The sequence below is a fragment of the Salmo salar genome, chromosome 11 (genome assembly GCF_965601325.2).
Source record: "Salmo salar chromosome 11, fSalSal1, whole genome shotgun sequence".
Taxonomy (NCBI): Eukaryota; Metazoa; Chordata; class Actinopteri; order Salmoniformes; family Salmonidae; genus Salmo; species Salmo salar.
The window spans coordinates 5,040,435-5,112,523 of record NC_138301.1 but is presented as its reverse complement, the minus strand read 5'-3'; positions in this window follow the sequence as shown (position 1 = coordinate 5,112,523).

The following is a 72,089-nucleotide window of genomic DNA, read 5'->3' as shown; positions in this document are numbered from 1 at the left end:
ACCCAAGGTTTGATTGGAAACAGCGTTTGGCATGTTTCTACAAACGGTAATGGAACTTTTCAGCTTTTCGTCTATTGATTTGCTCCCCCGTCTCGTGCCTTTGGAATAGTGTTCTGGATGTGCCAACCAAACGGAGGTATTTGGACATAAATTATGGACTTTATCAAACAAATGAACATTTCTTGTGGGAGTCCTTCCGAGTGGATTCCGCCGAAGATCAGCAAAGGTAAGAAAATATTTATAACAGTATTTTAGAGTTTTGACGACGCCGTGGCTTGACGGCTAACTGTATAGCTTGCATTGATGGTGGAGCTCTGTACTCAGAATATTGAACAATGTGCTTTCTCCGTAAAGTTATTTTGAAATCTGACACAGCGGTTGCATTAACCTCTTGGGGCTAGGTGGGACGCTAGCGTGCCACCCGTGGTGCACTCCATCAACAGCAGGTGCATTTCAAGAGCGGCAAATTTGAATCCAAATAAATGTCAAAATTCAAATTTTTCAAAAATACAACTATGTTACACCATTTGAAAGATAAACATCTCCTTAATCTAACCACGTTTTACGATTTCAAAAAGGTTTTACGGCGAAAGCATAAATTTAGAGTATGTTAGGACAGTACATTTACAAGAGTTGTGTGTAATGTTTTGTCAAGTCAAAGACAGGGTCACCAAAACCATAAAACCAGCTAAAACGATGCACTAACCTTTTACAATCTCCATCAGATGACACTCCTAGGACATTATGTTAGACAATGCATGCATTTTTAGTTCTATCAAGTTCATATTTACATCCAAAAACAGCGTTTTACTATGGCATTGATGTTGAGGAAATCGTTTCCCTCCAATAACCGGCAGTCAAGTCAGCGTCACAAATTAAATAATTAAAATTAGAAAACATTGGTAAAATATTATATTGTCATTTAAAGAATTATAGATTTACATCTTTTGAACGCAATCAACTTGCCAGATTTAAAAATAACCTTACTGGGAAATCACACTTTGCAATAATCTGAGCACTGTGCCCAGAAAAATACGCGTTGCGATACAGACTAGACGTCATGTTGGGGAGATCTAAAATCGAAAATACTATGTAAATAATCCATTACCTTTGATTCTCTTCATCAGATGTCACTTCCAGGTATCACAGGTCCATAACGAATGTAGTTTTGTTCAAAAAAGCTCATCATTTATGTCCAAAAATCTCCGTCTCGTTAGCACATGATGTAAGCCAGCCGGACTTCTCGTCATGAACGAGGGGAAAAAATATATTTCCGTTCGTTCAAACATGTCAAACGTTGTATAGCATAAATCATTAGGGCCTTTTTTAACCAGAACATGAATAATATTCAAGGTGGACGAATGCATACTCTTTTATAACGTATTGGAACGAGGGTACCCAACATGAACTAGCGCGCCAGGTGTCTAATGGGACATCACCGTTCCATGGCTCTTGTTCGGTCAGATCTCCCTCCAGAAGACTCAAAACACTTTGTAAAGGCTGGTGACATCTAGTGGAAGCAATAGGAAGTGCCAAAATATTCCTAAACCCCTGTGTTTTTCAATGGGATAGGTTTAAAGTCAATACAACACATCAGGTATCCACTTCCTGTCAGAAAATGTCTCAGGGTTTTGCCTGCCAAATGAGTTCTGTTATACTCACAGACACCATTCAAACAGTTTTGGAAACTTTAGAGTGTTTTCTATCCATATATAATAAGTATATGCATATTCTAGTTACTGGGTAGGATTAGTAACCAGATTAAATCGGGTACATTTTTTTTATCCAGACGTGCAAATGCTGCCCCCTAGACCCAACAGGTTAAGCTCTTACATCTAGACGTTCCGCTAGCGGAACACCTGCTCCAATATCCAATGATAGGCGTGGCGCAAATTACAAATTCCTCAAAAATACAAAAACTTCAATTTTTCAAACATATGACTATTTCACAGCATTTTAAAGACAAGACTCTCCTTTATCTAACCACACTGTCCGATTTCAAAAAGGCGTTACAGCGAAAGCAAAACATTAGATTATGTCAGCAGAGTACCAAGCCAGAAATAATCAGACACCCATTTTTCAAGCTAGCATATAATGTCACAAAAACCCAGAAGACAGGTAAATGCAGCACTAACCTTTGATGATCTTCATCAGATGACACACCTAGGACATTATGTTATACAATACATGCATGTTTTGTTCAATCAAGTTCATATTTATATCAAAAAACAGCTTTTTACATTAGCATGTGACGTTCAGAACTAGCATACCCCCGCAAACTTCCGGAGGAATTTGCTAACATTTTACTAAATTACTCACGATAAACGTTCACAAAAAGCATAACAATTATTTTAAGAATTTTAGATACAGAACTCCTCTATGCACTCGATATGTCCGATTTTAAAATAGCTTTTTGGTGAAAGCACATTTTGCAATAATCGAAGTACATAGCCCAGCCATCACGGGCTAGCTATTTAGACACCCGGCAAGTTTAGCACTCACCAATATCAGATTTACTATTATAAAAGTTTGATTACCTTTTGTTGTCTTCGTCAGAATGCACTCCCAGGACTGCCACTTCAATAACAAATGTTGGGTTGGTCCAAAATAATCCATCGTTATATCCGAATAGCGGCGTTTTGTTCGTGCGTCCCAGACACTATCCGAATGGTAAAGAAGGGTCGTGCGCATGGCGCAATTCGTGACAAAAAAATTCTAATTATTCCATTACCGTACTTCGAAGCATGTCAACCGCTGTTTAAAATCAATTTTTATGCCATTTTTCTCGTAGAAAAGCGATAATATTCCGACCGGGAATCTCCTTTTCGGCAAACAGAGGAAAAAAATCACAAAGACGGGGGCGGCCAGGTCACGCGCCTAAGCCCACAGTCCCTTGATCGGCCACTTGAGAAAGGCGATAATGTGTTTCAGCCTGGGGCTGGGATGACGACATTCAGGTTTTTCCCGGGCTCTGAGCGCCTATGTACGACGTAGGAAGTGTCACGTTAGAGCAGAGATCCGTTGTAAAAGATAGAGATGGCAAAGAAGTTCCAGAAATGGTCAGACAGGCTGTAAAGGAATCTCTCAGGTTTTGACCTGCCATTTGAGTTCTGTTATACTCACAGACACCATTCAAACAGTTTTAGAAACTTTAGGGTGTTTTCTATCCATATATAATAAGTATATGCATATTCTAGTTACTGGGTAGGATTAGTAACCAGATTAAATCGGGTACGTTTTTTATCCAGCCTTGAAAATACTGCCCCCTAGCCATAAGAGGTTAAGAGGTAGTATATCTATAATTCTTTAAATAATTGTTATATATTTTGTCAACGTTTATGATGAGTATTTCTGTAAATGAATGTGCACATTGTGGTCATTCACCGGAAGTTTTGGAGGCTAATCATTTTCTGAACATCACGCGCCAATGTAAAATTTTGGATATAAATATGAACTTGATCGAACAAAACATACATGTATTGTGTAAGATGATGTCCTAGGAGTGTCATCTGATGAAGATCGTCAAAGGTTAGTGCTTCATTTTAAGCTGGATTTTGGGTTTTTGTGACACATCTCCTTGCTAAGAAAATGGCTGTGTGGCTTTTCTTGTTTAGGTGGTGTCCTAACATAATCTAATGTTTTGCTTTCGCTGTAAAGCCTTTTTGAAATCAGACAACGTGGTTGGATTCAGGAGAAGTGTATCTTTAAAATGGTGTAAAATAGTCATATGTTTGAGAAATTGAAATTATTAGATTTTTGATGTTTTGAATTTCACGCCCTGCTGTTCCATTGGCTGTTGGCTAGGCGTTCCGCTGGCGGAACGGGGTTCCGCTGGCGGAACGCCTAGATGCAAGAAGTTAACGTCAGACACCTTTGGTCATTTATAAAACAAATGTAGCCTGTCGACACTAAACCCAGCACAGGATGCAAACTAATTTGGTGTTGTTTATTCTGTCGATGCTTAAATTTAAAATAGGGTAACGTAGAAGGGAAGTCGCCGTAAAGGTCAGTCTAAATCACAATCTGAGTACAATCAGTACAAAGTGAAATGCATAAACGGTAGTCTCTGCTTTCCGACAGTTGAAGTCGGAAGTTTACATACACTTAGGTTGGAGTCGTTAACTCGTTTTTCAACCACCCCACAAATTTCTAGTTAACTATATTTTTGGCAAGTCTGTTAGGACATCTACTTTGCATGTCACAACTAATTTTGCACAGACAGATTATTTCACTTGTAATTCACCGTATCACAATTCCAGTGGGTCAGAAGTTTAAACACACTAAGTTGACTGTGCCTTTAAACAGCTTGGAAAATTCCAGAAAATGATGTCATGGCGTTAGGAGCTTCTGATAGGCTAATTGACATCATTTGAGTCAATTGGAAGTGTACCTGTGGATGTAGTTCAAGGCCTACCTTCAAACTCAGTGCCTCTTTGCTTGACATCATGGGAAAATCTAAAGAAATCAGCCAAGACCTCAGAAAAAGAATTGTAGACCTCCAAGTCTGGTTCATCCTTAGGAGCAATTTCCAAATGCCTGAAGGTACCACGTTCATCTGTACAAACAATAGTACGCAAGAATAAACACCATGGGACCACGCAGCCGTCATACCGCTCAGGAAGGAGACGCGTTCAGTCTCCTAGAGATTAATGTACTTTGGTGCGAAAAGTGCAAATCAATCCCAGAACAACAGCAAAGGACCGTGTGAAGATGCTGGAGGAAACAGGTACAATCAACTTACTGTATGTAAACTTCTGACCCACTAGAATTGTTGTACAGTGAAGTGAAAGAAATCTGTCTGTAAACAATTGTTGGAAAAATTACTTGTGTCATGCACAAAATAGATGTCCTAACCGACTTGCCAAAACTATAGTTTGTTAACAAGAAATTTGTGGAGTGGTTGTAAAACGAGTTTTAATGTATGTAAACTTCCGAGTTCAACTGTAGATGTCTTAACAAAAGACTCTCGCCTGAGTGTGCCAGAGCGCAGAATAACTGATGAATTAACAAACGCTCAACACTCGTTGAATATGGCCGATGTCAGTAAACATCGGCAAAAAAGCGTAATTAAATTGTTGCCAGCAGCTCAGTCACCAACGATCTGGACAACATAAAAAAACCTAACTCACTCCGCTAGGGTGAGTAAAATGGTCAGAGTGGGGTATTCTGGCACCCCAATGGTGGAACAAGCTCCCTCACGACGCCAGGACAGCGGAGTCAATCACCACCTTCCGGAGACACCTGAAACCCCACCTCTTTAAGGAATACCTAGGATAGGATAAAGTAATCCTTCTAACCCCCCCCCCCCTAAAAGATTTAGATGCACTATTGTAAAGTGGTTGTTCCACTGGATATCATAAGGTGAATGCACCAATTTGTAAGTCGCTCTGGATAAGAGCGTCTGCTAAATGACTTAAATGTAATGTAATGTATTCTCTCATTGTGTCTGGAAGTAGCTAGCAAGCTAGCCAATGTTAGCTTGGGTGCTTGACTGCCGTTGTGAGGTCAGAACGTTCAGATCAACCCTACTCATCGGCCAGAGCATTCAATATGCGCTCTGAATGGTCAATCTGACAGCACAGTTGCAGTCACCAACGCTCTGGATAACATAACAGCCTAACCGGCTCTGCTAGGGTGAGTAATGTTCAGTGAGCTGTTCTCTCATATGTGTCTGGAAGTAGCTAGCATGTTAGCTTGGGTGCTTGACTGCTTTATATTTTTATATTTTTATTTATTATTAATATGATGAACAAAACAAATACAAAAACAGAAATATACAAACAAGAGTACATACACCTAATATATCGAGATACATTTTCAATTTGTCAAAAGGTTTTATGGTACGTATTGCTTTTCTGTGTTTTTATACTTACTGATCATTTCAAAATATTATTTCAATTATATCTTAAATAATGTGGAGTGGTTTGTTCTCCGCCCACTTCATTTCATGGATAAAGAATCTACCATGAAAAAATAAATAAATTAACAATGAAAATTAAATCAGGGTCCATATAATTTGGATCAAAATAAAACATAATACCAGAGTCTTTCAAATAAGCATTAATAGTAGTTTATTTTCAAATTAAATCTAACTCACTCCAATCTTCTTACACAAGTACAGACTCAAAAGAAATGGTAAAGTGTCTCTGGGTCACAACCACAAAATACACATGTTATCAATAGCTATTTTGAATCTGTGCATAATAAAGATCTTAACAGGAGAGCTTGACTGCTGCTGTTAGTACAGAACGCTCGGATCAACCCTTAAAAAGATGGGTGGGGCTAAAGCTTAAGAGGGTGTGAATGATGCTGAATAGGCTTAGACAAAGAAGTGCTCTCCAGTAGTAGTACCAAAACATTCAAAGGCCATTTTCTCAAAAGTGAGTTTACAAGTTTATTAATTTTCAAATCTCATTGTTCCTCAACTGTAGTGTATGATATACCATTTTGTAGCTCTGAGTCTCTATTTTTATCCAATGTAAAAAAAAAAACAGTTTCGAATTTTGCTCCATAAGACTGATTTGAGCCGGTCAGTCACATATCCATTGTAATTGGAAAGTATTCAGAAGACTTGACTTTTCCACATTCTGTTACGTTACAGCCTTATTAGAAAATTAATGAGAAAAAAAAAACAATTTAATCAATCTACACACAATACCCCATAATGACAAAGCAAAAACAGGTTAAGAATTTTGTGCAAATTTATTCAAAATCAAAAACTGAAATATTCCATTTATATAAGTAAGCTTGGCACACCTGTATTTCTGTAATTCTTCTCAAGCTCTGTAAGGTTGGTCTCTGGTTCAGGTCTCTCCAGAGATGCTTGCTTGGGTTCAAATCTGGGCTCTGGCTGGGCCAGTCAAGGACATTCAGAGACTTGACTTGCAGCCACTCCTGTGTTGTCTTGGCTGTGTGCTTAGGGTCGTTGTCCTGTTGGAAGGTGAACCTACATCCCAGTCTGAGGTGCTGAGCGCTCTGGAGCAGGTTTTCATCAAGGATCTCTCTGTACTTTTCTCTGTTCATCTTTCCTTCGATCCTGACTAGTCTCCCAGTCCCTGCCACTGAAAAACATCCCCACAGCGTGATGCTGCCAACACCATGCTTCACCGCAGGGATGGTGCCAGGTTTCTTTCAGACTTGATCCTTGGCATTCAGGCCAAAGAGTTCAATATCTTGGTTTCATCAGACCAGAGAATCTTGTTTCTCATGGTCAGAGTCCTTTAGTTGCCTTTTGGCAAACTCCAAACAGGCTGCCGTGGCTTTTACTTCCATCTGACCACTCCACTCATTTATGAATAACGGAGGCCACTGTGTTCTTCAATGCTGTAGAAATATTTTGCTACTCTTCCCCAGATCTGTGCATCAACACAATCCTGTCTTGAAAACATTATGGACTAGACCTTCGACCTCATGGCTTGGTTTTCGCTCTGACGTGCACTGTCAACTGTGGGACCTTACATAGACAGGTGTGTGCCTTTCCAAATCATGTCCAATCAATTGAATTTACCACAGGTGGACTCCAATCAACATCTCAATGATGATTACATGGAAACAGGATGCACCTGAGCTCAATTTCGAGTCTCATAGCAAAGGGTCTGAATACTTATGTAAATAAGCAGCTTTTTTATTATACATTTGCTAAAATGATGAGAAAAAAAATACTATAATAAATTTGAGAATAAGGCTGTAACGTAACAAAATGTGGAAAAGGGGAAGGGGTCTGAATACTTTCCGAAAGCACTGTATGGTGTCATTTCATGGAGCTCTTAATAATGCGGATAGTTGCTGGCCTTTTACTCCACCCATTCCATTGGGGACTGAATCACATCACATGTTTGTTTACTGCACTACTGAAAACCCGCTAACCGAACAACAGTGCAGGGCATTCTCTCTGAAAAGGACAACTACACAAAAAAAATCATATGTTTCTTACATTTTTCCCAGACCTCAAAAGTCAACCCCAGATGTGGTTTAAGTATAGTTGTGAACAGAGAAAATCCAATTTTCTTGTTTTTCTATTAAAAGTGTGAAAAAAACTGTGGGACACCGACGACTCATTGCGAGCTCACAGAACAGGGCTCCGGGCAGCTGAGCGGAAATGGAGGAAAACTCGCCTCCCTGCGGACCTGGCATCCTTTCACTCCCTCCTCTCTACATTTTCCTCTTCTGTCTCTGCTGCTAAAGCCACTTTCTACCACTCTAAATTCCAAGCATCTGCCTCTAACCCTAGGAAGCTCTTTGCGACCTTCTCCTCCCTCCTGAATCCTCCTCCCCCTCCCCCCCTCCTCCCTCTCTGCGGATGACTTCGTCAACCATTTTGAAAAGAATGTCGACGACATCCGATCCTCGTTTGCTAAGTCAAACGACACCGCTGGTCCTGCTCACACTGCCCTACCCTGTGCTTTGACCTCTTTCTCCCCTCTCTCTCCAGATGAAATCTCGCGTCTTGTGACGGCCGGCCGCCCAACAACCTGCCCGCTTGACCCTATCCCCTCCTCTCTTCTCCAGACCATTTCCGGAGACCTTCTCCCTTACCTCACCTCGCTCATCAACTCATCCTTGACCGCTGGCTACGTCCCTTCCGTCTTCAAGAGAGCGAGAGTTGCACCCCTTCTGAAAAAACCTACACTCGATCCCTCCGATGTCAACAACTACAGACCAGTATCCCTTCTTTCTTTTCTCTCAAACTCTTGAACGTGCCGTCCTTGGCCAGCTCTCCTGCTATCTCTCTCAGAATGACCTTCTTGATCCAAATCAGTCAGGTTTCAAGACTGGTCATTCAACTGAGACTGCTCTTCTCTGTGTCACGGAGGCTCTCCGCACTGCTAAAGCTAACTCTCTCTCCTCTGCTCTCATCCTCCTAGACCTATCTGCTGCCTTTGATACTGTGAACCACCAGATCCTCCTCTCCACCCTCTCCGAGTTGGGCATCTCCGGCGCGGCCCACGCTTGGATTGCGTCCTACCTGACAGGTCGCTCCTACCAGGTGGCGTGGCGAGAATCTGTCTCCGCACCACGTGCTCTCACCACTGGTGTCCCCCAGGGCTCTGTTCTAGGCCCTCTCCTATTCTCGCTATACACCAAGTCATTTGGCTCTGTCATATCCTCACATGGTCTCTCCTATCATTGCTATGCAGACGACACACAATTAATCTTCTCCTTTCCCCCTTCTGATAACCAGGTGGCGAATCGCATCTCTGCATGTCTGGCAGACATATCAGTGTGGATGACGGATCACCACCTCAAGCTGAACCTCGGCAAGACAGAGCTGCTCTTCCTCCCGGGGAAGGACTGCCCGTTCCATGATCTCGCCATCACGGTTGACAACTCCATTGTGTCCTCCTCCCAGAGTGCTAAGAACCTTGGCGTGACCCTGGACAACACCCTGTCGTTCTCTACTAACATCAAGGCGGTGACCCGATCCTGTAGGTTCATGCTCTACAACATTCGCAGAGTACGACCCTGCCTCACACAGGAAGCGGCGCAGGTCCTAATCCAGGCACTTGTCATCTCCCGTCTGGATTACTGCAACTCGCTGTTGGCTGGGCTCCCTGCCTGTGCCATTAAACCCCTACAACTCATCCAGAACGCCGCAGCCCGTCTGGTGTTCAACCTTCCCAAGTTCTCTCACGTCACCCCGCTCCTCCGCTCTCTCCACTGGCTTCCAGTTGAAGCTCGCATCCGCTACAAGACCATGGTGCTTGCCTACGGAGCTGTGAGGGGAACGGCACCTCCGTACCTTCAGGCTCTGATCAGGCCCTACACCCAAACAAGGGCACTGCGTTCATCCACCTCTGGCCTGCTCGCCTCCCTACCTCTGAGGAAGCACAGTTCCCGCTCAGCCCAGTCAAAACTGTTCGCTGCTCTGGCACCCCAATGGTGGAACAAGCTCCCTCACGACGCCAGGACAGCGGAGTCAATCACCACCTAGGATAGGATAAAGTAATCCCCCCCCTAAAAGATTTATATGCACTATTGTAAGTGGTTGTTCCACTGGATATCATATGGTGAATGCACCAATTTGTAAGTCGCTCTGGATAAGAGTGTCTGCTAAATGACTTAAATGTAAATGTAAAAACAATTGAGAAATTCAAAACCTGGAAAAACAAAACCAAGAAAACAGAATTTGGGGAAAAAACAGAAGTAGGCAAAAAATAACGATTTTTTAAAAAGGCCCTACCAACGTTTTTTGCTGTGCATGACTGCATTTTAGAGTGTGAGTCATCCTGTAACACAGCATTTTGGGGGAAGGTGAGGTCAGGTCCAATATTGACTATGCACCCAAGAGAGAAAGAGGTTGGGCCATCCTAGAAATGTTTTAGTGAAATGTAATATCAAATTTAGCAGACACTTTTATGCAAAGTGACAGTCATGCGTGAATACATTTTTACATATGGGTGGTCCGGGGAATCGAATCCAATATCCTGGTGTTGCAATGCTCTACCAAGATGCATGACAGGGTTATAAATGCTTTGTGAAGCCTCAATATGATAGGATTTATAAGGCCATTATTATGCGGTGCTTAAGCCACCCTTTATAAAGCACAGGTTTCTGTCATAATTGACATAGTGGGTTATGTCACATTTGTCATTGGTGGTTATGTCACACAGTTATGCCACATTTGTGAACACTTTATAAAGCATGACATAAGATTATATGATTTAACATATTTACGTAGTATTTATAAAGGCATATGAAGGCTTCATACAGCCTTTATAAGCGGGACCAAAAGGGTCATTCAAAAAGAACGAATCGTTGACAAACTACACATCACTACTGCACATAATACAGCTGCTCATTTGCACTCCCTGTGTCAAACGTATGAACATGCTCTCAAGGCATTGTCAATTCAACCCAGGGTTTCTTTACAGCTCACATACACAGAGTTCAGATTTACCTTGCAACTCCTTGGTTTTCTTGAACTCGTCTAGGCATTGCCGGGTCCCAGCATTCTCAAGTGATAGCTTGTTGAGGTATAAGAACAGGATGATCATCAGAATGAGGAAGAGTCCAATGGCCGTCAGAAACCCCAGTGTCTCTGGAGAGACTGCAGGGAGAAGAGAAGCAGAGCAAAATGGAGATTGTATGAATGGACGGGGCCTCAAAACGTCTATTTCTCAACTCATTTACGAAGCCTAAGGTGTGTAGAGATACTCTCAATGATCGGCTATGAAAAGCCAAATGAAATTTACTCTTGAGGTGCTGACTTGTTGCACCTTCGACAACTACTGTGATTATTATTATTAGACCATGCTGGTCATTTATGAACATCTAGGCCATGTTCTGTTATAATCTCCACCCGGCACAGCCAGAAGAGGACTGGCCACCCCTCATAGCCTGGTTCCTCTCTAGGTTTCTTCCTAGGTTTTGGCCTTTCTAGGGAGTTTTTCCTAGCCACCGTGCTTCTACACCTGCATTGCTTGCTGTTTGGGGTTTTAGGCTGGGTTTCTGTACAGCACTTTGAGATATCAGCTGATGTAAGAAGGGCTCTATAAATACATTTGATTTGATTTGTACAATGATTATCGCTGCTGTAAAAATATCCAGGTTCGTTTCATTAGCTAGGTTTCCATCAATTCAAGCTAATGTTCTAATATTTGAACCAAAAAATATACGCATACACCGGCAATGGTGTGCTTGCGTCAAACTGGCTTCTTGAGAATAAAAAGCTGTGCATAATGATGTATAGCACATACTCATTCAAGGGTTTTTCTTCTTTAAATGATATGTCACATTTGGTATGTTATGTATTCATTTGTGGCTGTCCATCATCTATTGTGTACAATATGTTACGAATTCCAATTTGTTGTGGCTAACGTTAACGTTAGCTAGGTGGCTAACGTTAGCTAGGCTATGGGTTAGAGGTTGGGGTAGGAGTTATGTTTAGCAGCTGAAAAGTTACTAATGCGCTAAAGTTGTCCGTGATGATATCGCTTTATATGACCACCCATTCTCCCTGACCAAGCCCCCATTCATTTTTGTCTTTTGCCTTCTATCTTATGTAATCAAACCAAATGTAACACGTACTAATTTGAGTGTGCCCGATTTATGTTTACTATGTTATGTCTAGTCTATGAGACCGGCCTTAGAAAATGTTCAAGTTCATTAAAAAACATAATTGTGTAACAGTATGAAACGAGATGCTCTTTACATGAAGAGGACACATACAATCACAAAACGATAATCTAAAAAGGTGAGTATTTTGTTGTTCATTTCATAAAGCTGTAACTTGATATCAGTTTTTGTGAGAGTACTGGCCATTCCTCAACTTCTTGTATGAGGTCAGATTCAGAATTTCAGGTCAGACTGTTCTCAAGATTCTAGTATACTATTTGCCTTTGTCAATAGTTCTCTTACATTTTTTGTATAGACCCTAAATGGATACAATTAGGCAACTTCTTACTATGTCCTCACCAGAAACTTTGTATTTATCCCCATTGCACTGCCTGAAGATGACTGCTCTATGGTTGAAATGCATACCTGTAAGTCTTTCGAGTGTTCCATTAATATTGTTGACGATAACGTAGGGATCTATTCAATCCATATCACTGAAGCATTACAGATTTCACGATAGAAATGTAAAGGCAATTTCCGATTGAGCCTACATATGCAGCATTTACCGTGAATTTCAATTGGGCTTTAGCGATGAATTTCCGCGATACGGATTGAATAGAGCCCTTTATTTGTTATGGGAGTACTTTATTTCAATAAAACCTTTTTTTCCCCCCTTATTTTGGATTATAAGACTTTTTGAGCCCTCCTGGTTCACGCAAAAGTCTACACACCTAAAAGAAAGCTTATTCGCGTTTAACTTTTCGATACAAGCTGTCACACCAGACATAGCCCTAGAACCACAGACGAAGATGGATGTACTAAATCTATTGCACTCTATTTTACACAGTACAACATGTTACATAACACGACAGGGGACTAGGAGACATCTTTAGTCAGTAATAGTCTACATTCTGACAACAGGAGATGATCTGCGATTACACTGTTACATTTTCTTTATTCAGTGGCTTAATAAATACAGTATCTTCAGAAAGTATTCACACCCCCTGGCTTTTTCCAAATTTTGTTGTGTTACAAAGTGGGATTAAAATGGATTTCTTTGTAATTATTGGTCAACAATCTACACAAAATACTCTGCAATGTCAAAGTAGAAGAACATTTTTAACATTTGTAGAAATGAAAATAATTGTTAAAAATAAAACACTATCTTAATATATTATAATATAACCCGTTGAGTCAATACAGTACATGTTAGAATTACAGCTATGGGGTCTTCAAGATTTTTCCACACCTGGATTGTGAAACATTTGCCCATTTATTATTTTCAAAAATCTTCAAGCTTTGTGAAATTGGCTGTTGATCATTGCTCGACAACCATTTTTGGGTGTTGCCATAGTTTTTCAAGTAGATTTAAGTCAAAACTGTAACTCGGCCATTCGGGAACATTTGCTGTCTTCTTGGCAACTCCAGTGTAGATTTGGCTTTGTGTTTTAGGTTATTGTCCTGCTGAATGGTGAATTAAGCTCCCAGTGTCTGGTGGAAAACAAACTGAACCAGGTTTTCATCAAAGATGTCCCCCTAACACAGCCATTAAACTCTGTAACTGTTCTAAAGTCAACATTGGCTTCATGCTGAAATTCCTGAGCAGCTTCCTTCCTCTCCAGCAGCTGAGTTAAGAAGGATGCCTGTATCTTTGTAGTGACTGGGTGTATTAATAGACCATCCCAAGTTTAATTAATCATTTCACCATGCTCAAAGGGATATTCAATGGCTGCTGTTTTATTTTTACCCATCTATCAATAAGTGCCCTTCTTATCAAGGCAATGAAAAACTTTGCTGGTCTTTGTGGTTGAATCTGTGTTTGAAATTCACTGCTAGACAGAGATCTTACAGATTATTGTATGTGTGGGGTACAGAGATGAGGTAGCCATTAAAAAGTCACGTTAAAAACAATTATTGCACAGAGTCAGTCCACACCACTTATTATGTGACTTGCACATTTTTACTCCTGAAATTATTTAGGCTTGCCATAACAAAGAGGTTGAATACTTATTGACTCAAGCCATTTCAGTTTTTCATTTTTTTGTAAACATTTTGAAAAACATAATTCCACTTTGACATTGTGGGGTATTGGGTGTAGCCAAGTGACATGTCGATTTAATCCATTTGAATTCGGGCTGTAACAAGACAAAATGTGGAAAAAATTAAAGGGGTGTGAATACTTTGAGGGCACTGTACTACCCCCCAAAAATGTATGATTTTCACCAACAAATGCAGGTTTTTGGCTTTACTTCAATATTTTAATACCTTCATTTTTGTATTCAAAAAGCATGACATTCTAAAAGAAATGTAATTTAATATACTTCTAAATCCGAACAATATACTTTTTTGTAAAAACCACTATGGGAAATTCTGTTTATTTCCTCATTTTCCTCATATTTTCTATGAACTTCGATCAACATCTTGCCATGTGGTTACATGTTTAGAGGATTGTGGGTAATGCAATTTTTTTTGACTTTTTGATAAACAATGTTATATGCATGTTTAAAGAAAAAAAAGTATATTTCTATATCAGTATTAAGCAGTTTTTGTGCTATGATAAGTAATGGATCATGATGAATGGATATCAAGACAGCCGGTCAAATTGATTGTTCAAAGATGACACAACCCATTCCCAACATCAGTAAGGTCATGCACAAAACACATAATTATAAAAGGCAAATGCAGCATCCTACAATGCTTGCAGCTCTACCTCCACTCACTGCTAGTGGAATAAGGACAACAAGGCCTGTGAAAGTCGGTTAAAATGACTAATAATCAAAAACATAGAACAATGTTAAACAAGATCAAATTTTTTACATTTTACATTACATTTGAGTCATTTAGCAGACACTCTTATCCAGAGCAACTTACAGTAGTGAATGCATACATTTTTTTCTCCGTACTGGTCACCCGTGGGAATCGAACCCACAACCCTGGCATTGCAAACACCATGCCCTACCAACTGAGCCACACGGGAGTCACCGTGTGAAAGTAACTAATCACTGAAAGTAACTAATCAAAAATATGAAGTAGATCTGACGAATAATACGTTTTGGAATTGATCAAATTAAGGTGTATGTTAGTCATTCTTTAGATGCTGGACTTAATATATTAGTGTTTGTGAAACACCTAAAGGTACAGTTGAAGTTGGAAGTTTACAAACACCTTAGCCAAATGCATTAAAACTCAGTTTTTCACAATTCCTGACATTTAATCCTAGTAAAAATTCCTGGTCTTAGGTCAGTTAGGATCACCACTTTATTTTAAGAATGTGAAATGGAAGATCCATTTGCGACCAAGCTTTAACTTCCTGACTGATGTCTTGAGATGTTGCTTCAATATATCCACATTGTCACGTCCTGACCATAGTAAGTGGTTATTTTCTATGGTAGAGTAGGTCAGGGCGTGACAGGGGGTGTTTGCCTATGTTTTGTATTTCTATGTTCAGTTTCTAGTTTTGTATTTCTATGTTGGTTTTGTTTGGTATGATCTCCAATTGGAGGCAGCTGGTCGTCGTTGTCTCTAATTGGAGGTCATATTTAAGTTGATGTTTGTCCCACCTGTTTTTGTGGGTGATTATCTTTTGAGTAGTGTTTGTTTCTCTGCGTCACGGTTTGTTGTTTTTGTAAATTCAGTTATTTTGTTTATTGCAAAAGTTTCACGGATTTAATAAAATGTGGAACTACAACCACGCTGCACTTTGGTCCGATCCTTTCGACAGCCGTGACAGAATCACCCACCAAGAAAGGACCAAGCAGCGTGGTAAGGAGTATCTGGAGGAATGGACTTGGGAGGAGATTTTGGATGGTAAAGGACCCTGGAGGGAGGCTCGGGAGTATCGTCGCCCGAGGGAGGAAATCAAAGCAGCAAAAAGGGAGCGACGATACTACGAGGCTCTATATGCACCGAGAGGCAACACAGGGAGTTTGGCGATGTCAGGGGGGAGACCTGATCTAACTTCCCGTGCTTATCGGAGAGAGCCGTGGAGCAGACCGGAGCCAGTCAGGGAGTCAAGCGCGGAGCTCGACACAAGATTCCGAAGAGAGGTACTGGCAGAAAGAGCACTACGGAGCGGGCGTGCTGAGGAGCGAGTGGATGGACGAACAATGGGTTATGGTGTGATGCGCAATATATCGCCCATACGCACTCACAGTCCGGTGCGCTCGGTGCCAGCTCCTCACCGGTGTAGGGCGAAGATGGTCATTCAGCCAGGAAGGAGTAGGCCTGCTCAGCATGCCTGGTCTCCAGTTCGCCTCCATAGTCCGGTACGTCCTGTGCCTCCTTCCCGCACTCGCTCTGAGGTGCGTGTTACCAGTCTGGCGCCACCTAGGCCAGTTCCACGCATCAGACCTCCAGTGCGCATGCCCAGTCCGGAGTGTCCTGTTCCTGCTCCCCACACTTGCTCTGAGGTGCGTGTTACCAGTTTGGCGCCACCTAGGCCAGTCCCACGCATCAGACCTCCAGTGCACATGCCCAGTCCGGAGTGTCCTGTTCCTGCTCCCCACACTCGCTCTGAGGTGCGTGTTACCAGTCTGGCGCCACCTAGGCCAGTCCCACGCATTAGACCTCCAGTGCACATGCCCAGTCCGGAGTGTCCTGTTCCTGCTCCCCGCACTCGCTCTGAGGTGCGTGTTACCAGTCTGGCGCCACCTAGGCCAGTCCCACGCATCAGACCTCCAGTGAACGACGACATTAAGAACATACAGCTAGCAGGTTATACACTATCGGCAGGATAGAACAGCAGCCTCTGGTAAGATATGGGGCGGGGGCCTATGCATATTTGTAAAAAAATAGCTGGTGCACGATTTCTAAGGAAGTATCAAGGTTTTGCTTGCCTGAGTATCTCATGATAAGCTGTAGACCACACTATCTACCAAGAGTTTTCATCTGTATTTTTCCTAGCTGTCTACATACCACCACAGACCGAGGCTGGCACTAAAACCGCACTCAATGAGCTGTATTCCGCCATAAGCAAACAGGAAAACGCTCATCCAGAGGCGACGCTCCGAGTGGACGGGGTCTTTAACACAGGGAAACTTAAAACAGTTTTACCGAATTTCTATCAGCATGTTAAATGTGCAACTAGAGACATAGAGACACATACAAAGCTCTACCCTCGCCCACCATTTGGCAGATCTGACCATAACTCTATCCTCCTGATTCCTGCTTACAAGCAAAATTTAAAGCAGGAAGCACCAGTGACTCGGTCTATAAAAAAGTGGTCAGATGAAGCAGATGCTAAACCACAGGACTGTTTTGCTAGCACAGACTGGAATATGTTCCGGGATTCTTCCGATGGCATTGAGGAGTACACCACATCAATCACTGGCTTCATCAATAAGTGCATCAAGGACTTCGTCCCCACAGTGACTGTACGTACATACCCCAACCAGAAGCCATGGATTACAGGCAACATTTGCACTGAGCTAAAGGGTAGAGCTGCCGCTTTCAAAGACCCGGAAGCTAATAAGAAATCCCACTATGCCCTCCGACGAACCATCAAACAGCCAAAGCGTAAATACAGGACTAAGATCGACTCGTACAACAACGGCTCCGATGCTCGTCGGATGTGGCAGGGCTTTCAAACTATTACAGACTACAAAGGGAAGCACAGCCGAGACCTGCCCAGTGACACGAGCCTACCAGACAAGCTAAATAACTTCTATGCTTGCTTCGAGGCAAGTAACACTGAAACATGCATGAGAGCATCAGCTGTTCTGGATGACTCTGTGATCTCGCTCTCTGCAGCCAATGTGAGTAAGACCTTTAACCTGTTGGGATTAGGGGGCAGTATTTGCACGGCCGGATAAAAAACGTACCCGATTTAAACTGGTTACTACTCTTGCCCAGAAACGAGAACATGCATATAATTAGTAGATTTGAATAGAAAACACTCTAAAGTTTCTAAAACTGCTTGAATGGTGTCTGTGAGTATAACAGAACCTGAGAAGATTCCATACAGGAAGTGCCCTGTCTGACAATTTGTTGTCCTTCTATTGCATCTCTATCGAAAATACAGCATCTCTGGTGTAACGTGACATTTTCTAAGGCTTCCATTGGCTCTCTAAAGCCGCCAGAAAGTGGAATGGGGTGTCTGCTGTCTCTGGGCAAAGAACAGCAGCAGAATTTGTAAGTGGTCAGCCTGGGGACAGTGAGACTGAGATGCACGTTCACGAGACTACTCCATTTTTTTCTTTCAGCCTTTGAATGAATACAACGTTGCCCGGTTGGAATATTATCACTATTTTACGAGAAAAATAGCATAAAAATTGATTTTAAACAGCGTTTGACATGCTTCTAAGTACGGTAATGGAATATTTTGAATTTTTTTGTCACGAAATGCGCTCGCGTGTCACCCTTCGGATAGTGACCTGAACGCACGAACAAAACGGAGCTATTTGAATATAACTATGGATTATTTGGAACTAAATCAACATTTGTTGTTGAAGTAGAAGTCCTGGGAGTGCATTCTGACGAAGAACAGCAAAGGTAATCCAATTTTTCTAATAGTAATTCTGATTTTAGTGAGCCCCAAACTTGGTGGGTGTCAAAATAGCTAGCCGTGATGGCCGAGCTATGTACTCAGAATATTGCAAAATGTGCTTTCGCCAAAAAGCTATTTTAAAATCTGACACCGCGATTGCATAAAGGAGTTCTGTATCTATAATTCTTAAAATAATTGTTATGTATTTTGTCAACGTTTATCATGAGTAATTTAGTAAATTCACCGGAAGTTTGCGGTGGGTATGCTAGTTCTGAAGATCACATGCTAATGTAAAAAGCTGGTTTTTGATATAAATATGAACTTGATTGAACAAAACATGCATGTATTGTATAACATAATGTCCTAGGAGTGTCATCTGATGAAGATCATCAAAGGTTAGTGCTGCATTTGGCTGTGGTTTTGGTTTTTGTGACATATATGCTTGCTTTGAAAATGGCTGTGTGATTATTTTTGGCAGGGTACTCTCCTGACATAATCTAATGTTTTGCTTTCGCTGTAAAGCCTTTTTGAAATCGGACAATGTGGTTAGATTTAACGAGAGTCTTGTCTTTAAAATGGTGTAAAATAGTCATATGTTTGAGAAATTGAAGTTATAACATTTTTGAGATATTTGTATTTTGCGCCACGCGATTCCACTGGCTGTTGACTAGGGTGGGACGCAAACGTCCCTAGCCCATAGAAGTTAAACAGGTCACAATTCACAAGGCCGCTGGCCATCATTCACAAGACCATCTTCACGACTGTCTTGGTGTGCTTGGACCATGATTGTTCATTGGTGATGTGGACGCCAAGGAACTTGAAGCTTTCAACCTGCTCCACTTCAGCCCCGTTGATGAGAATGGGGGCATGCTCGGTCCTCCTTTTGCTGTAGTCCACAATAATCTCCTTTGTCTTGATCACGCTGAGGGACAGGTTGTTGACCTTGCACCACACGGCCAGGTCTCATTGTTTTCTGTGATCAGGCCTGCGACTGTTGTGTCATCAGCAAACTTAATGATGGTGTTGGAGCCTTGCAGTCATGAGTGAACAGGGAGTACAGGAGGAGACTGAGCACGCACCCCTGAGGGACCCCAGTGTTGAGGATCAGTATTGTATTGTTACCTACTCTTACCACCTGGGGGCGGCCCATCAGGAAGTCCAGGATCCAGTTGCAGAGTGAGGTGTTCGGTCCCAGAGTCCTTAGCTTAGTCATGAGCTTCGTGGGCACTATGGTGTTGAACGCTGAGCTGTAGTCAATGAACAGCATTCTCACACGGGTGTCCCTTTTGTCCAGGTGAGAAAGGGCAGTGTGGAGTGAGATTGAGTCATCTGTGGATCTGTTGGGGCGGTATGCAACTTTGAGTGGGTCTAGGGTGTCCAGGAGGATGTTGTTGATGTGAGCCATGATCAGCCTTTCAAAGCACTTCATGGCTACCGACGTGAGTGCCACGGGGCGGTAATAATTTAGGCAGGTTACTTTCGCTTCCTTGGGCACAGGGACTGTGTTGGTCTGCTTGAAACATGCAGGTATTAGACTCGGTCAGGGAGAGGTTGAAAATGTCAGTGAAGACACTTGACAGTTGGTCCGCACATGCTTTGAGTACAGGTCCTTGTAATCCATCTGGCCCAGCAGCTTTGTGAATGTTGACCTGTTTAAAGGTTTTGTTCACATCGGCTACCAAGAGCATTATCACACAGTGATCCAGAACAGCTGGTGCTCTCGTGCATGCTTCAGTGTTGCTTGTCGTGAAGTGAGCATAAAAGGCATTTAGCTCGTCTGGTAGGCTCGCGTCACTGGGCAGCTCGCATCTGGGTTTCCCTTTTTAGTCTGTAATAGTTTCAAGCCCTGCCACATCCGACGAGCGTCAGAGCCGGTGTAGTAGGATTCAAACTTAATCCTGAATTGACGCTTTGCTTGTTTGATGGTTCATCTGAGGGCATGGCGGGATTTCTTATAAGCGTCCGGATAAGTCTCCCACTCCTTGAAAGCGGCAGCTCTAGCCATTAGCTCGATGCGGATGTTGCCTGTAATCCATGGCTTCAAGGTTGGGATATGTACATACAGTCACTGTGGGGACCACATCATTGATGCACTAATTGATGAAGCTGACGACTGAGGTGGTGTATTCCTGAATGCCATTGGATGAATCCCGGAACATATTCCAGTCTGTGCTAGCAAAACAGTCCTGTAGTGTAGCATCCGCATCATCTGACCACTTCCGTATTGAGCGAGTCACTAGTACTTCCTGCTTTAGTTTTTGTTTGTAAGCAGGAATCAGGAGGACATTATGATGGTCAGATTTGCCAAATGGAGGGCGGGAGAGAGCTTTGTATGCACCTCTGTGTGTGGAGTAAAGGTGGTCTAGGATTTGTTTCCCCCTGGTCGCACATGTGACATGCTGGTAAAAAATTGGTAAACTGATTTAAGATTGCCTGCATTAAAGTCCCCGGGCAACTAAGAGCGTCGCTTCTGGGTGAGCATTTTCTAGTTGAGAGCGGTCTTAGTACCAGCTTCGCTTTGTGGTGGTAAATAGATGGCTACGAATAATACAGATGAGAACTCGATTGGTAGATAATGTGGTCTACAGCTTATCATAAGGTAATCTACCTCAGGCGAGCAATACCACAAGACTTCTTTAATATTAGACATCGCACACTAGCTGTTATTGACAAAAAGACACATCTCGCACCCCGTCTTACCAGAGGCAGCATCTCTGTTCTGCCGGTGCATGGAAAATCCCGCCAGCTCTACATTGTCCAATTCTTCGTTCAGCCACGTCTCGGTGAAACATTAGTTGTTACAGTTTTTAATGTCCCCTTGGTAGGATAATCTTAATAGTAGTTCATCAATTTTATTTTCCAACGATTGCACGTTAGCCAGAAGAATGGAAGTCATTGGGAGTTCTCTCGCTCGCCTCCGGATTCTCAGAAGGTGCCCCGATCTGCGTCCCTTTTTCCTGTGTCTTTTCTTCACGCAAAAGGCATGGATCTGGGCCTGTTCCAGTGAAAGCAGGATATTCTTCTTGTCAGACTCGTTAAAGGAAAAAGTTTCTTCCAGTCCACGGTGAGTAATCGCTTTTCTGATGTCCAGAGGTTCTTGTCGGTCATAAGAGACGATAGCAGCAACATAATGTACGCAATAAGTAAAAAATAAAAAATGCAAAAAAAATGCTAAACAAATAACAAAATGTCACAATTCAGCCATGTTCTTCGGCGCCATCTTTAGACCACCATGCTTCACTGTGGGGATGATGTTCTCGGGGTGATGAGAGGTGTTGGGTTTGCGCCAGACATAGTGTTTTCCTTGATGGCCAAAAAGCTCAATTTTAGTCTCATCTGACCAGAGTACCTTCTTCCATATGTTTGGGGAGTCTCCCACATACCTTTTGGTGAACGCCAAATGTGTTTGCTTATTTTTTTCTTTAAGCAATGGCTTTTTTCTGGCCACTCTTCTGTAAAGCCCAGCTCTGTGGGGTGTACGGCTTAAAGTGGTCCTATGGACAGATATTCCAAGCTCCGCTGTGGAGCTTTGCAGCTCCTGCAGGGTCATCTTTGATCTCTGATTAACCTCTATGGGCTAGGTGGGACGCTTGCGTCCCACCTACGTAACAGCCACTGCCAGCCTGTGGCGCGATTTTCAAAACCTTAAAAATCCTATTACTTCAATTTCTCAAACATATGACTATTTTACAGCCATTTAAAGACAAGACTCTCGTTAATCTAACCACACTGTCCGATTTCAAAAAGGCTTTACAACGAAAGCAAAACATTAGATTATGTCAGCAGAGTACCAAGCCAGAAATAATCAGACACCCATTTTTCAAGCCAGCATATAATGTCACCAAAACCCAGAAGACAGCTAAATGCAGCACTCACCTTTGATGATCTTCATCAGATGACAACCCTAGGACATTATGTTATACAATACATGCATGTTTTGTTCAATCAAGTTCATATTTATATCAAAAACCAGCTTTTTACATTAGCATGTGACGTTCAGAACTAGCATACCCCCCGCAAACTTCCGGGGAATTCGCTAACATTTTACTAAATTACTCACGATAAACGTTCACAAAAAGCATAACAATTATTTTAAGAATTATAGATACAGACCTCCTCTATGCACTCGATATGTCCGATTTTAAAATAGCTTTTTGGTGAAAGCACATTTTGCAATATTCTAAGTACATAGCCCAGGCTTCACGGGCTCGCTATTTAGACACCCGGCAAGTTTAGCACTCACCATAATCATATTTACTATTATAAAAGTTTGATTACCTTTTGTTGTCTTCGTCAGAATGCACACCCAGGACTGCTACTTCAATAACAAATGTTGGTTTGGTCCAAAATAATCCATCGTTATATCCGAATAGCGGCGTTTTGTTCGTGCGTTCCAGACACTATCCGAAATAGTAAAGAAGTGTCACGCGCATGGCGCAATTCGTGACAATAAAATTCTAAATATTCCATTACCGTACTTCGAAGCATGTCAACCGCTGTTTAAAATCAATTTTTACGACACTTTTCTCGTAGAAAAGCGATAATATTCCGACAGGGAATCTCCTTTTCGGCAAACAGAGGAAAAAATCCCAAAGGCGGGGGCGGTCGGGGTCACGCGCATAAGCCCGTGTCCCTTGATCGGCCACTTGAGAAAGGCGATAATGTGTTTCAGCCTGGGGCTGGAATGACGACATTCTGTTTTTTCCCGGGCTCTGAGCGCCTATGGACGACGTGGGAAGTGTCACGTTCGAGCAGAGATCCTTAGTAAATGATAGAGATGGAAAAGAAGTTCAAGAAATGGTCAGACAGGCCACTTCCTGTAAAGGAATCTCTCAGGTTTTGACCCGCCATTTGAGTTCTGTTATACTCACAGACACCATTCAAACAGTTTTAGAAAATTTAGGGTGTTTTCTATCCATATGTAATAAGTATATGCATATTCTAGTTACTGGGTAGGAGTGGTAACCAGATTAAATCGGGTATGTTTTTTATCCAGCCGTGTCAATACTGCCCCCTAGCCCTAACAGGTTAATGCCCTCCTTGACTGGTCTGTGAGTTTTGGTGGGCAGCCCTCTCTTGGCAGGTTTGTTGTGGTGCCATATTCTTTCCATTTTTTAATAATTAAATTAATGGTGCTCCGTGGGATGTTCAAAGTTTCTGATATTTTTTTATAACCCAACCCTGATCTGTACTTCTCCACAACTTTATCCCTGACCTGTTTGGAGAGCTCCTTGGTCTTCATGGTGCCGCTTGCTTGGTGGTGCCCCTTGCAGACTCTGGGGCTTTTCAGAACAGGTGTATATATACTGAGATCATGTGACAGATCATGTAATACTTAGATTGCACACAGGTGGACTTTATTTAACTAATTATGTGACTTCTGAAGGTAATTGGTTGCACCAGATCTTATTTAGGGGCCTCATAGCAAAGGGGGTGAATACATATACACGCACCACTTTTCCGTTTTTGAAACAAGTAATTTTTTTCACTTCACCAATTTGGACTATTTTGTGTATGTCCATTACATGAAATCCAAATAAAAATATATTTAAATTGTAGGCTGTAATGCAACAAAATTGGAAAAACGCCAAGGGGGATGAATATTTTTGCAAGGCACTGTACATAATTACCTCAATTACCTCGACACCGGTGCCCCCGCACATTAACTATGTACCAGTACCCCCTGTATATAGCCCCGCTATTGTTATTTACTGCTGCTCATTAATTATTTGTTATTCTTATCTCATACTTTTTGGGGGGTATTTTCTTAAAACTGCGTTGTTGGTTAAGGTCTTGTAAGTAAGCATTTCACTGTAAGCATTTTTGATAATGCACTTCACAATCAAAATGTATCTGCTTGGCTGGGTAGTTAACCTACTAGCTTTTCAAACAAGGTACTTTTCACATAACACAAATGATTGTTTCTGATAAAGCCTGGTGTCGTCATTGCAGTAACTTGGGTCAAGCTAATTTTAGGTTGTTACTTGTTACCACAGCCACAAAGTCACAAACCTGTTGGTCCTAGTTCACTGTATTTGTCAGACATGACTTAGCTACCACCATAGCTGCATCTATTATTTAGTTTTGCCCTAGATAATACAGAGTACACTTGTATGCGCTAAGAACTAACTTTCAAATCCAAAGCCTGTAGTTGGCTAGCCTGCCTCGCTAGCATTATCAAATGATAATGTTACAAAACCAGTAGTATCTAGACAATACACAAACTTGTATGAGCTATGACCTAAATTGTAGTGAGGTAGCTAGCCAGCTAAAACGTTAGCTAGCCTGCCTTGCTTTATCAAAAGATAGCTATCTACATAACCAGCAATAATGTTATCTAACGTTGTTAGCCAAGTTATACCACAGAGGTCATTATATTCCAGTATCTCTAGTTATACTCACCACCACCAGTCATTGAACACCAAGCTAACGTTACTGGTGCAGACATGGGAATCGATGAACTCCAACCACCTATTCCGCATACTAGCCTTCTACGGCAGGGCATGCAAACCATAGAACTTTAGCTGTGGAGGCATGGTCAATATGTATAGGGCTTTTCAGTCTACCGTCCTTTGAACGGGTTGGGGCGATGAAACAACGGCGCCTCATTAAATGAAGGGAAGCAAAGTGGGTGGAGAGGCGATTTGCACATGGAGCTTGGAAAAATGATTTTGTATGATTTGTTGACTTAATTGTTATCCAAACCCAACCTTAATTTACTCATTGTGATGCAACGAGGTTCCCAACTCTGTACGCTTTGTCATCAATTTTGACACAAGAATAAATGTTTCTGACTTATGTTAATGCCACATAGGCCGTTTTTTAAATGATTAATTGCTTTTTGGGGGCAGTCGCTCTTTAAGGAGCTTTGGAACGAGGTTTCTTGATCTAAACGTCTAGCTTTGGAACATATGTCATCGGCTGGAGTATCCAAGATTCAACATGTCAAATCTTTAGCTAAATTCTAGCGACAAGACAGATCCATTTAACCAATCAGAGAACAGTGTTCTAACGTTCTGTGCAGCTAGCTAGCCAAGCAGAGAGTTAACTAGCTATTTAGCTTGCTGATATTTACCTGACAAGTCACAAAGTGTACCCTGTTTCTGGTGCATGTATTTCATGACACTCATTTGCTACAACTTTCTACAACAAGTGGCAACTTTGTTTCAAACAGTGTTGCCAACAATTTTTCAGTGAGAATTGCTATTCGTGCCTTGATTTGTCACTAGAAGTTGCTAGATGCAGTGATGACATCACAGCATCAATTTGCCTGACTGTGGTCCCGATGTAGTGTCTTTGCCTTCTCTCCCACCGCACAACCCCTCCCCTTGTGCTTCTCTGCCTGTGTGTGTGTGCCATTGGTTTGACTTCTGTTTAAATGTAAAAAATAATCCCCCTACCGAACTACACAACCTACTCTACATTTTCGATGTCAAAGAAAAATTATAGAAAATGTTACAAATTATAAACATTTTTAAAAAACTAAGATGTCTTGATTGTCATAGTTGTCATAGTTGTTGATGAAGTTGTCCTCATGCTTCACGTGTAACCTATGCTTGTTTGGGCCAGCTCTCTTTTTGATGGGAGGCATTAGACCATTCTCCTTGTATGACTGGTGGAGGAGAGTCAGGCATGTTCTACTGATGCTGAAAGACAAATTCCATAAACAAATATTTTAGCATTATTGTACAATAGATAATCGTAATCACCGTCAGACACACCTGGCTAACTTGATGGGTTATGCAATTATCTGGCGAAGTGGAGTCTTTTGTTTAGACATGCTAGCTAAACAACCATAATCCCAATCTATAGAGTACTAGCAATACAAACTGATTGTTATAGCTAGATAAGTTAACCAAACAGGTTCGATGTCAGCTAGTTAGGCTATAACTAGCAATGTAAAATGGCATTCCGAGATAAAATTGCTGAACACAGATCATACACGTAATGTTAGCTAGTGAGCCAGCCATCTAACGACAGCTGGCTAGCTAACAGTTAGCTTTAACTTGGTCTTTTGTTTAGACATGTAGCTAGATAGCTAGCTAAACAATGAACCATAATCCCAATCCGTAAAGTACTAGCAATACAAACCGATTGCCATAGCCAGCTAAAGTTAACCAAATAGGTTTAATATTAGCTAGTTTTCTAGCTAACATTAGACTATAACTAGCAATGCGAAATGGAATTCTGAGATAACATTACTACACATAGATCATACACGTAATGTTAGCTAGCAAGCCAGCCATCTAACGTCAGCTAGCTAGCTAACAGTAAGCTTTAACTAGGCAATGAAAACAACTTTCTGACAAAATTTGAAACGTATAATATCTGAAACTGTAGCTAGACTCTTACCTATATACATGGATGACCGCTTCACAGCAGACTGCAACCCCTTTTATTAAATAAGACGTCCTGTGTCGTTTCCGTTTTGTTGTACAGCTTGCTTGGCCCATTGTGTCAAGTCACTCTGGTTCACACTGACCATGTGCAATGCCATAAGAATCATCAGATCTTTCTCCCTCTCTGTCACAGATGCCATGGCTGCCAGTAGTTTGAAGATGTAATCCGGAGATAGGTATTTTATACAACAGCATTCTGTGTTCTCTTTTCGATTCCCTCTCCATTTGCAATCAAACGCCAGAATTCTATTCATCTCCTTATCATACTCTGCTTCTACCAGACATTCCACTGATTTCAAAACTCGTCAACGTCTTCCGTGACAACACTGTTGATCACTGTTTCTTCCCCATCACTGTCATCTGAAGACTCTACAATGTCTTCTTCAGTGAAAATATTACCTAAATCAGGGATTTCCTCATCGTCTGATTCCTTTTCAGAGACAGAAGATGCTTCACCGCAGACTGATCTGAAACTCATCTCTCGGCATGTCCAGCCCACTCATTATCTCAGCCAATCATGGCTAGTGGGAAAGTTCCTCTCGTTCTCTGTGGCTAAACCAACTAAACCAACTAAGCTCGACACTTTATTCATATTTACAGATGGCATACAAATTTGTTATTAAGGCACATGAAAGTTCAAATGTTCCAGAAGGCATTTCTGCCAGAAAACGCATTTTGATAAAAAATGCAACATACGCCTAGTTTCCTGAAACGGGTAACATATATCTTCACACCCCAGATGTAATACTTGGTGAAAGCACCTTTGGCAGCCATTAAAGCTGTGAATAATTTTGAATAAGATTCTACCAACTTTGCACAACTCTTACGCCAACATACACTGAGTGTACAAAACATTATGCTCTTTCCATGACACCTTATTGATGTCACTTGTTAAATCCACTTAAATGAATATAGATGGGGGGGATTTTAAGCCTTGAGACATGTGATACATGGATTGTGTATATGTGCGATTCAGAGGTTGAATGGGAAAGACAACAGATGTAAGTGCCTTTGAATGGGGTATGGTAGTAAATACCAAGTGAATCGGTTTCTGTCAAGAACTGCAACGCTGCTGGGTTTTTCATGCTCAACAGTTTTCCATCTGTATCAAGAATGGTCCACCACCCAAAGTACATCCAGCCAACTTGACACAACTGTGGGAAGCATTGGAGTCAACATGGGCAAGCACTGTTGGCTCCAATGGAACACTTTTCGGGGGGGGGGGTAAATTTAGGCCAATAAGTTAATTTATTTGCTGTGTTGTCTTGCAGTATTACTCAAGAACCTGCAAACAGAATGGATGATTTGTATCACATGCCAGCATTGTGGGGTGAATGCAATGTTTTTGAACCTCTGCATTTTCAAGTATTGTGGTGGCACAGTACCAGGTAAAAAGTTAGGGTTTCCTCTGCCTCAGTGTTCTGTTTTATTTTTAAGTGAGACATTTACACAAATGTTTATGCCAAAGACACCAGAATGGCTTTCCAAGAGGTGTTGAATATTACTGAATGGTCCAGTCTCATACCCCCAAAACATGCTAACCTCCCCTGTTATTGGTAATAGTGAGAGGTTTGCATGTCTTGGGGGAATGATCTTTGACCACTCTGTAACTTTCTCACTCATCATAATTCACGATTCATAGAGGATTATCTATAATTATGGTAGCATCCACATGAGTGTAGAAGTGTTTAGAAACATTCTATTCATATTTATAATAAAATGACAATACAGGATTTAGCATTCATTTCTATTGGGCACAAAATAATTTGAAACACAACCAAAAACAAACTGCAAAGGCATCCAACAACTTTGTAGAGTCACAAGCTTGATATGGTCATTGTATGCTAGGAATATGGGACCAAATACTAAACTTTTGACTACTTTATTTATGAGAATATTTTGACCTCTACTTACAGTACCAGTCAAAAGTTTTAGAACACTTACTCATTCAAAGGTTTTTCTTTATTTTTACTACTTTCTACATTGTAGAAAGGATAGGTGTGGCAGGTAGCCTAGTGGCCAGTAACTGAAAGGTTGCTGGATCGAATCCTCGAGCTGACAAGGTAAAAAAATCTGTCGTTCTGCCCCTGAACAAAGCAGTTAACCCACAGTTCCCCGGTAGGCCGTCATTGTAAAAAATAATTTGTTATTTACTGACTTGCCAAGTTAAATAAAAAGGGCTATTTTACCAAGAAGGAGAGTGATGGAGTGCTGCATCAGATAACCTGGCCTCCACAATCCCCCGACCTCAAGCAAATTGAGATGGTTTGGGATCAGAGTGAAGGAAAAGCAGCCAACAAGTGCTCAGCATATGTGGGACGTTGGAAAAGCATTCCAGTTGAAGCTGGTTGAGAGAATGCCAAGACTGTGCAAAGCTGTCATCAAGGGTGGCTATAAAATATATTCCATGTGTTATTTCATAGTTGTGATGTCTTCACTATTATTCTACAATGTAGAAAATAAAAAACCCTTGAATGAGTAGGTGTTCACAACCTTTTGACCGGTAGTGTATTTTAGAAAAAGAAATATTGTTAAAAAAATCTATTTACTCTGAGGAATTGTATTAGTATAACTAACTAAATGTTCCTTTTTTTTAGCAAACAATATAACTCAGTATTTGAATTAACTATTTTATACAGTCATAATTTCTCAACTTTATCAAGGGTATCAATCATTTTTGATGTCACTGTATGTTACCTTAAGCGTTGTGCAAAGTTGGTAGAATCTTATGATTCACAGCTCTAATGGCTGCCAAAGGACCCACAAGGGGGTTTGAAGCTGGTGTCCTAAATCGAAAATACAAGATGCAGAAATGACACTTAAGAACGGGAAGCATAGAAATAGTGCACATTGAACAGATCTACCACTTCTTAGACTTTCATTAAGAATGACAGATCGATAACTCAACATTTCTATGAATTTGGTCGGGTCGCCCAAAAAGTTACATATTGAAGCGTTAAGGCAAGAACATATCGTACGTTTTGCAAATTCGTAACATATCATACGAATTGTAATTTATAATACATATCATACAAAAATGGATGATGGACATTCTCAAATGAATACATACCATATGAAACGCAATATATCATACTAAATGGAATGTCTCGGATTTACGTACAGAATAATACGAAAAGCTATGAGACCAGGTTTCAGAGGGGGGCTATGGAAAGCCACTGGGTGGTTAGGTATGACTCTTTTGGGTTTCCATAAAAGCGGGGAAAAGGCTTCTCAACTTTGTGGTAAGCTCAGTGAATAACGTGATATGCCTCCGCCTGTAATATTTGATTTTGATTTACAAGGGCGGGGTCAAGATAACCGTTGAAGCTGCTTCACTCTTAGCTATAGCTGTAAAATGCGTTAGTGTTATTAGCCTTAGCCTATTTAGCTAGCTCGAACCAGCTAATCTGCCACAATGGATATCAGAAATTGTAAAACCTTCCCACCTTTCCACAAGCGCCGCCAGAATGGCTCCACAGCCGCCTCCACCTCTGACAGTTCCTAATGATCTTTGAACAAAGGAGCCAGCCCAATTTAGCCTAGAATCCTACCTTAAACGCAGGTTTTCTGTCCAAAAATGTTAATTTAATAGCAACTAGTTCAGAGGAAGAGAGTAGCTGGAATACTCTGTTACTGCAGATGCTACATTTTGTTTCCCATGTCAAAAAATCTGTGTTGGTTCCAATGCTAACACAGACAATGCCTTCACCCAAGCTGGGTATTCTAACTGGAAGAATGCTATTGATAGTACCAAAGAATTTGCTAGGCACGCAACAAGCAAAGAGCATTTGCGACCCGATTCAGGAAACTAGGCGTATGTCGCAAGTCACGACTTCACAGGAGAGCTGTTTGAAAGTAAAAAAAGGTTTTTATCAAAATGCATTTTTTGGCAGAAATGTATTCTCGATCATGTGAACTAAATAGCTTCATTAAATAGTACCCGCAAAACACCAGTCTCAACGTCAACAGTGAAGAAGAGACTCCGGGATGCTGGCCTTCTAGGCAGAGCTGCAAAGAAAAAGCCATATCTCAGACAGACCAATAGAAATAAAAGATTACAATGTGCAAAAGAACACAGACACTGGACAGCAGAACTCTGCCTAGAAGGCCAGCATCCCGGAGTCGCCTCTTCACTGTTGACGTTGAGACTGGTGTTTTGCGGGTACTACTTAATGAAGCTGCCAGTTGAGGACTTGTGAGGCGTCTGTTTCTCAAACTAGACAAAATGTACATGTACTCTTGCTCAGTTGTGCACCGGGGCCTCCCACTCCTCTTTCTATTCTGGTTAGGGCCAGTTTGCGCTGTTCTGTGAAAGGAGTAGTACAAAGCGCTGTACGAGATCTTCAGTTTCTTGGCAATTTCTTGCATGGAATAGCCTTCATTTCTCAGAACAAGAATAGACGGTCTAGTTTCAGAAGAAAGTTATTTGTTTCTGGCCATTTTGAGCCTGTAATCGAACCCACAAATGCTGATGCTCCAGATACTCAACTAATCCAAAGAAGGACAGTTTTATTGCTTCTTTAATCAGCAAAACAGTTTTCAGCTGTGCTAACATAATTGCAAAAGGGTTTTCTAATGATCAATTAGCCTTTTAAAAGTATAAACTTGGATTAGCTAACACAACGTGCCATTGGAACATAGGAGTGAAGGTTGCTGATATTGGGCCTCTGTACGACTATGTAGATATTCCATAAAAATCTGCCGTTTCCAGCTACAATAGTCATTTACAACATTATTAACAATGTCTACACTGTATTCCTGATCAATTTCATGTTATTTTAATGGACAAAAAATTAGCTTTTCTTAAAAACGAGGACAGTTCTATGTGACCCCAAACTTTTGAATGGTAGTGTATATTGGCCCAAATAGATTTTTTCCTTGAGATCAATCGGCTACCAGATAAAAGTTTGTGCACCCTACAGGAAGCGCTGACAGCATACTTATGTGGGCAGATCCTATCATATAATGCCGGCGTAAATAAGAAGAGGTCAGCGTGTCTTACAGAACTTTCTAACCTTATAAATGACATTGATCAGAAGCACTTAAGCACGCCATCTGCAGACCTCTATAAGGAGAGAATCAAATTACAGACTGAATTTGATACTAGTTCGACCGGTTTAACAGAGGACCTCCACTTAAAATCCAGACAAAACCACTATGAATATGTAGAACGGGCCAGTAAACTTATTTGCCATCAGCTGAGGCAATTGGCAGCATCTGGCCTAATACCTGAAATCACAACCTCGGCAGGTGTGACCACCTCAGACTAAAAGTGTTTTAATGATCAATTAAAATATTTATACGAGGACGTTTACTCATCAGAAGCAAATGATAGTTCTCTAATCACGCTTTTTTTTTTACGACCTTGTGATTCCTGAACTAGATCTGAAAAACAAATCAGATCTTGAAAAGCCCCTCTCTGTAGCAGAGATTGACCAGGCAATAAAATCAATGAAAAGCGGTAAGGCCCTTGGTCCCAACGGTTACCCCCCAACCATGTCACAGACTGTAATATCAGTCCTCCTGAAAAATGGAAAAGACCTGCTGAAATGTGAGTCCTTGTTAGGTATGTGTAAATGGCTGTAAGGGAGTCAGACGCAGGAGAGCAGCTATTGGGTAGCAAACGGAGCCTTTTATTTAGGCGAACCAAAAACACACGGCACAACGAACACGAAATACGATACGGGTTGACAGAACCCAGCGCAACCAGTCGAACGTGCGCATACATGAAACAATAAACAATCCCACACAAAGACATGGGGGGAACAGAGGGTTAAATACACAACAAGTGATTGAGGGGATTGAAACCAGGTGTGAGGAAAACAAGACAAAACAAATGGAAACTGAAAAGTGGATAGATGGATGGCTAAAAGACCGGCGACGCCGACCGCCGAGCGCCACCCAAACAAGGAGAGGACCCGACTTCGGCGGAAGTCGTGACAGTCCTACCACCCCATTAGCCTGCTTTGCTATTAGTATAAGATACTAAGGCTCTGGCTATCTGATTAGAAGTGGTTATGCCTACAATAATAAACCCTAACAGGCTTTATCACGGACAGACATTCATTCGGTAACCTATAGCGCTTATTCAATATTCTATACATCAAATTCTTCACTCACTCCAGAAGCCCTGATCTCTTTGGATGCCCTTTGAATTTGAATACCTTTTTACTGCACTTGAAAGATTTGGATTTGGCTTTACTTTGATCTTCTGATAGGCTAAATGACATAATTTGAGTCAATTGGAGGTGTACCTGTGGATGTATTTGTAGGTCTACCTTCAAACTCAGTTCCTCTTTGATTGACATCATGGGAAAATCAAAAGAAATCAGCCAAGACCTGAAGGTACCGCGTTCATCTGTACATACAATAGTACGCAAGTATCAACACCATGGGACCACGCAGCCATCATAACGCTCAGGAAGGAGACACGTTCTGACTCCTAGAGATGAACGTACTTTGGTACGAAAAGTGCAAATCAATCCCAGAACAATAGCAAAAGACCTTGTGAAGAAGCTGGAGGAAACGGGTACACAAGTATCTATATCCACAGTAAAACGAGTCCTATATTGACATAACCTGAAAGGCTGCTCAGCAAGGAAGAAGCCACTGCTCCAAAACCGCCATACAAAAGCCAGACTACGGTTTGCAACTGCAAATGGGGACAAAGATCTTCCTTTTTGGAGAAATGTCATCTGGTCTGATGAAACAAAAATAGAACTGTTTGGTCATAATGGCCATTGTTATGTTTGGAGGAAAAAGGGGGAGGCTTGCAAGCCGAAGAACACCATCCCAATCGTGAAGCACAGGGGTGGCAACATCATGTTGTGGAGGGTGCTTTGCTGCAGGAGAGACTGGTTCACTTCACAAAATAGATGAGGAAGAAAAATGATGTGGATATATTGAAGCAACATCTCAAGACATCAGTCAGGAAGTTAAAGCTTGGTCGCAAATGGGTATTTTCAAATGGACAATGACCCCAAGCATACTTCCAAAGTTATGGCAAAATGGCTTAAGGACAACAAAGTCAAGGTATTGGTGTGGCCATCACAAAGCCCTGACCTCAATCCTTTAAAAGATTTGTGGGCAGAACTGAAAAAGTGTGTGCGAGCAAGGAGGCCTACAAACATGACTCAATTACACCAGCTCTGTCAGGAGGAATGGGCCAAAATTCACCCAACTTATTGTGGGAAGCTTGTGGAAGGCTACCTGAAATGTTTGACCCAAGTTAAACAATTTAAAGGCAATGCTACCAAATACTAATTGAATGTATGTAAACTTCTGACGCGCTGGGACTGTGATGAAAGAAATAAAAGCTGAAATAAATCATTCTCTCTATTAGTATTCTGACATTTCACATTCTTAAAATAAAGTGGTGATCCTAACTGACCTAAGACAGGGAATATTTACTAGGGTTAAATGTCAGGAATTGTGAAAAATGTATTTGGCTAAGATGTATGTAAACTTCAATCTTCAACTGTATTTAGGGGTCTGTGAGACTCGGAAATTCAAAGACTTGTTCAATTTTAATTTCAAGCCAGCCTTGGAGAACACTAAGACCTCAATCGCTGCTTGACACTCACCATAACACTCACTGGCAGTCAACTCGGTCAAAATGGTCATCATGCCAAGATTCCGCTATCTGTTTCAGACTATTCCCCATCTTTATAGCAAAATAATTTTTTAAAGACCTGGATAGACATATCTATTTTCATTTGGAATAAAAGGACCACACGGTTGGGTCTTCCCTGTGGCTCAGTTGGTAGAGCACGGTGTTTGCAACGCCAGGGTTGTGGGTTCGATTCCCACGGGGGGCCAGTACAAAAAAAATGCATGAAATTAAATGTATGAAATGTATGCATTCACTACTGTAAGTCGCTCTGGATAAGAGCGTCTGCTAAATGACTAAAATGTAAAAAATGTTGCGTAAAGCGTTTTTGGAGAGACACAAAGGAGAGGGGGGTCTTGCCCTAAGCAATTTCCTCCATTACTTTTGGGCTGCTAATATTCACAAGATAACCTTTTTGGGTCGCTCCATTTTTAGATGGGGAAGGACCGGTGTGGAAAATCACTCATGTCAAACATCATCCCCATTCTCCTTAGTCTGTGTCCCCCTACCATTGAGTAAACAATACCACTCAAACAACCCTATTGTGAAAGGTTCACTCAGGATATGGTCTCAGTTTAGGATCCACTTTGGAGACAGACAAGCTATCTCATCCATGCATTTCATTTCCAACCCACTCTTCACACCCTCCCTCATAAACACAGCCTTCCAGCTATGGTTTCAGAAAGGATTGAAGAGTGTAAAATACCTTTTCCATGGCTGTGTATTTACCTCCTTTGAACATCTAGTTAGAGACCACAGTATACCCCAGACACACTTCTTCAGGTATCTGCAGATTCGTTAACTTAACAATAAAGATTTTCCTCTCTTTCCCATCTCTCCCACCCACCCACCCACCCACCCACCCACCCACCCACCCACCCACCAGCTGGCTTGATGAATGTCTGGACCTGGATCCCTATGTAAAGAAACACATTTCTATGCTGTATGACATTATTCAGAATATTGCATGCCCCACTCTTGACCATGTAAAGTGTTCATTGGAGGGAGAGTTTGAAAGCGAGATTTCCGATATCACCTGGCATTCTGCAATTGACAGGATACACTCATCCTCTATCTGTATTAGACATGGGTTACTACAGTTTAAAATATTTCATCGCCTACACTTTTGCAGGAGTAGACTTGCCAGATTGTATCCAGATATACAGTGGGAAGCAAAAGTATGTGAACCCTTTAGAATTACCTGGATTTGTGCATAAGTTGGTCATAAAATGTCATCATCTAATTCACAACAATAGACAAACACAGTCTGCTTAAACTAATAACACACAAACAATTATAATTTTTCATGTCTTTATTGAACACACCGTGTAAACATTCACAATGCAGGTTGGAAAAAGTATGTTGACCCCCTTTGGCAGCAATAACCTCAACCAAATGTTTTCCGTAGTTGCGTATCAGACCTCCATAACGGTCAGGAGGGATTTTTGAACATTCCTCTTTACAAAACTGTTTCAGTTCCACAATATTCTTGGGGTGTCTGGTGTGAACTGCTCTCGAGGTCATGTCACAGCATCTTAATCGGGTTTAGGCCAGGACTGACTGGGCCACTCCAGAAGGCATATTATCTTCTGTTCAAGCCATTCTGTTGATTTACTTCTGTGTTTTGAGTCATTTTCCTGTTGCATCATCCAACTTCTGTTGAGATTCAATGGGCGGACAGATAGCCTTACATTCTCCTGCAAAATGTCTTGATAACTTGGGAATTCATTTTTCTGTCAATGATAGCAAGCAGCCCCAAACCATGAAGCTCCCTCCACCATAGTTTACAGCTGGGATGAGGTTTTGATGTTGGTGTGCTGTGGCTTTTTTTCTCCACTCATAGTGTTGTGTGTTCCTTCCAACAACACAACTTTAGTTTCATCTGTCCACAGAATATTTTGCCAGTAGCGCTGTGGAATATCCAGATGCTCTTTTGCGAACTTCAGACGTGCAACAATGGTTTTTTTGGACAGCAGTGGCTTCTTCCATGGTGTCCTCCCATGAACACTATCCTTGTTTAGTGTTTTACGTTTTGTAGACTTGTCAAGAGAGATGTTAGCATCTTCCAGAGATTTCTGTAAGTATTTAGCTGACACTCTAGGATTCTTCTTAACCTCATTGAGCATTATATGCTGTGCTCTTGCAGCCATCTTTGCAGGACAGCCACTCTTAGCGAGAGTAGCAACAGTGCTGAAATTTCTCCATTTATAGACAAGTTGTCTTACCGGGGACTGACATTTAGAGATACTTTTGTAACCCTTTCCAGCTTTATGCAAGGCAACAATTCATGATCTTAGATCTTCTGACATCTCTTTTGTTCGAGGCATGGTTCACATCAGGCAATGCTTCTTGTGAATAGCAAACTCAAATTTTGTGAGCGTTTTTTATGGGGCAAGGCAGCTCTAACCAAAATCTCCAATCACGTCTCATTGATTCGACTCCAGGTTAGCTGACTCCTGACTCCAATTAGCTTTTGGAGAAGTCATTAGCCTAGGGGTTCACATACTTTTTCCAACCTACACTGTGAATGTTTAAATGATGTATTCAATATAGACAAGAAAAATACAATCGTGTGTGTTATTAGTTTAAATTGTTGTGACTTAGATGAAGATCAGATCAAATTGTATGTACAATTTATACAGAAATCCAGGTAATTCCAAAGGGTTCACATACATTTTCTTGACACTGTAGACCCAACGTGCTCTAAATGCCATTAGGCACCCACCACTCAGTATGACATGTAATGGTCATGCCCAACACTAGGTCCATTCTGGTCCTCCATCTTTCAGACTTTCTCAAATATATGCAAAAAGGAAATTGCCCCAGATCCCTCTGTCGCTATCTTCAGGATAGCCCCTGAAGGGCTTACTCTCTTAATAGCCTTTTTGTCCCTTCTGGCCTGCCGACTTACTCTTTTTAAGTGGAAGTCAGGTACCCCGCCATCGCATGCTCACTGGGTTAGGGATGTTATGGCCCATCTTAAACTTGAGAAGAAAAAATATTCCACCTGTGGCTCCTCTCAAAAATGTCTCAACTACTTTGAGAGTAACCACTGCGCTGAGAACTTAATGACCTTTTTGCCTTTTGTACAGATTACAACTTCTCATTTCTGACTACTTGAAAATTAAACTTTGTTTAGATAGATCAAATATTACAACAAATATTATGGTTAAACTCAAATATACTGATTACTACACAACCATTCTTTATGGAAAACATGTTAAAAAATGGCATTATATTTATTAATGATATTATGAATAGAAACAATGGAGTAATGTCACAAATGCAGCTATAGCAAAAAGGCAAGTGGAAGAGGGAGAAGGTAGGGAACTTGTTTGTCTGCCATATATTAAAGATACAAATTGCCTGAAAAGGATTGGCATAAATAGAAAAATATACCAGTTTAATCTGAGGACAAAAATGTTATTTTTTTTAAATATATCGATTCCACGGCATATGCTATATTAACAGATACAAAAACAACACTTGAGTCAACACTTTGTTTTTCAATGTAAATTATTTCACAAAATTCTTGCCACCAACAGAATGCTATATATGGGGCATACAACAATCTCAGCTCTGTAGATTTTGCTGCAAAGAGATACGAAATCACGAGATCACTTATTCTGGTATTGACACTATGTAGATTGTTTCTGGTCACACCTTCAGGAATGGTTAAAAAAAAAAAATCACAACATTCACCTAAAATAAACGTTACAAGTAGCAGTGTTGGGCAATTTGGAAAGCCATAATCAATCAATCAATAATAAAATAATACTCATAGGAAAGGTTTTCATCTTTAGCTCACAATCTATGGATACTATGCAATTAAAAAGATTCAAAATTCATGTAAAAGATGACAATTGAAAATTATATGGCACTTGAAAATTATATGGCACTTGGAAAACAAATGAGGGTATTCTATGGTGATACGTGGGATGGGGCTGAGAGCGGCTAAGAGCTGGGATTAAAGAGCTCAGGTTCAGTAATGTATTATTGTTGTGTGATTGCTGTATAGAAAAGTATTAATAAAAAGTTAATAAAACGTTTTTCAAAATTCCTGACATTTAATCCTAGTAAAAATTCCCTGTTTTAGGTCAATTAGGATCACCACTTTATTTTAAGAATGTGAAATGTCAGAATAATAGTAGAGAGAATTATTTACTTCAGCTTTTATTCCTTTCATCACATTCCCAGTGGGTAAGAAGCTTACATACACTCAATTAGTATTTGGTAGCATTGCCTTTAAATTGTTTAACTTGGGTCAAACGTTTCGGGTAGCCTTCCACAAGCTTCCCACAATAAGTTGGGTGAATTTTGGCCCATTCCTCCTGACAGAGCTGGTGTAACTGAGTCATGTTTGTAGGCCTCCTTGCTCGCACACACTTTTTCAGTTCTGCACAAAAAAATTATATGGGATTGAGGTCAGGGCTTTGTGATGGTCACTCCAATACCTTGACTTTGTTGTCCTTAAGCCATTTTGCTACAACTTTGGAAGTATACTTGGGGTCATTGTCCATTTGGAAGACCCATTTGCGACCAAGCTTTAACTTCCTGACTGATGTCTTGAGATGTTACTTCAATATATCCACATAATTTTCCTCCTCATGATGCCATCTATTTTGTGAAGTGCACCAGTTCCTCCTGCAGCAAAGCACCCCCACAATATGATGCTGCCACCCCCGTGCTTCACGGTTGGGATGGTGTTCTTCGGCTTGCAAGCCTCCCCCATTTTTCCTCCAAACATAACGATGGTCATTATGACCAAAAAGTTTTATTTCTGTTTCATCAGACCAGAAGACATTTCTCCAAAAGGTACAATCTTTGTCCCCATTTGCAGTAGTCTGGCTTTTTTATGGTGGTTTTGGAGCAGTAGCTTCTTCCTTGCTGAGCGGCCTTTCAGGTTATGTTGATATAGGACTCGTTTTACTGTGGATATAGATACTTTTTCACCTGTTTCCTCCAGCATCTTCACAAGGTCCTTTGATGCTGTTCTGGGATTGATTTGCACTTTTCGCACCAAAGTACGTTCATCTCTAGGAGACAGAACTCGTCTCCTTCCTGAGCGTTATGATCGCTGTGTGGTCCCATGGTGTTTATACTTGCGTACTATTGTTTGTACAGATGAATGTGGTACCTTCAGGCGTTTGGAAATTGCTCCCAAGGATGAACCAGATTTGTGGTCGTCTACAATTATTTTTATGAGGTCTTGGATGTTTTCTTTTGATTTTCCCATGATGTCAAGCAAAGAGGCACTGAGTTTGAAGGTAGACCTTGAACTACATCCACAGGTACACCTCCAATTGACTCAAATTATGTCAATTAGCCTATCAGAAGCTTCTAAAGCCATGACATCATTGTTTTGAATTTTCCAAGCTGTTTAAAGGCACAGTCAACTTAGTGTGTTTAAACTTCTGACCCACTGGAATTGTGATACAGTGAATTATATGTTAAATAATCTGTCTGTAAACAACTGTTGGAAACATTACTTGTGTCATGCACAAAGTAGATGTCCTAATCGACTTGCCAAAACTATAGTTTGTTAACAAGAAATTTATGGAGTGGTTGAAAAACGAGTTTTAATGACTCTAACCTAAGTGTATGTAAACTTCCGACTTCAACTGTATGTATATGTAGCAGAAAAGCTGTAAAAACGCAAAAAATGTGTCCTCTAGGTTTATAAAAAATATAAATAATTAAAAAACAGGCTAACTTGATATCCTATGGACTCGCCAACCATTTACTTGAGTTGCTCATTGAACCTCTGCTAGCAAGCTAGCTACATGCCAATGATTTGTTTAAGATAGCAACATGGGATGAATAGAATGTACGACTGGGTCAAAACATGAGAATAGAACGGCAACCAGCCTATTTGGCTAGGAACCTCAGAATCCCACAACTAATTACTGGCTTTTGCCTGGACTATTTTGTATGGTGGAAGGATGAAATAAAACAAATGTACTCATTAAAATAAACTTTTTAATGAAAACATGTCGTTAATCTTTTTTAATATGTTGGCAACCATGTTATAAAAGCAATAAGACCCTCGAACACGGAAATTATGGTGTGATAACTCCCTCCGAACGGCTGTTTTTCGGCCCTCGGCTTCGCATTGGGCATTAGAACAGCCCTTAGTCGGGAGTTATCACAACATAATTCCCAGGTTCTCATGCCTTATTGCTTAATTATTTGATGAAGCCAAATTAACTCAGTGATCAAGTCAGAATGTAGGCCTGTGTCCATTTGCTTTTCTCAATGGTGACTGTTTTTTTCATTAATGCTTATTCCTTCCTTTTTATCTCCGCTTGCCTCGCTTTATTCTGTTGGCATGGCAACAGTTGCCATCCGGAAGGTCAGAAAGCACAAATCATCTCCACGGCAGACACCCACATACAGCCAGTACATAATCACTCTCATAGTGCCCCCACATTATATCCCACTCACCACACACGCACACTGTCCCTGGCATCTCCTACACACAGACAAAACACATGGTATAAAACAAACGCCATTTCAATAACACACAATCAAAAGCAGTTAATAAAAATAAACAAGACAAGCTTACAGAACCAGACCACACAAATAATAATACACGTCCTCCGGCACACACTCGTGAGCATACTCAGTGTCCAGTTGCGGCTATTAACTGGGTATTTGAGTCATTACAGTGAACTGCATGAAAGATGGAGGAAAGCATTGCATTAGCATTAGCATTAAATAGGACATTCTGTACTGTCGCCTCATATGACGTTGATTTAACAATGTCTGCTGGAAATGAGCTTTGTCAGACTAGACAAACTGCAACAAGTAAAAGAGTTGGGCACGCTTTGCAAGATCTCATGTATATTCATCTCTCACTGAAACACTGTAGAGACATTTTTTGTTTACAAGTAAACGTTAGGTACAATTGATGCATGCGCATCCTCGCAACAAAAAGTTCTTTAGCAGGATAGCTAATGCTGGTGTCGGTATCTTGACAAAATCATCACAGTGAGTGACTGACGACCATGAAAACACGCAAGACTGTTGGCTATAGCTATGTTTAACAACTATATTATTATTCTGGCTTTATCTAGCTCTATGTGATATTTTACCTTGCCTCGTTGGCTTGCTAACTTGCTAGGTAATCAAATCCTCCGACGACTCCTGTGATGTTGTAGATGACGACCATCTGATTACTTGTGTTAATTTTTAACTTGCATGGGCTGCATTTGAAGTCAGAGGATTGTAAACAATAAACAAACTAGTTTCTGATTCGGAACTGGGCACGCAACTTTACATGATGCGGCCAGGATAGGGTCTATAGGATGAGGGTCCACAAAGACCATTTTAACAGATGGTGTTTGTTTTCAAGCTTTCAATGCCCTTTTGAAAGAAAGATTGAGTGAATAAATAGATGATCCTGGAGTTGAGAGATAGAAGTAATAATTTCATTAGAACTGACCTTATGTAGAGGCAGTGGCGATTTTAGCATGTAAATCTTGGTGGGGCAAAACAATTATAATGTGGGATGCATGCCAGCAAACCCACTACACAACACTAAACAACACATTAATTGCACTATAACGGTGACAAACGGTGCCCACAAACTGTTAGGGCCTACATAAAGCAGTCGCAAAAGCAGAGTACCAACGGCAGTCCCAACACCTTACCACTGCTACACCTGGCTATCTGCATTGTCTGGCATCGAAACAGTTCATTCATTTACTGCCTTTTAAAAAAACATATCTGATATGGCTGACTTGCTTAAACAAATGTGGTTTCTACTGACAATTGAGATGTACAAACTATGGCATAAGGAGACGACAAGCGGATAAGAGGCAATCCGTAATATCGATGAAGACATTAATGAACGAGCTAGGATGAACATAGTCAATATAACTATTTGTTCAGCACTTCTGAAATGTACAGCAACAGAATTCAGAACATGGGCCGTTCTTACAGTGTTCTCCCTGTACACCAAGTCAAAACCGTAGGATAAATAAAGGGGGCATATAAACAGACAATGAAAGCTCTTACAATATTTGATGATTACATTTCTCAAAAACAGGTTATAGGCTACATGTGCACCAACAAGTCAGAACAGTAGGTGAAATTAAGAGGGGAAAATAGATACAAATTATTAGGGTGAGGCACATGGGCTACTAACAGCTTACTACACAACATACACTTATGTATACTGTAGCTAAGAAAGTAATACTATCTCCCTGGCATATTATTTAATTTATGCAGCAGCGTACAAGACATTTTTGGACTCACCTTGTTGTGCTGTGCTCACTTGAACAGGAAGGTGTTGTGGCGGTCCTTCGTGGGATAATTTTGTTATCAAAGTCTGCCAATCTCTGGATTTATGGTGCTTCAAGACAACTGGGAACTCGAAGAAAAAAAAAGTTCAATCATGATGACGTCAGTGATCTTCAGGTTGTAGCTCTAGAAAGAGGCCCGAGTTCCAAATTTACAATTCTGAGTTGGATCAAAGTTCAACACGTATTTTCCCAGTCGTAGTTCGTTTTTTCCCAGTTGTCTTGAACTTATTACTAAAGTCAGATTTTGCATGTCCGAGTTAACAGTTGTTTTGAGCGCAGCACAAGTCCTCCTTCATTGACAGCATGACCAATGTTGAATGTTTCATTTTAAACTAGGAAAAGAGACACTAAATCTTAGACTTGGGACCCCACAGCCACTCCACTGAATAGCAGGCTAATGATTGCATTGCAATACTTGCAGTTAGCCACACTGATTCCTTCCAAACCACTCATTGCTGAATTTGTGATTTCCAACTTGTTGTGTTATGTTTATGTCCAATGGCCGATGAGCACTGATACGTTTTATCTATAATTTCTTTTCATTATTTCTTTTCATTTGACAAGGATTAAAAAGGACTTGCCAGGAGATTGTCGACTTGATTCATGATGATGGCTGTTGGCTTGGATATTGAAAATATGATGTTGATCAGTCCAATCAAAAGGTACTGTAGATAAAATTATGTAAAATCACATTATGACCAATGACCTTGAGCCTTCTTGGATGGGCACTTCTAATGTAACTCTATGGCAGCACCCTAGGGGCTTGAATTTTCTAGCTCTACCCTTGGCTGTCACGTAGTGTCCCCATGAGTGACAGAACACAGCCAATCACGGGGCAACGCTCCGTATTTTCTGCTGGCTTGCCTCACCACCACAGAAAGCACCGAGCTATGCTGAAACACCTGCATTTTGGAGCTGCCTTACTCAAGAAAACAAAAGAGACCATGTTTGTATGTGACTTTATTAACTCAATGATATAAATATGTTTTACATTGTTTGCAAACTGATATGTGACACGTATTAATGCCAAATAACATGCAAAACAGGAAAGCCCCCCAAAAAAAATTCTAAAAATGTGGGTCTGCCCCACCTGCCCTGAATGACTGGTCGCCACTGAGTAGAGGACAGCTATTTAGAGTAATACATGAAACTGCATAAGAACCTTATCAATCACCTTCAAAATTGCCAGATGAGACTGAGCAAAGCAAAAACATTTGATGTGTGTACATGTTTTTACTTATTTAACCTTTATTTAACTAGGCAAGCCAGTTAAGAACAAATTCTTATTTACAATGAATGGCCTACCCCAGCCAAACCATAACCCGGACGACGCTGGGCCAATTGTGCGCCGCCCTATGGGACTCCCAATCACGGCCAGTTGTGATACATCCTGGAATCGAACCAGGGTCTGTAGTGATGCCTCTAGCACTGAGATTCAGTGCCTTAGCTCATGTCAGTTGCATTGACCCTGTTGTCTGAGTGTGTTAGAACATACCCAATTGCTTTATTCCATGATGCAGAAAAGAGCTGGTGTCCATACAGTAGTTCACACCCAATATGGTCTGAGTGGCGTACTCGTGTGCCACATGTGCTACATACAGTACTCCACCTATCAGACCATATTGGGTGTGAACTACTGTATGGACACCAGCTCTTTTCTGCATCATGGAATAAAGCAATTGGGTATGTTCTAACACACTCAGACAACAGGGTCAATGCAACTGACATGAGCTAGCCTCAGGAGCATCAAAGCTCCTACTGCTATGCTAACTACTGTATTTCAGCATCGCTAGGGTGGACTTATATGGATTTAATTTGTTATTCAAACAGTCCAGTTGTCAATCTTTTAATGCCTTTAGTTGATGCAACAAGTCGGACATATGGGACGTAGAACAATAGGGAACGTAGATCAAGTTTTAAGATGGCAGTCTTGTGTGGTTTCCAACAGGTTGATCCCGAGCTGCCAGTAGCTCACAGCCCACCTATGAGTAGCTCGCCATACAATTATGGAAGTACATACATTTTCCAAATGTTCCACCGCAAACTGTCATAAACAAATCTCACAAATGTCAGACACTGCAACCTCCCAGCTTCTATCCAATCAAAGTATCATTGATATTATCCCACACCTGGTTAGCCACAATTGGCTTAAAAAGCCAGACGTAACACAATATACAGTATGCCAATTAATTTACAGCAATATTGCTATCACTTTGTGTAGGCAGTTAGCAATGCTAAAGATAACCATCTTGTGAGCAGACAGAGAATGTTTTGTGCAAAGCCTTTCTATTAAATGTTAACAGCAAATTAGGCCTACCTGACAGATTGATAGCATGATTATTTGTATCAATCTGGTGGGCCTTTGTTTTGCAAACTCTGCCATTGCATGTGCAGTATAGAAACATCGCTAGTCAAGCACATCCCACTCTCCCTAGGTGCACACTTGAATTAAAGAGGAATTACCCATAAAAAAAATATTTTTTCAGACCTAAAAAAATGTATTTTGCTGTGATTTAAGCAATGACATGGACTCAGAACATCCAATTGTATTGATTCTATATTAATAATTGTAATTTTGAAAGTGAAAACAAACAAAAAAATCTGAACCCAGGAAAACTAAAACAGATTTGTTTTTTTATTACAGATTTTATAGGGCCCCCTGGAGTTGTTTATTAAGAAGAATGTGCCTATTTGAAAGCAGAAAATGTGGAGCTTGCAACGTTTCATTTAAAAAAATAACAGTTGTTGCAGTAGCTGTCATGCTAGAAAAGGTTGTTGACCCCTGTTCTAGGCCCATTGTTACACCGTATATGATGTTTAGGAGGCTTATTTACAGTGGGGCAAAAAAGTATTTAGTCAGCCACAAATTGTGCAAGTTCTCCCACTTAAAAAGATGAGAGAGGCCTGTAATGTTCATCATAGGTACACTTCAACTATGACAGACAAAACGAGAAAAAGAATTCCAGAAAATCACATTGTAGGTTTTTTTATGAATTTATTTGCAAATTATGGTGGAAAATAAGTATTTGGTCAATAACAAAAGTTTATCTCAATACTTTGTTATATACCCTTTGTTGGCAATGACACAGGTCAAACGTTTTCTGTAAGTCTTCACAAGGTTTTCACACACTGTTGCTGGTATTTTGGCCCATTCCTCCATGCAGATCTCCTCTAGAGCAGTGATGTTTTGGGGCTGTCGCTGGGCAACACGGACTTTCAACTCCCTCCAAAGATTTTCTATGGGGTTGAGATCTGGAGACTGGCTAGGCCACTCCAGGACCTTGAAATGCTTCTTACGAAGCCACTCCTTCGTTGCCCGGGCGGTGTGTTTGGGATCATTGTCATGCTGAAAGACCCAGCCATGTTTCGTCTTCAATGCCCTTGCTGATGGAAGGTGGTTTTCACTCAAAATCTCCCGATACATGGCCCATTCATTCTTTCCTTTACACGGATAAGTCATCCTGGTCCCTTTGCAGAAAAACAACCCCAAAGCATGATGTTTCCACCCCCATGCTTCACAGTAGGTATGGTGTTCTTTGGATGCAACTCAGCATTCTTTGTCCTCCAAACACGACAAGTTGAGTTTTTACCAAAAAGTTATATTTTGGTTTCATCTGACCATATGTCATTCTCACAATCCTCTTCTGGATCATCCAAATGCTCTCTAGCAAACTTCAGATGGGCCTGGTCATGTACTGGCTTAAGCAAGGGGACACGTCTGGCACTGCAGGATTTGAGTCCCTGGCGGCGTAGTGTGTTACTGATGGTAGGCTTTGATACTTTGGTCCCAGCTCTCTGCAGGTCATTCACTAGGTCCCCCCGTGTGGTTCTGGGATTTTTGCTCACCGTTCTTGTGATCATTTTGACCCCACGGGGTGAGATCTTGCGTGGAGCCCCAGATCGAGGGAGATTATCAGTGGTCTTGTATGTCTTCCATTTCCTAATAATTGCTCCCACAGTTGATTTCTTCAAACCAAGCTGCTTACCTATTGCAGATTCAGTCTTCCCAGCCTGGTGCAGGTCTACCATTTTTTTTCTGGTGTCCTTTGACAGCTCTTTGGTCTTGGCCATAGTGGAGTTTGGAGTGTGACTGTTTGAGGTTGTCGACAGGTGTCTTTTATACTGATAACAAGTTCAAACAGGTGCCATTAATACAGGTAACGAGTGGAGGACAGAAGAGCCTCTTAAAGAAGAAGTTACAGGTTTGTGAGAGCCAGGAATCTTGCTTGTTTGTAGGTGACCAAATACTTATTTTCCACCATAATTTGCAAATAATTTGATTAAAAATCGTACAATGTGATTTTCTGGATTTTTTTTCTCATTTTGTCTGTCATAGTTGACGTGTACCTATGATGAAAATTACAGGCCTCTCTCATCTTTTTAAGTAGGAGAACTTGCACAATTGGTGGTTGACTAAATACTTTTTTGCCCCACTGTATTTCCTGGTTAATCCCAACCTCTCACCGCAAACCACTACCTTCATTATGGTTCCGGAACTCCAATTTGAGCAGCAGCAGCTGAAAAATGAGCTCCTACAAATATTGAAATTTACATGGTTTTTAGAGTGAAGTACATCGGAAAAAAGCAAAAGAAAACTGCAAGACTGAATAGGAGAAAAAACAAGCAACAAACAAAGAAGATAGGCTATTGAAAAATAACTATTTTTCATAAAATTGTAGTTATCTTAGCTAGCTGAATTGTTTACCAGTTGCTAAGCAGTTGCTAGGGACTCTTTTGGAAGAAGCTAGCTAGCTAACGAAGAACAACAAAGAATATCTAGTTAACAGAAGAAAAGAAAGAGAAAATCAGGACAGAAGAAAAAGGATATCAAAGTGAAACAGTTCTCTAAAGACACAGGAGACAATAATACAAGAAACAACACTTCTGTAGCTTGTCAACTATGTGTCTGTCTATCCCTGTTCTCTCCTCTCTGCACAGGCCATACAAACGCTTCACACCGCGTGGCCGCTGCCACTCCAACCTGGTGGTCCCAGCGCGCACGACCCACGTGGAGTTCCAGGTCTCCGGCAGCCTCTGGAACTGCCGGTCTGCAGCCAACAAGGCTGAGTTCATCTCAGCCTATGCTACCCTCCAGTCCCTAGACTTCCTGGCGCTGACGGAAACATGGATTACCACAGATAACACTGCTACTCCTACTGCTCTCTCTTCGTCTGCCCACGTGTTCTCGCATACCCCTAGAGCATCGAGCCAGCGGGGTGGTGGCACTGGAATCCTCATCTCTCCCAAGTGGACATTCTCTCTTTCTCCCCTGACCCATCTGTCTATCTCCTCATTTGAATTCCATGCTGTCACATTTACCAGCCCTTTCAAGCTTAACATCCTTATCATTTATCGCCCTTCAGGTTCCCTTGGAGAGTTCATCAATGAGCTTGACGCCTTGATAAGTTCCTTTCCTGAGGATGGCTCACCTCTCACAGTTCTGGGTGACTTTAACCTCCCCACGTCTACCTTTGACTCATTTCTCTCTGCCTCCTTCTTTCCACTCCTCTCCTCTTTTGACCTCACCCTCTCACCTTCCCCCCCTACTCACAAGGCAGGCAATACGCTTGACCTCATCTTTACTAGATGCTGTTCTTCCACTAATCTCATTGCAACTCCCCTCCAAATCTCCGACCACTACCTTGTATCCTTTTCCCTCTTGCTCTCATCCAACACTTCTCACTCTGCCCCTACTCGGATGGTATTGCGCCGTCCCAACCTTCGCTCTCTCTCTCCCGCTACTCTCTCCTCTTCCATCCTATCATCTCTTCCCTCTGGTCAAACCTTCTCCAACCTATCTCCTGATTCTGCCTCCTCAACCCTCCTCTCCTCCCTTTCTGCATCCTTTGATTTTCTCTGTCCCCTATCCTCCAGGCCGGCTCGGTCCTCCCCTCCTGCTCCGTGGCTCGACGATTCACTACGAGCTCACAGAACAGGGCTCCGGGCAGCCGAGCGGAAATGGAGGAAAACTCGCCTCCCTGCGGACCTGGCATCCTTTCACTCACTCCTCTCTACATTCTCCTCTTCTGTCTCTGCTGGTAAAGCCACTTTCTACCACTCTAAATTCCAAGCATCTGCCTCTAACCCTAGGAAGCTCTTTGCTACCTTCTCCTCCCTCCTGAATCCTCCCCCTCCTCCCTCTCTGCGGATGACTTCGTCAACCATTTTGAAAAGAAGGTTGACGATATCCGATCCTCGTTTGCTAAGTCAAACGACACCGCTGGTCCTGCTCACACTGCCCTACCCTGTGCTTTGACCTCTTTCTCCCCTCTCTCTCCAGATGAAATCTCGCGTCTTGTGACGGCCGGCGGCCCAACAACCTGCCCACTTGACCCTATCCCCTCCTCTCTTCTCCAGACCATTTCCGGAGACCTTCTCCCCTTCCTCACCTCACTCATCAACTCATCCTTGACCGCTGGCTACGTCCCTTCCGTCTTCAAGAGAGCGAGAGTTGCACCCCTTCTGAAAAAACCTACACTCGATCCCTCCGATGTCAACAACTACAGACCAGTATCCCTTCTTTCTTTTCTCTCCAAAACTCTTGAACGTGCCGTCCTTGGCCAGCTCTCCTGCTATCTCTCTCAGAATGACCTTCTTGATCCTAATCAGTCAGGTTTCAAGACTGGGCATTCAACTGAGACTGCTCTTCTCTGTGTCACGGAGGCTCTCCGCACTGCTAAAGCTAACTCTCTCTCCTCTGCTCTCATCCTTCTAGACCTATCTGCTGCCTTTGATACTGTGAACCATCAGATCCTCCTCTCCACTCTCTCCGAGTTGGGCATCTCCGGCGCGGCCCACGCTTGGATTGCGTCCTACCTGACAGGTCGCTCCTACCAGGTGGCGTGGCGAGAATCTGTTTCCGCACCATGCGCTCTCACCACTGGTGTCCCCCAGGGCTCTGTTCTAGGCCCTCTCCTATTCTCGCTATACACCAAGTCACTTGGCTCTGTCATATCCTCACATGGTCTCTCCTATCATTGCTATGCAGACGACACACAATTAATCTTCTCCTTTCCCCCTTCTGATAACCAGGCGGCGAATCGCATCTCTGCATGTCTGTCAGACATATCAGTGTGGATGACGGATCACCAGCTCAAGCTGAACCTCGGCAAGACGGAGCTGCTCTTCCTCCCGGGGAAGGACTGCCCGTTCCATGATCTCGCCATCACGGTTGACAACTCCCTTGTGTCCTCCTCCCAGAGTGCTAAGAACCTTGGCGTGATCCTGGACAACACCCTGTCGTTCTCCACTAACATCAAGGCGGTGACCCGATCCTGTAGGTTCATGCTCTACAACATTCGCAGAGTACGACCCTGCCTCACACAGGAAGCGGCGCAGGTCCTAATCCAGGCACTTGTCATCTCCCGTCTGGATTACTGCAACTCGCTGTTGGCTGGGCTCCCTGCCTGTGCCATTAAACCCCTACAACTCATCCAGAACGCCGCAGCCCGTCTGGTGTTCAACCTTCCCAAGTTCTCTCACGTCACCCCGCTCCTCCGCTCTCTCCACTGGCTTCCAGTTGAAGCTCGCATCCGCTACAAGACCATGGTGATTGCCTACGGAGCTGTGAAGGGAACGGCACCTCCATACCTTCAGGCTCTGATCAGGCCCTACACCCAAACAAGGGCACTGCGTTCATCCACCACTGGCCTGCTGGCCCCCCTACCTCTGAGGAAGCACAGTTCCCGCTCAGCCCAGTCAAAACTGTTCGCTGCTCTGGCACCCCAATGGTGGAACAAGCTCCCTCACGACGCCAGGACAGCGGAGTCAATCACCACCTTCCGGAGACACCAGAAACCCCACCTCTTTAAGGAATACCTAGGATAGGATAAAGTAATCCTTCTAACCCCCCCCCCCCCCCCCTTAAAATATTTAGATGCACTATTGTAAAGTGGTTGTTCCACTGGATATCATAAGGTGAATGCACCATTTTGTAAGTCGCTCTGGATAAGAGCGTCTGCTAAATGACTTAAATGTAAATGTAAATGTAATTATCTTCTAAAACAACGCTAACAAAACCCGGGACGGGGAGGCCGAACACACACAGGACAGGCACAAGGAAACACCGAGTTTTTCTTGGTAAAGCAAAAGCAAAGCAAATAGAACCAGACAAATGGACCATAAAAGAAGGCAATAAACAGTGAAACAGGTGGATTTTCGACATCTACAACATGACCAGATATTATACAGTGATTCATGGGGATGGTTGTGGAACAGGGAGGTGAGGTGGGGGAGTGCCCCTACCTTTTCTGACGCAGATGAGCTCATGTACTCCGCAGTTGCGCTCGCCACCTGGAAAGACAATGCATTTTTAATGGCCTGTAACGCATAATGGAAGACAAACAAATAATAACCATACATGGATATACAATAAAAACAACAGGTTAGGAGTCAATGACACAGATGTGCTGACAAAAATCTGGATTTCACTAGAAGAGAGAGAATACACAAGACAACAGAAATGCGGTCAAACACGCATATGGAACTTCTATATCTGTTGTGATTCTACATTACTAAACAATATTGACGATAATGTGTGGCATTTTAGGAAATATGTACACACTTTCAGAATCCAAAGGAAAGCCTGGGCCCTATGCATGTATCTTGAACATGCACACTTTATATTATTAAATATGAACACATTTATAGTTACAGTAAACTCAAAATGTTTCCATGGATATGTTACAAATTTTAAGGTTAAATGTTATATTAGTTTGTAACATAGTAGCCTAAAGTTCAGGCTACTAAGTGTATTACAAAAGTAATACTGAATTTTGTCTGGTTGATAATGCAACCAAATATCAACATTTAAAGAAGATGTACTGTATCTACTGCTTGGAGAGTTCCATCTGGGTAAATCCCATTCTTTAACTTACATCTTTTGTTGAGTTGGAGACGTGAATCCAACATGTCATTGTTAACTTAATAGGCTATTTTTTGTATTTCATAAGTGATATTGAATTGTGTTTGGTTGTCAATGCAAGCAGAAGATTCAATATCAAGGAAATGTTATTGAGTTGCGTTGACAACCAAACATAATTCAATATCACTAAATATATAATTACATTTCAAATCAACCAGAGCTTGGGTTGAATTGAAACAATAGCTGTTGATGAATTTGAAAATGTTATATAGGCCGAAATCGCATCAATAATGACATATGACTGATAAAGTATGATCACATTTAATTTGCTCTTTTAAACCTACCCTTTGGAATGACTTCGATAGCAACAGTGAATCTATTTAGTGTTTATGTGGAGAACTCTCAGCAATCATTATCGTGATAGCACATTCGTAATAGTCAGTGACAAATACCATAGCTATGCAGGGCTGGGCTTGGTTAAAACACTGGATCGGAGACCAAAGGGTAGCTGTAGATACTATAGATAAATTCTCCATTAGAAAGTGCTGTGCAGCCTATTGATATAAAGTTGAAGATCTGTTGTTTTAAAGGTACCAATTCAAGATATTTTGTACAAGGTTTGTCTGTTGAAATTTGGTTACCATGATGACATAATACTTTGGTTGAAATTTCACCATCAAAACAACAGTTGATGACTTTTTTCCAATCAATAACATTGATTCAACCAGTTCGTGACCAGTGGGAAGCCTCCTTAGTCATAAGAGTCAAACATATAATTCTACAGATTTAAGACCTCAAGAGCTGTCCCAACCAGTTAAGCATTACCAGCAGGTGTATTGATTATAAAAAAAGGCAGCGAGTGAGTGGTTCCTGCGCCATAGACTGTCATTTGCTTTTGAGCTTAATTTTTTGTTGTTGATATTTCTTTATGATAATCTAGACATAACCTACATGCAACAGTATCTCTTGCACTTTTGATAATAATTTTTACATGCGGCCTAATTCACATGAAAGGCCTATGCCTAAATACTAAAACCACTTCTGTCGGCAAATAAATAATCGAATATATTTTTAGTTCGATTATTTCATTAACATACAGTACAGTGGCGTGCGAAAGTATTAACCCCCCTTGGCATTTTTCCTATTTTGTTGCCTTACAACCTGGAATTAAAATAGATTTTTTGGGGGGGTTGTATCATTTGATTTACACAACATGCCTACCACTTTGAAGATGCAAAATATTTTTTATTGAGAAAAATCAAGAAATGAGACAAAAAAACAGAAACTTGAGCGTGCATAACTATTCACTCCCCCAAAGTCAATACTTTGTAGAGCCACCTTTGCAGCAATTACAGCTGCACATCTCTTGGGGAATGTCTCTATGAACTTGAAACATCAAGCCACTGGGATTTTTGCCCATTCTTCCAAGGCAAAACTGCTCCAGTTCCTTCAAGTTGGATGGGTTCCGCTGGTGTACACCAATCTTTAAGTCATACCACATATTCTCAAATGGATTGAAGTCTGGGCTTTGACTAGGCCATTCCAAGACATTTAAATGTTTCCCTTAAACCACTCGCGTGTTGCTTTAGCAGTATGCTTAGGGTCATTGTCCTGCTGGAAGGTGAACCTCTGTCCCAGTCTCAAATCTCTGGAAGACTGAAACAGGTTTCCCTCAAGAATTTCCCTGTATTTAGCGCCATCCATCATTCCTTCAATTCTGACTAGTTTCCCAGTCCCTGCCGATGAAAAACATCCCCAGAGCATGATGCTGCCACCACCATGATTCACTGTGTGGATGGTGTTCTCGGGGTGATGAGAGGTGTTGGGTTTGCGCCAGACATAGCGTTTTCCTTGATGGCCAAAAAGCTCAATTTTAGTCTCATCTGACCAGAGTACCTTCTTCCATATGTTTGGGGAGTCTCCCACATGCCTTTTCGCAAACACCAAATGTGTTTGCTTGACTTTTTCATTAAGCGATGGCTTTTTTCTGGCCACTCTTCCGTAAAGCCCAGCTCTGTGGCGTGTACGGCTTAAAGTGGTCCTATGGACAGATAATCCAGTCTCTTTGTTGCCTCTTTGATTAATGCCCTCCTTGACTGGTCCGGGAGTTTTGGTGGGCGGGCCTCTCTTGGCAGGTTTGTTGTGGCACCATATTCTTTCCATTTTTAATAATGGATTTAATGGTGCTCCGTGGGATGTTCAGTTCCGGATATTTTTTTATAACCCAACCCTGATCTGTACTTCTCCACAACTTTGTCCCTGACCTGTTTGGAGAGCTCCTTGGTCTTCATGGTGCCGCTTGCTTGGTGGTTCCCCTTTCTTAGTGGTGTTGCAGACTCTGGGGCTTTTCAGAACAGGTTTATATATACTGAGATCATGTGACAGATCATGTGACACTTAGATTGCACACAGGTGGACTTCATTCAACTAATTATGTGACTTCTGAAGGTAATTGGTTGCACCAGATGTTATTTAGAGGCTTCATAGCAAAGGGGGTGAATACATATGCACGCACCAACTTTCAGTTTTATTTACTTAAGTAATTTTTTTCACTTCACTTCACCAATTTGGACTATTTTGTGTATGTCCATTACATGAAATTAAATTACAGGTTGTAATGCAACAAAATAGGAAAAACGCCAAGGGGGATGAATACTTTTGCAAGGCACCATACATCATGTTATTTTAAGTTATCCCTTTGGAGCGCAATATCACGTCGTTAAAAAAGATGCCTAAATTGGGCATACCTATAAGTTGGGCAATTGACAGCATTTAAAGCATATGCGTTCAGTGATTATTGATACACCTTTCAAATGTTTTATGCAATATTATCATCAAGTTATTTGATGCCTACTGTGCCAGAAGCTATTTAGAGAGTTGTTGAAAGGGAGTGACGTGTGTGTTAACCTGTTGGGTCTAGGGGGCAGCATTTGCACGTCTGGATAAAAAAAATGTACCCGATTTAATCTGGTTACTAATCCTACCCAGTAACTAGAATATGCATATACTTATTATATATGGATAGAAAACACTCTAAAGTTTCCAAAACTGTTTGAATGGTGTCTGTGAGTATAACAGAACTCATTTGGCAGGCAAAACCCTGAGACATTTTCTGACAGGAAGTGGATACCTGATGTGTTGTATTGACTTTAAACCTATCCCATTGAAAAACACAGGGGTTTAGGAATATTTTGGCACTTCCTATTGCTTCCACTAGATGTCACCAGCCTTTACAAAGTGTTTTGAGTCTTCTGGAGGGAGATCTGACCGAACAAGAGCCATGGAACAGTGATGTCCCATTAGACACCTGGCGCGCTACTTCATGTTGGGTACCCTCGTTCCAATACGTTATAAAAGAGTATGCATTCGTCCACCTTGAATATTATTCATGTTCTGGTTAAAAAAGGCCCTAATGATTTATGCTATACAACGTTTGACATGTTTGAACGAACGGAAATATATTTTTTCCCCTCGTTCATGACGAGAAGTCCGGCTGGCTTACATCATGTGCTAACGAGACGGAGATTTTTGGACATAAATGATGAGCTTTTTTGAACAAAACTACATTCGTTATGGACCTGTGATACCTGGAAGTGACATCTGATGAAGAGAATCAAAGGTAATGGATTATTTACATAGTATTTTCGATTTTAGATCTCCCCAACATGACGTCTAGTCTGTATCGCAACGCGTATTTTTCTGGGCGCAGTGCTCAGATTATTGCAAAGTGTGATTTCCCAGTAAGGTTATTTTTAAATCTGGCAAGTTGATTGCGTTCAAAAGATGTAAATCTATAATTCTTTAAATGACAATATAATATTTTACCAATGTTTTCTAATTTTAATTATTTAATTTGTGACGCTGACTTGACTGCCGGTTATTGGAGGGAAACGATTTCCTCAACATCAATGCCATAGTAAAACGCTGTTTTTGGATATAAATATCAACTTGATAGAACTAAAAATGCATGCATTGTCTAACATAATGTCCTAGGAGTGTCATCTGATGGAGATTGTAAAAGGTTAGTGCATCATTTTAGCTGGTTTTATGGTTTTGGTGACCCTGTCTTTGACTTGACAAAACATTACACACAACTCTTGTAAATGTACTGTCCTAACATACTCTAAATTTATGCTTTCGCCGTAAAACCTTTTTGAAATCGTAAAACGTGGTTAGATTAAGGAGATGTTTATCTTTCAAATGGTGTAACATAGTTGTATTTTTGAAAAATTAGAATTTTGACATTTATTTGGATTCAAATTTGCCGCTCTTGAAATGCACCTGCTGTTGATGGAGTGCACCACGGGTGGCACGCTAGCGTCCCACCTAGCCCCAAGAGGTTAATATAATGCAGGGTTTCTCAAACTTGGTCCTCGGAACCCCTTGGGGTGAACATTTTGTTTTTTGCCCTAGCAACAACTGATTCAAATAATGAAATAATCATCAAACGTGCACCCTTGGGGTTTCGAGGACCGAGTATGGGAAACGCTGATATAACGGTAATAAAAATTCCGCCTTTAACAACAATTCAGTACCATATGCCTATCACGCTATTCAAAATACCAGAATTTGAACAAAAAAGGATTATGAAAGCCAACATATTAGGCATACGCATATGATAGCAAAATTTCAGGAAATTTGTTTTAAAACTGAAAAAAATTATCTGTGTACAAAAGCATGAGATGAGCCACTGGAGGTCTGTGCCCCGGGGCTCCAAATGTGTTATTCTGGCCCTGTAAAGAGTTCACAGCTGGCCTCATCGTGATTGGTTATTGCCCATCATTTGCAAACCTGTCAATGAGTGTCATCACTATCTCCTTTGTGGTACCTCAAACTGTTGTGATTACCAGCTGAGAAACTTTAATGAGTTGATTTTACTCCTGGCTCAGAGTTTTTGTCTGGGCAGTGACTTAACATCATCATAAAACCTACTCTGAGCTGTGAGTGTTTTTTGTCTTAAAACAGGTTTTAACATGATTCCTAGGATATTTTATGAGATGCTTTGTGGATACAGGCCCTGGATTGCAAATCGACCACATTTGCAACAAGTCAGAAGATTACATACACTTACTGTGGGGGAAAAAAGTATTTGATCCCCTGCTGATTTTGTACATTTGCCCACTTACAAAGAAATGATCAGTCTATAATTTTAATGGTAGGTTTATTTGAACAGTGAGAGACAGAATAACAACAAAAAAATCCAGAAAAACGCATGTCAAAAATGTTATAAAATGATTTCCATTTTAATGAGGGAAATAAGTGTTTGACCCCTCTGCAAAACATGACTTAGTACTTGGTGGCAAAACCCTTGTTGGCAATCACAGAGGTCAGACGTTTCTTGTAGTTGGCCACCAGGGTTGCACACCTCTCAGGAGGGATTTTGTCCCACTCCTCTTTGCAGATCTTCTCCTAGTCATAAAGGTTTCGAGGCTGACGTTTGGCAACTCGAACCTTCAGCTCCCTCCACAGATTTTCTATGGGATTAAGGTCTGGAGACTGGCTAGGCCACTCCAGGACCTTAATGTGCTTCTTCTTGAGCCACTCCTTTGTTGCCTTGGCCGTGTGTTTTGGGTCATTGTCATGCTGGAATACCCATCCACGACCCATTTTCAATGCCCTGGCTGAGGGAAGGAGGTTCTCACCCAAGATTTGACAGTACATGGCCCCGTCCATCGTCCCTTTGATGCGGTGAAGTTGTCCTGTCCCCTTCGCAGAAAAACACCCCCAAAGCATAATGTTTCCACCTCCATGTTTGACAGTGGAGATGGTGTTCTTGGGGTCATAGGCAGCATTCCTCCTCCTCTAAACACGGCGAGTTGAGTTGATGCCAAAGAGCTCCATTTTGGTCTCATCTGACCACAACACTTTCACCAGTTGTCCTCTGAATCATTCAGATGTTCACTGGGAAACTTCAGACGGGCATGTATCTGTATTCTTGAGCAAGGGGACATTGCGGGCGCTGCAGGATTTCAGTCCTTCACGGCGTAGTGTGTTATCAATTGTTTTCTTGGTGACAATGGCCCCAGCTGCCTTGAGATCATTGACAAGATCCTCCCGTGTAGTTCTGGGCTGATTCCTCACCATTCTCATGATCATTGCAACCCCACGAGGTGAGATCTTGCATGGAGCCCCAGGCCGAGGGATATTGACAGTTCTTTTGTGTTTCTTCCATTTGCGAATAATAGCACCAACTGTTGTCACCTTCTCACCAAGCTGCTTGGCGATGGTCTTGTAGCCCATTCCAGCCTTGTGAAGGTCTACAATCTTGTCCCTGACATCCTTGGAGAGCTCTTTGGTCTTGGCCATGGTGGAGAGTTTGGAATCTGATTGATTGATTGCTTCTGTGGACTTGTATTTTTTTACAGGTAACAAGCTGCGGTTAGGATCACTCCCTTTAATAGTGTGCTCCTAATCTCCGCTCGTTACCTGTATAAAAGACACCTGGGAGCCAGAAACCTTTCTGATTGAGAGGGGGTCAAATACTTATTTCCCTCATTAAAATGCAAATCAATTTATAACATTTTTGACATGCATTTTTCTGGATATTTTTGTTGTTATGCTGTCTCTCACTGTTCAAATAATCCTACCACTAAAATTATAGACTGATCCTTTCTTTATCAGTGGGCAAATATACAAAATCAGCAGGGGATCAAATACTTTTTTCCCCCACTGTAGGTTGGAATCATTAACTTGTTTTTCAACCACTCCACACACTTCTTGTTAACAAACTATAGTTTTGGCAAGTCAGTTAGGACATCTACTTCGTGCAAGAAACAAGTAATTTTTCCAGCAATTGTTTACAGACAGATTATCTCACTAATAATTCCCTGTATCACAATTCCAGTGGGTCAGAAGTTTACATACATTAAGTTTACTGCGCCTTTAAACAGCTTTGAAAATTCAAAATAAATATGTCACGGCTTTAGAAGCTTCTGATAGGCTAATTGACATCATTTGAGTCAATTGGAGGTGTACCTGTGGATGTATTTCTATGCCTACCTTCAAAATCAGTGCCTTTTTGCTTGACATCATAGGAAAACCGAAAGAAATCAGCCAAGACCTCAGAAACAAATTGTAGACCTCCACAAGTCTGGTTCATCCTTGGGAGCAATTTCCAAACGCCTGAAGGTACCACATCCATCTGTACAAACAATAGTACGCAAGTATTAACACCATGGGACCACGCAGCCGTCATACCGCTCAGGAAGGAGACGCATTCTGTCTCCTGGAGATGAACGTACTTTGGTGCGAAAAGTTCAAATCAATCCCAGAACAACAGCATAAGACCTTGTGAAGATGCTGGAGGAAACAGGTACAAAAGTATCTATAGCCACAGTAAAACGAGTTCTATATCGACATTACCTGAAAGGCCGCTCAGCAAGGAAGAAGCCACTGCTCCTAAACTGCCATAAAAAAGCCAGACAACGGTTTGCAACTGCACATGGGGACAAAGATTGTACTTTTTGGAGAAATGTCCTCTGGTCTGATGAAACAAAAATAGAACTGTTTGGCCATAATTACCATCGTTATGTTTGGAGGAAAAAGGTGGAGTCTTGCAAGCCGAAGAACACCATCCCAACCGTGAAGCACGGGGGTGGCAGCATCATCTTGTGGGGGTGCTTTGCTGCAGGATGGACTGGTGCACTTCCCAAAATAGATGGCATCATGACGAAAAAAAATGTATGTGGATATATTGAATCAACATCTCAAGACATCAGTCAGGAAGTTAAAGCTTGGTTGCAAATGGGTCTTCCAATTGGACAATGACCGTCTTTCTATAGTCCATATACTGGAGAATACATCCAACAATGACGACAACAACAAAGACAACAACAACAAAGACAACAACAATGACAACAAAGTTGTGGCAAAATGGCTTAAGGACAACAAAGTCAATGTATTGGAGTGGCCATCACAAAGCCCTGACCTCAATCCTATAGAAACATTTTGGGCAGAACTGAAAAAGCGTGTGCGAGCAAGGAGGCCTACAAACCTGACTCAGTTACACCAGCTCTGTCAGGAGCAATAGACCAAAATTCACCCAACTTATTGTGGGAAGCTTGTGGAAGGCTACCCGAAACATTTGACCAAGTTAAACAATTTAAAGGCGATGTTACCAAATACCAATTGAGTGTATGTAAACTTCTCACCAACTGGGAATGTGATGAAAGAAATAAAAGCTAAAATAAATCATTCTCTCTACTATTATTCTGACATTTCACATTCTGAAAATAAAGTGGCGATCCTAACTGACCTAAGACAGGGAATTTTTACAAGGATTAAATGTCAGGAATTGTGAAAAACTGAGTTTAAATGTATTTGGCTGAGGTGTATGTAAACGTCCGACTTCAACTGTATGAGTGAGATGTGAGCTATTCTTTCGAGAAATTTTTTCAACTACAGACATTTGAAAGTGTCTTTCAACATAAAAAATGTTGATCCTGTGGACGGTGATCCACAATGTTTTCACAATGACATTATACGAAACCTCATTTTATCTTTCTTCATGTGCTGTTTTACTTTAAGTCGATACTAATCTACAGATATTGGATCTTAATTTGAGCCAGTTTGCTAATGCAGGAAAATAATCCTGCAGAAAAGGAAATGTTAATTGCCATTTTGTTTTAGGTTGCTACATTTTTCGTAAAGGAAAATCAAGTCTGAAATTTTAATGTGTAAATTACAAACTTCAGAAGCCTTTTAAAACCTCAAATACACTATACATTTTAATTTTCCTTAAATTCCCCATTGCAGGAACGAAATCCTGGAACAGGGTGATCAAATTAAGATCCTACACCTGTAAATGGCAAATTATGTGTTTGTCTTGAACCAGCAGAAAGGACAGACAATTTACAAGACCACTTTAATGCTCCCTTAATCAGCACTGATGAGGCATACCATTGTATTTTTCCAAAAATACATACTGTATGTTCTCCATTCCCTGACGGACAGCCAAATCGCCCACTCTCCACACTTAGCAAGAAACATGAAGTCTTCCCACTATTGCCTTTAGTTGGACACCATGTTGACTAAAGCAAAGTATTAATTCAAATGTCCATCCATCTTAAAGAGAAGAGGAGGAGGAGCCTTGAAAATGAGTGCCAATTGTGACCGACCGGCTCAAATCGGTCTTGCGTAGCAAAATTTGAAATTGTGTTTTTTACATTCGATAAAAGTAGAGACTCAGAGATACAAAATGGTATATCATACACTGCAGTTGGTAAAGTAATTTGGCTTTGAAAGTTGATAAACTTGTAAAATCACTTTTGAGAAAATGGCCTTTGAATGTTTTGGTACTACTACGGGAGAGTCCTTCTTTGTCTACACCCATTCAGCATTGTTCACAAACTCTTAAGCCTTAGCCCCACCCATCTCTTTAAGGGTTGATCCCAGCATTCTGTACTAACAGCAGCAGTCAAGCACCCAAGCTAACTTGCAAACTACTTCCAGACACAAATAAGAGAACAGCTCACTGAACATTACTCGCCCTAGCAGAGCTGGTTTCGTAAGGGATGGCTGCCGTTTTACGGCCTCCTAACCAACTGTGCTATTTTGTTAGTTTTTTTAGCGTTGTTTGTATCTTTTTTTACTTTATCTATAAATTATGTTATTGTGTTACTTCATTTTTTTTTACTTTAGTTTATTTAGAAAATATTTTCTTCACTCTTTCTGGAACAGCATTGTTGGTTAAGGGCTTGTAAGTAAGCATTTCACGGTAAGGTCTACACCTGTTGTATTCGGCGCATGTGAAAAATTAAGTTTGATTTTGTTATGTTATCCAGATTGTTATTGACTGCAACTGTGCTGTTAGATTGTCCATTCGTAAATTCAGAGCGTTTCTGGCACACTCAGATGAGCAAATGGCTCTGAGATCCGAATAATAAGATCATACACGTAACGTTAGCTAGCAAGCCAGCCAGCTAACGTTATCTAGCTAGTTAACAGTACAGTTTAACTTGAAATGAAAATACTTTGTTAAAATTAGAAATGTGTAATATCTGAAAATGTAGCTAGCTAGACTATCTTACTCATGGTCTGAAATCGGAGTAGATAGCCAGAGTGAATTTACCAGCTAGTACATCTATCAAAAGTTGCTGCAGTGACATTCTATTGAAATGGATATTTGCATAGTGGAATCTTTTGTTAAGATATGTAGCTAGCTAGCTAAACAATTAACCATAATCCCAGCTCATGACTTTACTACCCTGCATGAATCTGCAGGTAGCTAACCAACCATGTTCAATGTTAGCTAGCTAACATTAGGCAATAGTTAGCCAAGAATATTGGCTCTGAGATACGAATAATAAGTTCATATACGTAACGTTAGCTAGCAAGCAACCCAGCCTACGTTAATTAGCTCGCTAACATTACACTTTAACTTGAAATGAAACCACTTCCTGTCAAAATTAGAAACGTGTAATATCTGAAAATGTAGCTTGTTAGACTATCTTACCCGTAAACATCATGGATGGATGCTTCTCCTGTCGGATGCCATGGTTGCTCTTAGTTTGAAGATGTAATCCTGTTTTTCTCCATCTCCTTAGCTATCATACTCGAATTCCGCTGATTTCAAAGCTCGGTCCTGCAGAAAGTGGTGCGCAACACTTATGCTGTTTTAGTACGCACTACCTTTTTTAAAAAGCCGCGTTAGAATGGATTACCTACACATACTGACCATCTCAAATAGACAGAAACGCGCTATATGGCAGACCAATCCAAACTCATCTTTCGGCATGTCCAGCCCACTCATTATCTCAGCCAATCATGGCTAGCGGGAAGGTTGGTGACTTTTTCTGTGGCTAAACCAACTAGGCTCGAAATTTAACAACTTCATTTGTATTTACAGATGGCATTTACAGTTTGTTATTTAGGCACATGAAAGTTCACGTTCGAGAAGGCATTTCTGCCAAAAAATGCATTTTGAAGTAGTGACCCGCAACATAAGCCTAGTTTCCTGAAACTGGTCACAATTGTCATGTAGGGAAGAATCTGATCATTAAGAGATCAATAGACCTAGAGAAACAGAATTTCATTACAAAGAACTTATATACAGTGCATTTGGAAAGTATTCAGACACCTTGAAAATTCCACATTTTATTATGTTCCAGTCTTATTCTAAAATGTATTTAAATGTATTTGCAAATGTATTAAATATAAAAAACCAAAATACCTTTTTTCAGAAGTATTAAGACACTTTGCTATGAGACTCGAAATTGAGCTCAGGTGCATCCTGTTTCCATTGATCATCCTTGACATGTTTCTACAACTTCATTGGAGTATACCTGTGGTAAATTCAATTGATTGGACATCATTTGGAAAGGCACACACCTGTCTATATAAGGTCCCACAGTTGAAAGTGCATATCAGAGCAAAAACCAAGCCATGAGGTCAAAGGAATTGGGGAAGAGGAAGGGTACCAAAACATTTCTGCAGCATTGAAGGTCCCCAAGAACAGTGGCCTCCATCATTCTTAAATGGAAGAAGATTGGAACCACCAACACTCTTCCTAGAGCTGGCCGCCCGGCCAAACTGACCAATCGGGGGATAAGGGCCTTGGTCAGGGAGGTGACCAAGAACCCAATGGTCACTCTGACAGAGCTCTAGAGTTCCTCTGTGGAGATGGGAGAACCTTCCAGAAGGACAACCATCGAGTGGCCAGACGGAAGCCACTCCTAAGTAAAAGGCACATGACAGCCCACATGGAGTTTGCCAAAAGGCACCTACAGACTCTCAGGCCATGAAGAACAAGATTCCCTGGTGTGATGAAACCAAGATTGAACTCTTTCGCCTGAATGCCAAGCGTCACGTCTAGAGGAAACCTGGCACCATCCCTATGGTGAAGCATGGTGGTGGGACTGGGAGACTAATCAGGATTGAGGGAAAGATGAACGGAGCAAAGTACAGAAAGATCTTTGATGAAAACCTGCTCCAGAGCGCTTAGGACCTCAGCCTAGGGCGAAGGTTCAACGTCCAACAGGACAATGACCCTAAGCACACAACCAAGACAACGCAGGAGTGGCTTCGGGACAAGTCTCTGAATGTCCTTGAGTGGCCCAGCCAGAGCCTGGACTTGAACCCGATCGAACATCTCTGGAGAGACCTGAAAATAGCTCCCCAGCAACGCTCCACATCCAACCTGACAGAGCTTGAGAGGATCTGCAGAGATGAATGGGAGAAACTCCCCAAATACAGGTGTGCCAAGATTGTAGCGTCATACCCAAGAAGACTCGATGCTGTAATCGCTGCCAAAGGTGCTTTATCAAAGTAATGAGTAAAGGGTCTGAATACTTATGTAAATGTAACATTTACGAGGTAATTTTTTTATACACATTTTCAAAAATGTATAAAAACCCGTTTTTGCTTTGTCATTATGGGGAATTGTCTGTAGATTGACGAGGGGGAAAAAACAATTTAATCCATTTAAGAATAAGGCTGTAACGTAACACTTTCTGAAGGCACAGTATATCCTCTACCATTAGCCACTGTAATTTCATTTCTACGGTAAACTAGTATAAATTAAATAGACAGAGAACAGAACTACCGCAACGTTAGTTTTGTACCTGCTGGTGGAGCGGGAGTAACACAGCCTTGGGACAGAAGTAATAGCTAGTGAAAAGTGCACAATATCTGTCTTACCTTCATGTTTCAGGTTTGTAATGCTTGTTATTTTCAACAAATTTCATGTTTCTGTCGATTTGAATAATTAATGCTATAGACTAGAAATTGAAATGAACCTTAATTTTCTCATCTCACTTTAATGGGAATGTAGTAGATGTTTTTTTACCATTTTCAAATTACTATTCATGCTTAGTCCTACCAATTAGGTGCACTTCAACTGTCCTTGTGATACATGCTCCTCGTGTCATGATAGATTACATGTTTTTATTCTCTTCACAAATGGCAAACTCATCATGCTTATCACATTTCCATGGCTTGACACAAGGTAATTGCACCCCAGAATAATAAAGATATATATTTTTAATCACTAACCTGTCAATAGAAGCTTATGTGAGAAGCTGATCCATCAAGTCAATGAAGGTATAATTCCATTAATTCCATAATTTTAAAACATGAAATCATTTCTTGATATTTTGCTAACATTCTAAAATAAATATGAACAAGAGGAGACAATGGCCTGTTCTTAAAAATTAAAAAAAATGTATTCCAGGTTATCAGTTTACATTGTGTTACTTTCATCCTACCCGTCTCCCCTGTAACTTCTCCCAGGCTAACCCACAAGACTAGCTAGCATGATAATTGAAACCTATGCTGTCATTTAGTAACTAGGTGGGTTAAGAAATAACATATGTTTGGAACCTTAAACAACTAAAGAACTCTACAACCGAAAAACATGTTTTGGTCCGTTTTTTTTTACTTACATTGCTCAAAACCACTTTTTGTTGATAACTGGGTGAAACATGGTCAGACTGGGCTGTTTTTTTTTTGGGGCCGTCTGCATTAGGAACGTGTTAAACTCACTCCGTCATTCTAGATTACGTGTCTGAGAAAATAGGCATGTTACTTTCGCCCTGTGTTACTTTCGTCTCGGTTCTCCCCTACTTCCTGTTTTTGAATTTGCCAGAACAGAATCAGAGGACACAAATATTTTGGAAAGTCATGACGACATTAACTTCACCAATATATGACTGGACTGAATTCAAAGAATCATTGACATAATGACTACAGTAATAGATCGATGTAATCGTACTGCAATATAATTGTGAGTGTGCTCTACACAAATGTTGAGCAAATTTACAACAAAAGGTTTGTGTGTGATAATGTTGAGCAAACTCGCAATGCTATTGCAGCTGGTTGCCTTAAAATTGTATGATGAATCAACACTTTTTTTTAATTAACAGTGTACACTTGTATACAACAAGCAAACTCACAATCCTATTGCAGCTGGACGCCTTTGAATTACCTCACTTCGACAATGGCACATCAGGTTATAAATGACAAAACCCATGTTAGTCTGCTGTAATTCTAACTGCCCACTATGTATCCAAATGGTGTAACAGTAACACATTCTTTATCTGCTGGCAGCCAGGATTTTCCATTATGTTTCTGGTGGAGTAATCTAACCCTAATTCTCTACACCCCCAGAGGATTACTATCTAAATGGTACATTGTCTAAGGGAGAGACTGAGCAGGCCTGAAAGATTGAAAGGTACACCACTGTCTGAGACACACTGACGAAAGCCAGCCAGATCACAAGCAACCTAGCCAGACTGTAAGAGAACACTGCCAGTGATCACCTCTCTCAACCGACCAGTGGAAGATTCTGTACCCCTACTGTGGTAAGGCTCCATCTGGTTGTCCTGTGTCCATACAGGAGCCTCTCACAGTGCAGAGTGCACAAAATATCACATTTACATAAGTATTCAGACCCCTTTACTCAGTACTTTGTTGAAGTCTTCTGAGGGATGACGCTACAAGCTTGGCACACCTGTATTTGGGAAGTTTTTTCCATTCCACTTAAGGACATTCAGAGGCTTGTCCCAAAGCTTGTCCCAATTGAGATAGTTTGGGAAGAATTGGACCGCAGAGTGAAGGAAAAGCAGACAACGAGTGCTCAGCATATGTGGGAAGTCCTTCGAGACTTTTGGAAAAGCATTCCTCATGAAGCTGGTTGAGAGAATGCCACGAGTGTGCAAAGCTGTCATCAAGGCAAAAGGTTGGCTACTTTGTTGAATCTCAAATATAAAATATATTTTTATTTGTTTAACACTATTTTGGTTACTACATGATTTCATATGTGTTATTTCATACTTTTGATGTCTTCATTATTATTCTACAATGTAGAAAATAGTTTAACAAAAAGAAAAACCCTGGAATGAGTAGGTGTTGCCAAACGTTTGACTGGTACTGTACATACACAACCCGGATGTCCTAGCCGTGTCTGAATCCTGGCTTAGGAAGTCCACCAAAAACTCTGAAATCTTCATCCCGAACTACAAAGTTTTCAGACAAGATAGAACGGCCAAAGGGCGCGGTGTTGCAATCTACTGCAGAGATAGCCTGCAGATTTCTGTCTTACTATCCAGGTCTGTACCCAAACAATTTGAACTTCTACTTTTAAAAATCCATCTCTCTAAAAACAAGTCTCTCACCGTTGCCGCCTGCTATAGACCACCCTCGGCCCCCAGCTGTGCTCTGGACACCATATGTGAACTGATTGTCCCCCATCTATCTTCAGAGCTCGTGCTGCTAGGTGACCTAAACTGGGACATGCTTAACACCCCAGCCATCCTTCAATCCAAGCTCGATGCCCTCAATCTCACACAAATTATTAATGAACCCACCAGATACCACCCCAAAGCTGTAAACACAGGCACCCTCATAGATATCATCCTACCCAACTTGCCCACTAAATACACCTCTGCTGTTTTCAACCAAGATCTCAGCGATCACTGCCTCATTGCCTGCATCCGTAATGGGTCAGCGGTCAAACGAATTCCACTCATCACTGTCAAACGCTCCCTGAAACATTTCAGCGAGCAAGCCTTTCTAATCGACCTGGCCCAGGTATCCTGGAAGAATATTGACCTCATCTCGTCAGTAGAGGATGCCTGGTTATTTTTTTAAATGCCTTCCTCACCATCTTAAATAAGCATGCCCCATTCAAGAAATTTACAACCAGGAACAGATATAGCCCTTGGTTCTCTCCAAACCTGACTGCCCTTAACCAACACAAAAACGTTCTGTGGCGTTCTACATTAGCATCGAACAGCAACCGTGATATGCAGCTTTTCAGGGAAGTTAGAAACCAATATACACAGGCAGTTAAAAAATCCAAGGCTAGCTTTTTCAAGCATAAATTTGCTTCCTGCAACACAAACTGAAAAAAGTTCAGGGACACTGTAAAGTCCATGGAGAATAAGAACACCTCCTCCCAACGGCCCACTGCACTGAGGATAGGAAACTCTGTCACCACTGATAAACCCACTATAATTGAGAATTTCAATAAGCATTTTTCTACGGCTGGCCATGCTTTCCACCTGGCTACCCCTACTGCAGTCAACAGCACTGCACCCCCCACAGCTGCTCGCCCAAGCCTTCCCCATTTCTCCTTCTCCCAAATCCATTCAGCTGATGTTCTGAAAGAGCTGCAAAATCTGGACCCCTACAAATCAGCCGGGCTAGACAATCTGGACCCTTTCTTTCTAAAATTATCTGCCGAAATTGTTGCAACCCCTATTACTAGCCTGTTCAAACTCTCTTTTGTGTCATCTGAGATTCCCAAAGATTGGAAAGCAGCTGCTGTCATCCCCCTCTTCAAAGGAGGGGACACTCTTGACCCAAACTGTTACAGACCTATATCTATCCTACCCTGCCTATCTAAGGTCTTCGAAAGCCAAGTCAACAAACAGATTACCGACCATTTCGAATCCCACCTCACCTTCTCCGCTATGCAATCTGGTTTCAGAGCTGGTCATGGGTGTACCTCAGCCACGCTCTAGGTCCTAAATGATATCGTAACCGCCATCGATAAGAAACAATACTGTGCTGCAGGATTCATTGACCTGGCCAAAGCTTTCGACTCTGTCAATCACCACATCCTCATCGGCAGACTTAATAGCCTTGGTTTCTCAAATGATTGCCTCGCCTGGTTCACCAACTACTTCTCTGATAGAGTTCAGCGTGTCAAATCGGAGGGCCTGTTGTCCGGACCTCTGGCAGTCTCTATGGGGGTGCCACAGGGTTCAATTCTTGGGCCAACTCTTTTCTCTGTACACATCAATGATGTCGCTCTTGCTGCTGGTGAGTCTCTGATTCACCTCTACGCGGACGACACCATTCTGTATACTTCTGGCCCTTCTTTGGACACTGTGTTAACAACCTTCCAGACGAGCTTCAATGCCATACAACTCTCCTTCCGTGGAATCCAACTGCTCCTAAATACAAGTAAAACTAAATGCATGCTCTTCAACCGATCGCTGCCCACCCGTCCAGCATCACTACTCTGGACGGTTCTGACTTAGAATATGTGGACAACTACAAATACCTAGGTGTCTGGTTAGACTGTAAACTCTCCTTCCAGACTCACATCAAACATCTCCAATCCAAAGTTAAATCTAGAATTGGCTTCCTATTTCACAACAAAGCATCCTTCACTCATGCTGCCAAACATACCCTCGTAAAACTGACCATCCTACCGATCCTCGACTTCGGCGACGTCATTTACAAAATAGCCTCCAATACCCTACTCAACAAATTGGATGCAGTCTATCACAGTGCCATCCGTTTTGTCACCAAAGCCCCATATACTACCCACCACTGCGACCTGTACGCTCTCGTTGGCTGGCCCTCGCTTCATAATTGTCGCCAAGCCCACTGGCTCCGTGTCATCTACAAGACCCTGCTAGGTAAAGTCCCCCCTTATCTCCGCTCACTGGTCACCATAGCAGCACCCACCTGTAGCACGTGCTCCAGCAGGTATATCTCTCTGGTCACCCCCAAAGCCAATTCCTCTTTGGCCGTCTCTCCTTCCAGTTCTCTGCTGCCAATGACTGGAACGAACTACAAAATTCTCTGAAACTAGAAACACTTATCTCCCTCACTAGCTTTAAGCACCAGCTGTCAGAGCAGCTCACAGATCACTGCACCTGTACATAGCCCATCTATAATTTAGCCCAAACAACTACCTCTTCCCCTACTGTATTTATTTATTTTGCTCCTTTGCACCCCATTATCTCTATTTCTACTTTCTTCTACTACAAATTTACCATTCCAGTGTTTTACTTGCTATATTGTATTTACTTTGCCACCATGGCCTTTTTTTGCCTTTACCTCCCTTATCTCACCTCATTTGCTCACATTGTATATAGACTTATTTTTCTACTGTATTATTGACTGTATGTTTGTTTTACTCCATGTGTAACTCTGTGTTGTTGTATGTTGTCGAACTGCTTTGCTTTATCTTGGCCAGGTCGCAATTGTAAATGAGAACTTGTTCTCAACTTGCCTACCTGGTTAAATAAAGGCGAAATAAAATAAATAAAAAAAGACACATACAGTGATTCTTCCTTTAAAAGTTGCGTTATACTGCAGGACATCTTGCGGGCTGATGCAGAATTCTATGGCACGTTATTTAATTGTCAGATGTTTTTACCATTAATGTTAGTTAGCGTTACATAGTGCTAGTTTGACCACCAGAGAGCATCTTTGAGAAACATTTGATAGTCTTCTATATTGGCATTACTAGAGAATTTAAAACCTTTTTTGTAAGAACATAGTATAAGGGATTGATTTTAAGAAATATAGCTTAATTAATTTGATTAATATTATGGTGTTTCTATTCCAAGAAAAACAAAACCATCAGGGTTTCTGTTAGGATGGAACAGAAAATATGGCACTGTACAAGGTGACGGTCGGGTGTAGGCTACAGTACTAACCATAACATTTCCACACCCTAATTGCAAACTGGCTCTAACCAGAAGAGAAAGAGGAGTGGGAGGCTCCGGTGCACAACTGAGCAAGAGGACAAGCACAGAGTGTCTAGTTTGAGAAAGACGCCTCACAAGTCCTCAACTGGCAGCTTAATTAAATAGTACCCGTGAAAACACCAGTCTCAATGTCAACAGTGAATAGGTGACTCCGGGATACTGGCCTTAAAGACAGAGTTCACCAGCAGCAAGAGCGACATCATTGATATATACAGAGAAAAGAGTCGGCTGAGATTTGAACCCTGTGGCACCCCCATAGAGCCTGCCAGAGGTCCGGACAACAGGCCCTCCGATTTGACACACTGAACTCTATCTGAGAAGTAGTTGGTGAACCAGGCAAGGCAGTCATTTGAGAAACCAAGGCTATTGAGTCTGCCGATAAGGATGCAGTGATTGACAGAGTCGAAAACCAGGTCGATGAAAACAGCTGCACAGTACTGTCCTCTATCGATGGCAGTTATGATATCGTTTAGGACCTTGAGCGTGGCTGAGGTGCACCCATGACAAGCTTGGAAACCAGATTGCATAGTGGAGAAGGTACGGTGGGATTCAAAATGGTCGGTGATCTGTTTGTTAACTTGGCTTTGGAAGATTTTAGAAAGGCAGGGCAGGATGGATATAGGTCTATAGCAGTTTGGGGCTAGAGTGTCTCCCCTTTGAAGAGGGGGATGACGCGGCAGCTTCCAAACTTTAGGGATCTCAGACAATACGAAAGAGGTTTAACAGATTGTCTAGCCCAGCTGATTTGTAGGGATCCAGATTTTGCAGCTCTTTCAGAACATCAGCTGTTTGGATATGGGTGAAGGAGAACTGGGGGGGCTTGGGCAAGTTTCTGCAGGGGGTGCAGAGCTGTTGGCCGAGGTAGGGGTAACCAGGTGGAAAGCATGGCCAGCCGTAGAAAAATGCTTATTGAAATTATCGATAACTGTAGATTTATCGGTGGTGACAGTTTTTCCTAGCCTCAGTGCATTGGGCAGCTGGGAGGAGGTGCTCTTATTCTCCATGGACTTTACATTGTCCCAAAACTTTTTGGAATGCTACAGGATGCAAATTTCTGTTTGAAAAAGCTAGCCTTCCTTAGCTTTCCTAACTGACTGTGTATATTGGTTCCTGACTTCGCTGAAATGTGGCATATCGCAGGGGCTATTCGATGCTAATGCAGAATGCCACAGGATGTTTTTGTGCTGGTCAAGGGCAGTCAAGTCTGGGGTGAACCAAGGGCTATATCTGTTCTTAGTTCAAATTTTTTGAATGGGGCACGCTTATTTAAGATGGCGAGGAAAGCACTTTTAAAGAGCATCCAGGCATCCTCTACTGACGAGATGAGGTCAATATCCTTCTAGGATATCCGGGCCAGGTCGATTAGAAAGGCCTGCTCGCTGAATTGTTTTAGGGAGCATTTGACAGTGATGAGGGGTGGTCGTTTTACCGCGGACCCATTACGGACGCAGGCAATGAGGCACTGATCGCTGAGGTCCTGGTTGTAGACAGCAGAGGTGTATTTAGAGGGCAAGGTGGTCTGGATGATATCTAAGAGTGTGCCCATCTTTACGGATTTGGGGTTGTACCTGGTAGGTTCCTTGATAATATTTTGTGAGATTGAGGGCATCTAGCTTAGATTGTAGGATGACCGGTGTGTTAAGCATGTCCCAGTTTAGGTCCCCTAACAGTACGAAATCTGAAGATAGATGGGGGGCAATCAATTAACATATGGTGTCCAGGGCACAGCTGGGGGCTGAGGGGGGTCTATAACAAGCGGAAATGGTGAGAGACTTGTTTCTGGAAAGGTGGATTTTAAAAGTAGAAGCTCGAATTGTTTGGGCACAGACCTGGATAGTATGACAGAAGTCTGCAGGCTCTCTCTGCAGTAGATTGCCACTCCGCCCCCTTTGGCAGTTCTATCTCGGCGGAAAATGTTGTAGTTGGGA